The 72,089-nt window shown below is 37.4% G+C and overlaps 2 protein-coding genes across 4 annotated transcripts in view; one reads left to right on the top strand and one right to left on the bottom strand.

The window, feature by feature from the left end:
- Positions 1–4,450, top strand: part of hic2 (hypermethylated in cancer 2) — a 10,657-nt gene extending 6,207 nt beyond the window's left edge. The window contains exon 2 of the mRNA XM_084400039.1: positions 1–4,450. This exon is cut by the window's left edge and continues 203 nt beyond it. Within this exon, the coding sequence (XP_084256165.1) occupies positions 1–1,513 (1,513 nt within the window). The 3' untranslated portion in view covers positions 1,514–4,450.
- Positions 4,451–16,592: 12,142 nt separating this feature from the next.
- On the bottom strand, positions 16,593–55,310 carry pi4kaa (phosphatidylinositol 4-kinase, catalytic, alpha a). 3 transcript variants are annotated; one of them, XM_084400784.1, is made up of 55 exons: positions 55,111–55,310; positions 53,721–53,837; positions 52,578–52,671; positions 52,403–52,491; positions 51,943–52,015; positions 50,828–51,090; positions 49,091–49,157; positions 48,795–48,946; positions 48,625–48,690; positions 48,438–48,534; positions 47,578–47,769; positions 47,389–47,489; positions 47,142–47,271; positions 46,457–46,586; positions 45,915–46,010; positions 45,228–45,411; positions 45,038–45,138; positions 43,858–44,026; positions 43,452–43,502; positions 42,858–42,966; positions 42,107–42,243; positions 41,302–41,435; positions 41,133–41,215; positions 40,391–40,461; positions 40,134–40,258; positions 39,828–39,909; positions 39,630–39,713; positions 38,844–38,933; positions 38,628–38,747; positions 38,433–38,525; positions 38,192–38,348; positions 36,127–36,254; positions 35,760–35,918; positions 34,761–34,912; positions 33,692–33,799; positions 33,286–33,506; positions 31,853–32,011; positions 31,256–31,335; positions 30,974–31,173; positions 30,043–30,133; positions 29,786–29,953; positions 28,826–28,879; positions 28,590–28,710; positions 26,964–27,093; positions 25,641–25,711; positions 25,459–25,531; positions 25,276–25,346; positions 25,085–25,194; positions 23,908–24,012; positions 23,691–23,816; positions 23,212–23,332; positions 21,575–21,734; positions 19,627–19,716; positions 19,453–19,536; positions 16,593–18,642 (listed from the first exon to the last, which is right to left on the bottom strand). In XM_084400784.1, the coding sequence occupies exons 1-55, from the start codon at positions 55,204–55,206 to the stop codon at positions 18,591–18,593; spliced, it is 6,387 nt and encodes a 2,128-aa protein (XP_084256910.1). In that variant the 5' UTR covers positions 55,207–55,310; the 3' UTR covers positions 16,593–18,590. The 3 variants fall into 3 exon arrangements, with proteins under 3 accessions (XP_084256910.1, XP_084256912.1, XP_084256911.1); XM_084400786.1 differs by having other exon boundaries at positions 33,379–33,506; positions 55,111–55,300; XM_084400785.1 differs by having other exon boundaries at positions 46,457–46,580; positions 55,111–55,300.
- Positions 55,311–72,089: the final 16,779 nt, after the last annotated feature.

The raw sequence follows: 72,089 nt of genomic DNA, 5'->3' as shown, positions 1-72,089 counted from the left end.
GATTAACCTCGATACAGACATGGTCAACCCGTCGGTTTTCCGGCAGGTTCTAGACTTCATTTACACTGGCAAGCTTTTGTCATCTGATCAGTTCAGTGACCAAAATTTCAATGCCCTTCTAACGGCAGCAAGCTACCTCCAACTTCATGACTTAGCTGCTCTCTGCAGGAAGAAGCTCAAGCGTAATGGGAGATCCCTACTTAATAAACCCACCACGCCTACCAATGGAAGAACTTCTAGGAACCAAAGGCTATCCTCTACACCTGTAACTCCAAACCAAATGTCAGGGTTAAAAGACAGTGAGAAGACAAAGAGGCACGAGGAGCTTCTCAAAGATGACTTGTCTGAGGATGAGATGTTTGCGAGAAATGCCCACTGTGCCACCTCTGCGAATTCGCTCAGTCCCTCAACGAGTAAGAACGGAAGCAACGGCAGTTGTGGCATGCAGGAACTTGGCCTAGACCTTTCCAAGAAAAGCCCCTCAGGGAGCACAGCCACTGAAGAAGTCAGTCCGAGCAGCATCCCACAAGAATCACCTCAGTCTGCCTCTGAATCCACAGCCAACAGTGCCTCATTTGATGAGAACACCAACACGCCAAACCTCACCGCTGGAGAGCCCATGGAGCTGGGTGGAGGAGAATGTGAAGAAAGCCAACCACCTCCAGAAGCTGACCTGCATAAAAGCTCCCGGCAGGTTACCCGGCAGAGGCGGCAACCCAAAAGTGAAGGCAAAAAGGTTGAAGATGCGAAACTTAAAACTTTACCCAACGGAGTCGCCAAAAGATTGAAAGTGGCTGGGGAGAGGCTCCCTGGTGGAGGAAATGGCAACTCCAAAGCATCCTACAAGTGTAAAGATGAAGAGGAAGATTTAGAGAATGGACAGGAGCAAAGTGAAGAGAGCGGACAGAGCGAGAGCGAAGGTGGCCGGAATAGCGTCAATTACGTCTACCGCCAGGAAGGCTTTGAGCCTGCACTCGGTGACAACCTTTACGTTTGCATTCCCTGTGGTAAAGGCTTCCCGAGCTCTGAGGAGCTGAACGCCCATGTGGAGACCCACACTGAGGAAGAGTTGTACATCAAAGAGGAGGAGGATGATTCCTATCCAAAGGAAGATGAAGTAGAAGCGGAAGACTTGTCTTCGCAAATAACCCATATCCACAGCACAGAGTCACGTCGCTTTAGCTGCTCGGTCTGCAACAAGAGCTACAAAGATCCAGCCACTCTTCGTCAACATGAAAAGACCCACTGGCTCACCCGTCCCTTCCCCTGCAACATCTGCGGCAAGATGTTCACCCAACGTGGCACCATGACGCGCCACATGCGTAGCCACCTGGGGCTGAAGCCCTTTGCCTGTGAGGAGTGCGGCATGCGCTTTACCCGCCAGTACCGGCTCACGGAGCACATGCGGGTTCACTCAGGTGAGAAGCCGTACGAATGTCAGCTATGTGGGGGCAAATTTACTCAGCAGCGTAACCTCATTAGCCACCTACGAATGCATACCTCCCCGTCATAAGCCAAAGACACCTTGAACAGGAGACCCTCAGCAAAAAGAGTCAATGCACACCTCTTCCTTTTGAAGTACACTGCAAGGAGCCGATAACCCAAAGCAGGATTCTCTTCTGCTGTAAATTACAGGAGGAACCTTTCAAACAATGAGCCCCAACAATGGAAAGAATAAACCAACTGGTATGAGTTTATGGGCTTATGATTTTTTTTCTTTTCTTTTTGAATATTGCTGTGAATGTAAAAATTGGGTACTAATGTTGTTGTATGATTTCTTGGGATATTGTGACCACTCTCAACCACTGCTTTTGCTTTTACGATATATCTGGAGTCCATGTTGATTGTTTTTCTTGGTATCCCAGAAATATTCCTTCTTTCCAGTCTTGGTCCTTGTTAAAATATCACTCTCGAAAGTTCTGGTGGTATAGTCCATGTAAAACTCTCAGCAAGGTTTGGGCTTGAAATGACCAGGTTATTCTATATAGAAAGGTTCAATTCTTTGAAGGGTCTCAAAGATAGTGTTGTCAGACATGCAAGATGGCTTGTCTGTCATCATTTACGTGGTGTTTCATAAAAGCTTTGTGCATCCAACCAAACATATCCCAGTTTACCTACTCTGCACATCACATCCATTGGCTTTATTCAAGGTGTAGCTGGAATACAGGGTCTTTAAGTTTTGGAAATACCATAATGTACCCTGCTCCTACATCTGGATGCAAGCCAAAGGCAAAGTGGTGACGAGAGGCCATGGGTGTCCTTTGTCGTTTACTCGTATTAGCATATAGGGGTTTACTCTCAAAGAAAAGCCAAACTTAAAGGTACTTGTTTTTAGATTTCTTTAGATAACTTATTGATATGCCTCTGTGAATGTTTTAAACTGGAAATTCTTTCCTTTATTTCTTTTGGGATCAGAGAGGGTTGGGTTGGTTTGGGTGATGGGTTGGGCAGGGTTCATTTTAGTGATGTTGAACTTCATAAATTCTGTCGGTACTGTTGTTTTTCACTTTTTTTCTTTTCTTTTTTTTTACTTTTTTTTCCCTTCACTGAACAAGGCGAGTCCGTATGGACTTGTCTCATTGCTACCTCTTAATTAAGAACAATACATTCATTGGAACTATGGAGGTCTCTGAATATAGGATGTATAAAGTTTGCTGAGGCTTTCAAAGTAGTTGTCACCTGCCCATCAACAAAGGTTTTTCTTTTTTTAAAGCATTAATGTAGAGAATAGCTTCTTTGGGCGCATGTATTTAAGGTATTGAGAGTTTTATGTCAGAGAAATCCAAAGATAAATTTAATATTGGGGAGAATGGCTCACCAACAAATGTTTCCTGTAGAATATCCCTACCAAAGGTTTTAGATTGCATTGCAGGAGGTAAGGATGTACTTTTTGTCTTTTAGTTCTTGACGAAGAGCAATGTAGTGGGATGTTAGTTTGTACTTGACATTTTACTAAAAACCAATGAACTTCTGTCTTCTGGTGGATGGTGGGCCGCTGGCTTTCCGTTTTTTTTTTTTTTTTTAAGTTTACAGTTAGTTTCTCAAGAGTGTCTTTTGGTGTCTTACTTTGTCTGCAGAGAGACTTTGAAGGACTAATTTGTTTTAGTTCAGAGCAAAAAAAAAAAAAAAAACACCGTACGAGAGCGTTACGAGTGTTGTAGGTTTTTGTTACATGTCGACCATACTTGGAGAGCTTACTGAGTGAGGAGGAATTGATGCACTGGATTGCTTATTAGTCATCAGCCCCCAAATAAAACCTTGTTCTAAAACGATGCTAAGTTATGTGGCGTCGCGTAAAAACCATTATCATTTATTCATTCGAGGTATAGGTATTATGTAAAGTGTGCATGTTAAACAAAGAATTTATGGTTATTCAAAATGCTGGTAATTGTCGAGTGAATGTTACATGGTCAGTGTTGGGTAAACGCTGATGGATGTATCGTTCAGTGCTGTATTCTTCGCTGCCATCTTCATTTCATAACTCTGTTACAGATTAATTATTTCGCCAATCCCAGTGTATCACATTCCATGAGTAATTCTTAGCCTTCTTAATGTAAAAGTCTTAATGGCATTCCTTTTTTTTTTGGGTTCTTTCTCCAAAGGCTTGTGTTTGTGCTTGCTAACGATGAACTTTGGGGTGCAGCTATAGTCGTGTTAACGGAGCAATGTTTACAGACATCTTTTTCCTGGAATCCTTTTGGTCTTTAATTTTGCCCGCTCAAGCTTATTCAAGTTTAATTTTGAAGTGTCTCCAAATTCAATACATTGGAGACATTTATAATTTCTCTATAAACTTATTCCGTTTGTCTTTGCAGCATTAACACCAAAGCTAACCCCAATAGCCAGTTATATATAACTTTTAACTGAATGCAAGACCGTCACCAAAAAGTCTCATTTTCAAAGTTGTGCATATCTTGGATGTTGACATCTGTTTTGTTACAGTATAAGTGCGCTCTGGTGTTGATACACATCTCAACTCAGGGAGACTTTTTAAATATTTTTGATGTTGCTGATCTCAGTTGTACTGATCAGGATTCCAGGAAAAAGTTCCCCACTGATATCTTACTAATTTACAAGCTCTTCATTTGATAACCATCAACGAACCGATGTCTTGGGTGATGCTGGGCTCTGTTGTCGATCCCAGCGTTCGAGACTATAGCCGAGAGAACTGGGAGAGCGGAAAAAGGATGACAAAAAGTTTCAAACTGTGACAATAATATTTCTACTTTCAAATCTTCAGGGATGGTTCTGCATATTTTGAAATGCAGAGCTTTCGACTACATTTGTAAGACTGTGTCAATTTCTGTATTTTATTGATGAAAAACAAAACACTAGTTTCCTACGAAATAGATTTTACGAGTGTGTTCCCATTTCAAAAACGCCTTCAATTAAACAAAACAAAAACAAAAACAAAGCCAGAGATGTTTTACTTTTAAGTTCCAGAGTGTTTTTGAACAAAAAAGAAAAGAAAAAAAGAAAAAAAAAAGCATTCTAGTAAGCGCAAAATGTATAAACTAATAAGATAAAAAGCTCATACCCAAATTTTCTGACTATTTTCTAAACCAAAGCACATTTTGAATGATTGATTGACATTAAAGATACTTGTGTATAATATCTCATTGTTTACATAAACTCTTTACAGTCATAGACCTCAGGTGAGGGGAGGCCAGTTTGATCCTGCTTCTGTGTAGGTCACCACTTTAAACGAAAGCAAGCCGAATCGTAACCGCGTGTCTTACCCTGTGAACGTAGCCGCATGCTTTTGATTTCGGTGGGATTCTACATTTATTGATTTGCGATTTGGCCCTTTAAGACGTGCCGAGACATCCCTTATGAAAATCATATTGTCGTTGACATGATTATTTTTATAAATCGCTGCTTTTTTTTTTTAATATGTAAATACGCATGAAATAAAACTACATACACATTTACCTCAAAGTAACTTTTTAGGACTTGCTGCATATCTATCTATCTATATATATATATAAATATAAATAAATATATTTTATTTTTTAAGGTTTTTTTTTGTCATCTCTCTTTTTTTGTTTATTTTAGTCTATTGTTTTAAACATGTGTTGTTTGTATTCTGAGCTGCCTGTTTTATTTTAACATTTATTTTTTTGTCCACAAAAGAAGCAACTTAAAAACCGACTGGCCTCTCCTCCGTCTACATTGGTGCAAACACTTACTGACAGTGTTCACTTTTTTTATCAAATGTCTATTGTCAGTGATGAATGTATTTATTTGTTTGATCCTGTTTTCACTTTTTAAAGAGTTCACTTTGGGTGAGACGACGTGTCTTCAGGGTCTTGAGTTTATTCTGTTGTAGTAAGCTGAGAGGTAAATTAAAAAAAAGTAAAAAAAAAACAAAAAAAAAACCATGACAGATCATTTTCAAACCTGTGAAGACGTAGACATGAGGAATGTATTTCTCCATGAAGTGTCCATCATAACGGATGTATCCCACATCATTTTTTTTGTAATTCTTATCTCACTCAAAGCATGCACATGCTCTGGATCATGTGTTTTCTGTCACGGACACTTGAAGGCTGTTTGTCGATTTTGAATGTTCTCTGTCCGTAGGCTACGCCTCTGCCCACTGATACAGGAAGGGACCCTTTAGAATTGTGTCAAAGGCATTCAAGGTTGTGTTTTGTGTACCGAAAGCCGCCATGTTGTTGCACGCCGTGACTCAAGGCTACCGGTCGATTCCGTTTTTTTAATATCATTTGCAAGTGTCCAACAGAGCCAAAGGTTTTTCCTAAGAAATCGCTTCACTTTCTCATTAGCGAACAGAATGCATTACTGTAAGATCTCATATCTTTTTTAAGCTTTATAAAATGCACTTTCTAAGTTCTCACTGAGGTCCTTTACGCAAGATCTAGGCGATTTACATCTTATCAGTTATTTACAAAATCGCAAACTTTTTAGACAATTTTATCTCACACTATTTTGCTGCTAATGTGTAGTTTTGTCCAATTCTACATATCCCAGATAGTATTATGTTTTTTTTTTTTCTTGTTTTTTTCTCAACATAACTGGTAAGTGTTAGGCGTTCGTAGGGACCTCAAGTTACCAAACCAAACCAACCCAAACAAACTAAACCAAAGCCAGATTTACAAGCATGTGCATAGCAGGTGGGCATGTTTCCCATATGTTTTCGCTTAAACGCCATATCACGTTTAAATGTAGAGCGTTAGTCATCCTAGCCTGTCCTCTTCCACCTTCATAAGCATTCCAATAACTTTACATGCTGATTAATATTTATTTTCAGTTTGAATGGAAGCAGGATGTCAGATTAGAGAGGAATTTGGGGGGGAAAAAAAGAGTTTGGCACTCTTGTGAAGGAAGACAAGTTGACGATTATTAGTTGGAATTACTGTTGCGTGTGTGTTTTCGGTCAGCCTTGAACAACGGTCCGCGAACAACACGGCGGTTTCGCCTTCCTCAGAGAGCTTGTATTCAGGTCAGAGCTACATGCAGCTCGAATTCTGTCTCATGTGAATAAAACACGGTGTACAGAGCTCATCTCACGTTCACAGTCTTAATGTACAGCTACCAGAAGTCATTTTAGAATCTTTTCATTAAAATCTTGATCAAAAAATCCCGGTGTCCTTGTGTGTTTGAATTCCTTCCTGTTTGTTTTTGCCTTTCTCACTCGCAGTGGAAGTAAATGCAGTAAACATCACTTTTTGAGCATGTCTGTGCAAAGACATAAACTGATATTTCAATTATCTTGTCTCTCTGCAAAGCCAGAAAACTCTGTAGCTTTAGCATGAACCATGCAATGACTTTTGACGTAAATCCAAACATTGGAATTAACCGAATAAATAGTTAATCTGCCTAGAAAAGTAGTCATTTAAAGGGTTAGTTCACCCAAAAAAATAATTATCCCATCATTTACGACACATGATAGTAGTGTAGCTTATAAATATAAATATTTTTCTAGCAAGATGCATGGCTTCGCTTCAGAAGGCCTTTAGTAACCGATTGGAGATGGATGGAGGGATGGATGGATGGATGAATGATGGATGGATGGATGGATGGAGGAGTGGATGGATGGATGGATGGATGGATGCGCTTTTTTGGGCTTCCAAAACTCAGGATATTATTTAATATAACTCTTGATTGTGTTCGTCTGAAAGAAGAAAGTCATACACACCTAGGATGGCTTCTGGGTGAGTAAATAATGGGATAATATTATTTTTGTGAGAACTAACCCTTTAAATGATGATGTGGACAATTTTATAGATCTAATTTTTTTCAGTGCTTTAACAATCCTCGACTTTTTGTGCCCTCAAAGCGTCTTATTTTAAATTGCTTTAAAGAATCAATCCAAGTAAGTGCTTCTGCAATAATATATGGTACCCAGTATTTTCTGGCCTTAAGATGCCCAATTTACATCCGTTGTAACTTTAATGCATTGCTTTTATATTTATTATTGATTGAACTGTTGATTTAGGAACATTCCAAGTTCATCCACATTTAAGTCAACTCTACTTTCCAGTCATAATCACATTCAAACTGCACTTGAGTTTGCACACCATCCACAGCCGAATGTCCGTGAGCCCAGGGGTCAGCGATGATTAATGACGAGAGCGAGAGGATCTGGACCCCTCCCCCCAGACGGGCTCTTAACCGGCCGTGGCACAAGGGGTCCGTCTGCCATCTGGGAGTCCCTCTCAGAGCTTCACCAATCAGAGTTGGCGGCTCGCTCCTTCACCAGTGCTTTTCTTTCTCTTTTGCTCTGCGTTTTCGTGGCCGTTTAGACCGGCCCTCCTTTTGTTCCCCCCCCCCCCCTCCTCCTCCTCCAGGCTTGCCAGTGTATGTCAAGAGGCCAGCGTTGCACCTCCCTACCCCAAGGGAAAAGAGGGTTGGCATTTTTATGGTCCTTGTGTGGCTGATTCTACAGGGCCATTAAGCCCCGCCTCAAGTGGTGTCACATGCCAAATGACCCTGAATGGGGTCAGTTTCAGGCACAATGAGTTGTATGTTGATGCCGCCTCCCCCCGCTCGCCCCGTCTGCTAAGTATAGATTAACTATAGACACATCTGCGAGGAGGCAAAATCACATGCAGATCTTGCAGGAAGCCCTTAAATGCATGAAAGGCCTTTCAGCGTCCAATGCCCGTGATCGTGGCATCTGCTGCGTGATGCACATTTGCATCCGAAAATGTTGATGTTGGTGAAGGCAAGCTATGGCTGGTGGTTTGAACAAACTCCGGCACTTAATGAGCCATATCTAGACTTGTGCCTGTAAGAAACCAACTAGAGAAAATGTGCATCGCAACAGGCTGATAAGCATTCCTAACACCACATTGCAGCATTAGGCAAGTGCCAAAAGCAATTGAGTTAGTTTTTTCTGTGTCTTTTTATTCTATGTGATATTCTCAAAGACGTTGCATGTCATTTATTTGGATGCAAAGTCCTCAAATGTTTGCCAAACACCTTCGGTTGGGCCTTTTTTCTCTGCGGTTTGCATAAGAAGTGTTGCACCAGGTGTCAGCCTCACCAGTACAGCAGCTGCCCCTCGAACCCTGGATTAATGCAGGAGAGAGAGGGAGGGAGAGGGGGGGGATACATGCGAGCCTGTCCGGCAGAATTGAGTCTATTCTTCTCTTTATTTCTTTCACTCTTTCTTTCACTGGTCTGAATGTAATGGCACAGACTGCCAGGCTGACAGTGCAACGGCCCAAAAGAAACGACCCTACAGGTGGTGGGCACTGCGAGAGTTTAGCATATTGATCCTTTCACATGGAATAGTACAGCAGCCTCTCAGAGAGAGAGAGAGAGAGAGAGAGAAAGACCGTCCCCCTGCTCTCTATTTACACTGTGCCATGGCGCTTTACAAAACAGGCTTTAGGGCAACACATAATGGGCTCTTTTGCCTGAGCTTGAAGGGCCACAAAGGACAGGGAGAAGAAAAAAGGTTTAATTTGTGAAATTCTGATGCCTTTTTTCCCTTTTTCTTTGTTCTTCGTTGCACATGATGATGCTAGACTGGGTAATTCAAAGGTACAGTTGATTTTTGAAAGATGCTGAATTTGCTGCTACCTGTAAGAAAGTTTTTGAATCATATGGCGTATTAATGTGGTTACTCTTTATTTTAAGTTGACGTAGTTACATTGCACTTGCTCAAATAAGATATTAATTAACTACATGCACTTACTATAGAGTTATGGTAAGGGTTATAATTTACTGTTATTACTATAGTAAGTATGTAGTAATGTGTAACTACGTCACCTTAAAATAAATGTTACCATTAATGTGAGGTTTGCAGATTTGATTAACTAACTGGATTCACAAACCAATTTAATGAACATACCGTGTATGTAAGCAGACTATGAAAATTGAAAATAAGCACATTTCACAATTATCAGGTTTTTTATAATAAGTCTTGGAAACTATGTAAATCAATTACAATATTTGCAATATCAGAAAAGCAAAAAGTATAGCAGTATGTAATATTTCCCACAATTCCCAGTCATACTACTGTTTAAAAGTTTTAAGTCAGTAATGTTAAAAAGAAGAAAAGAAAAGGAATTCATACTTTTATTCAGTGAAGTGACAGTTATAATGTCACAAGAGATTTCTGATTCAAATACATGATGTTCATTGAATCCAGAATAATATGTATGACGGTTTCCACACAAATATGAAGCAGCACAACTGCAAACATTGATAATAATCAGAAATGTTGCTTGAGCATAAAATCATCATATTAGAATGATTTCTGAAGGATCATGTGACACTGAAGACTGGAGTAATGATGCTGAAAATGCATCTTTCATCACAGGGATATATTACATTTGACTATATATTACAATAGGAAAAGTTATGATTTTTAATAATATTTTACATTATTTTTGATCAAATAAATGCAGACTTTAAAAAAATCTAACCAACCCCAAACTTTTTGTTTGTTTGTTTATTCTTCCTCATAATGAACCATGGACAGAACCATTAAGGAATCAGAATCATTATTATATTCCTCCTGATTACAGTGTGTTTATGTGCGGTGGACTCAAACCCTTGCTGTTTCACATGCAGCGAATGAACCTGCTCCAGTGAAGCCTGGCCTCTAGGAACAACGTTTTTAATCAGGAACTGTCAAGCCCGTTTGATTAACATTAATGTGTCACATGGGCCGAGAGCGCGCCCCCGCTGCATGTATGCAGATTCACTGAGGGTCCGACAGCACGCGCATGAGCGCGCTCTCGGCCCATTCATCACTGTCATGTTGCGTTAGTGTGTGTGTGTGTGTGTGTGTGTGTGTGTGTGTGTCGGAGAGAGCAGAAGGTCTGTGATCAAGATCACGCTTACGGCCTCGTCTACGTGCTTAAAAGCATACGACGAGGTCTGTAGCAGCAGCTTACTAATAATACTACAGTAATACTGGGATCTTTACTCACCATTAAGGTTACCTGTCCTGGGTATTAGTATTTTGCTCAAGCAGCAGGAAGATATGTCTTGTGTCTTGGCCGTTGAGATTGCATTTCACTGGATATTTTACTAAATGTTGCGATTATGAACTTGGACATGTTTGGATTTTTAGGTGACCAGAGACATGCACAAGCTGTCACGATGTACTTGAACTTTAAGAGTGGACCATTAAAGACAGAGTAGGCGATTTCAGAGAGACTAGCAAGAGCGAGCTAGCTTTGAAAGCATGAGATCCCACCCTTCCTTCAGTGCGTTTTCAAAGCCACGCCTCCTTCAAAACACACGAAGAGTCCGCAAAGCATCACAAGAGGCATTATTAAACTATCTCATGTCTCACAGCACATAACATTACAATAATAATGAACATAAACAACTTATAGAGCTGGGATTTGTACCACCTGACTGCAGTAAAGAGTTTCAACCATAACAAAGTGTTTATAAAACAAATAGCCTGTTCTACCTTTTAAAATGTGGGCGTTTCATACCTGAGCGGAGTCATGTGATTGGAGGAGAGGATTTGAAAAATTGGGTTGATGTCAGCAGTGTTATTTTTTTTATACAGTATGTGCAGAATTATTAGGCAAGTAGATTTTCTGATCATATATTTTTTTTTCAGGCACATTTGACCAATTCCAAACCACATTAAAGGGACTATAACCACAGACTAAAGGGTTCCTGATGGTTTCACACTTAATTCTTCACCTTAATTATTTTGCAGTTAAAATGTGTCTTTTCTTCTCCACCTGTTTTCGTCTGACCCTGCAATGAGCATTTCACTGTCTAATGGTCATAACTTAACTGCAATTTCTAGTATATTGCATTCTTCTCATGGGCATTTCAAATTTTTTTACTTTTAAGTCTGAGTTAAATCTCTTTTTTGGGGTCATTTTATCTTTAAAAGTAAATGTGCCTATAATTATGCACACCTGAATATAAGGCGATTTTCATTTTCGGCCTTCATGAACAATTATATATCACTTATAAATGATTAAGTACCAAATTAATTGTAGTTATTAAGATTAATGTGGTTTGGAATTGGTAAAATGTACCTGATCAGAAAAACAACTTGCCTAATATTTCTGCACGCACTGTATATATATTTTCTGTTTTCAATTTAAAAAAAAAATATGTCTATATAGTTTTTAAGTTTTAGTTTATGTAGTTTTAGTTAATTTACTTCAACTTAAACTAAATGAAAATGAGAAATTTTTCCTGGTCAACTAACTGAGATAAAATAAGTTTACATTTTTTTAAATTTAATTTCAGCTAATGTTTATTTTATTTCAAATAATCTATTCTATTTTAACCCTTAAACAGGCAAGAGTAGAAAATAAGCAACAAATAATTTCATGTCATTTTTTATATCATCTGGACTTAAGTAAATCATATCCAAAAGAATTTTTGAAAAATGTTATGTATTTTGGATTTTATGAGTTGTGACTCCCAGATCACATTGCCTGTTTAGGATATAAAAAAAGGACCAAATCTATAACTGTAACTGCCATTGCATGTTTAAAATAATTATATCCTATACTTCGACTCATAACTCATACCATAAAAATGGTAACAAAAAATTGGTAAAATGGTAAAAAAAAATGGATTTCGGTCAGGCTGACTAATTGATCACAGATAACTTGAAGCAAATCATGTGACCAGCATACTCAAGACAGACCAGGCTGTGATAAAAGGATTTGATGAAAAAATCATTCTTACGCCCCAAAAAAGACAACAAAAACTATGTTACACAGTGTAATGGAGAGTTCACAAAGAAACTTTAGTTGAAAGATGAAGCAGCAACTGTTTTGAAGCTGCATCATAAATGATTTCATAATCCTGTGTCTGTGAATTATGGTTTTATATGGATCATGTTCTCAATAGCAAGTGGGTGTTGATACCGTTTCCTAAGCAATGACATTAGCCAATCATAACAGTGTCTGTTACTGACAAGCCTTAAAGGAGCCGCGCCTTAAAAACGGATCATTTCAGAGGCAGAGGTTGAAAATAATAATTTTCCCATATATATATATTTTTTTTCATTTGGTGCAAAAAACTTTATTAACATTATAAGTGAACCAAAAGGAACATAAAAAAAAAGAAAAACCTCTTTAAAGCGGCGGATGACAAGGTGTGAATGGTATGGTTCTTGGTGTGACCAGGCCTTTAGTTTAAACAAGTATTCTTGGCACGTTGTCATGACGAGCAGCGACACATTAAAGCCCATAATCTCTAAGCTCATTAAAAATGAGAGTATCAGTAGAGGAGCCCTAATGCAAGCAGTGCGCTCCTGCCCAGGGCAATCCCATCAGGACATCCCTCATCTAGTTCACACACAGCGTTCTGCTCACTTCACTGTGATGTTCAGTGAGCACAGGTGCAGGTGATGTGCTTGATTCTGCTCACGAGTTGCAGAATCCTCTGTGGTCTCTGCGCCAAACCTGCAATGAAGCACACTGAGTGTTTTCTTCCTGCACCAGACCCCCCCCCCGCCCCCCACCACAGCGCCTCCAGCCGCGTCCCGGACTATGGCAAGCCGTTTTAACTTTTATTAATTTCCAGGATATGAATTCTTGATATCAAAAATTACATTTTCACTAGTTCAAATGATAGTTATTGATATCAGGAATTAGATTTATACTAGTAACAATGGCAATTTTTGATATCAGAAATTACATTTCCACTAGTAAAAACTATAATTCTTGATATCTGTAATTGTATTTTCGCTAGTGAAAGGCTGCCATTCAAAATCAATTGTTGATATCAAGAATTATTTTCTTACTAGTTGAAATTCTGAATACACATATCAGCTTTGTAATTCTTACTAGTAGAAATATAATTTTTTATATCAATATTTGCATTGTTACTAGTAAAAATGCTAATTCCTGATATCAAGAATTACGTGGTTACTAGTAAAAATGTCTATTCTAGATATCAACAATGGAATTGCTACTAGTAAAAATGTAAATTTTTGATATCTGAAAATGTATTTCTGATATCAATATAATTTCAGATGTCTAAAATCACATTCATGATATCAGAAATTAACATTGTCACTAGTGAAAATTTAATTCTTGATATCAAAAATAAAGGTTTTTACTATTAAGAATTGTATTTCTGATCTGTGAAATTGGAATTTTAACTTGTAAGAAATTAATTCTTAAATAAATTCCTGATATCAATAAGTATCATTTGAACTAGTGAAAATTGAATTGTTGATATCAAGAATTCATATCCTGGAAATGAATAAAAGTTAACACGGCTTGCCATACCCGGACAGAAGGGAGGGCTTCAGTCGCGCTCGCTGAAAATTGCCCTGTCGAGAATAAATGGGCATGTTTCAGGAGACGGGAGAAATCAGTGGCAACACCTTTTTATTGCGGCCCGCTCCCACCTCCCCCCACCCCTGAGTGCTGAGGGATCCGTTGCCGTGGCAACCCAGTATTTCCACTAATGTATGGATGTGGAAGTGGAATTCCTGGAGACAGTTGAGGCTTCTTGAGCTACAGTTCTCTTACAAAGCAGATCCAGCTCTCTCTCTCTCTCTCTCTCTCTGTGTGAACTTACAGAAAACTACAGTAGTATGAACTGCTTTTGGCCTCTATAAAGTCAAAGAATTGAAATCAAGAAATATAAATAGTAAAAATACAGAACAACTGTATTACTATCTGATAGATTAGATTAGAAAAACTTTATTAATCCCTGTAAGGTGATTATCTATCTATATTCTTTGTGTTTGTCTTAGGCTACTTCACTTGTGCCTATAACCGTGCTGTACTGAATAAAGGTGTTGGCTTTCTGCACAGTTACCTGGATTGGTGGGTCTTTGTACAACATATAGATTATATATGTTTCTCTTTAATGTCAATTTTAAATGTTGGACCCCCGAACCCCTAGACTATATCGGGGGTCGTAACATACGCAGACACCCTACATACTGTATATATATGAATAAAAAGTTTAAAAAATATTTTTTTTTAGTTAGAAATTTTAAGAAATCTTTTGTAACAATATAAATCATTACTATCAGTTTTTTTTTTTAATTTAACACATCCTTGCTGAATAAAAGTATTACATTTTTTCCCCCCAAAAAAACAAAAAAAAACTGACCACAAACTTTTGACCGGTAGTGTATATTGTTACATAAGATTTCTATTTTAGATAAACGCTGTTCTTTTTTAACTTTTTTTTTTATTTTTTATCAAAGAATCCTGAAAAAAGTATCACAGGTTATAAAAAAAACATGAAGCAGCACAACTGTTTTCAACATTGATAATAATCATAAATGTTTCTTGAGCATCACATCATCATATTAGAGTGATTTCTGAAGGATCATGTGACACTGAAGACTGGAGTAATGATGCTGAGAATTCAGATTTGATCACAGGAATAAATTACATTATTTTAAATTGTAATAATATTTCACAATATTACTGTTTTACTGTACTTTTGATCAAATAAATGCAGGCTTGATGAACATAAGAGACTTCTTTCAAAAAACATAAAAATAGTAAATGTGTTTCCAAACTTTTGACCAGTACTGTACATATACTGTATGTATACATGTACACACACACACACACACACATACATACACATACATACAGTACTATGCATAAGTTAATACACCCATGCTAAAGTTGACTAAAAAGAGGAATAAAAAATAATCTTTTGGAAATTGAACTTAATGCCTTAATTTAAAAAATTAGGAAAAATCCAACCTTTAAGGACACCAATTTTCTTTGTGAATGAATAATGTTTCGTAAATAAATAAATGTTCTTCCTTAAAATAAAGGGTGCATAAGTTAGTACACCCCTATGTTAAATTCCCATAGAGGCAGGCAGATTTTTATTTTTAAGTATTTAGTTTTTAAGTTTAATTTAAAAAAAAAAAAAAATTTATGATACTATGCATCCTGATAAAGTTCCCTTGGCCTTTGGAATTAAAATAGCCCCACATCATCACATAGCCTTCACCATACCTAGAGATTGGCATGGGGTACTTTCCATAAGATCATCTCTCAATGCAAATCAAACTAGCTATTAGGCTAACTGAAATAAAACCATGCCAATCTCTAGGTATGGTGAAGGCTATGTGATGATGTGGGGCTATTTTAATTCCAAAGGCCAAGGGAACTTTATCAGGATGCATAGTATCCTGGATCCATGAAGTAACTGGCCTTTAAAAATAAAAATCTGCCTGCCTCTATGGGAATTTAACATAGGGGTGTACTCACTTATGCACCCTGTATTTTAAGGAAGAACATTTATTTATTTACGATACATTATTCATTCACAAAGAAAATTGGTGTCCTTAAAGGTTGGATTTTTCCTAATTTTTTTAATTAAGGCATTAAGTTCAATTTCCAAAAGATGATTTTTTATTCCTCTTTTTAGTCAACTTTAGCATGGGTGTCTAAACTTATGCATAGCACTGTATATTATATTAGGGCTGTCAAAAGATTAATCGCATCCAAAATAAAAGTTTGTGTTTACATAATATATGTGTGTGTGTATAATTATTTTGTATATATCAATACACACACATGCATGTATATATTTAAGAAAAATGTGTAATTTATATATAAAAAAAATTATATTTATATATAATATAAATTATATATAAATATATACAGTATATGTATGCAAATATTTCTTAAATATATACATGCATGTGTGTGTATTGATATATACAAAATAATTATACACAGTACACACACATATATTATGTAAACACAAACTTTTATTTTGGATGCGATTAATCGCGATTAATCTTTTGACAGCCCTAATATATATATATTGAACATTATTTATGTCTTTATCATATTGCTAATCTGCTTTGCATTTTACAAGGACTGTTCTTATACATTATGCAAAGACTCTTGTGGCTTATTGCTGTATTTCACAGTGTTCAAACGTGACTCGTCCAGTTGGATTTTAGGAGGGTTTGTAAGTGTTGCGTGTGTAAGCTTCATAAAAGTGATGGTCACTCTTAGCAGGATTAGCTCAGCAGTTCTGCGGTCGCTTACAGCAAGCAATTCAATATTAATGACTAAAGCGTCCTGGAGGTGTAACACACACACACACACACACACACACACACACACAGAGACGGATCAGGTGCGATGAATAATGGAACGCAATCAAGGAGAACATTTTTGTCCAAGTGTTTATATTTTAATAGGTCATTTCAGGTCCATTTCTCTTCACAAATACATCTGATTGATCACACTGACAGCAATGAAATGTTAAAAGTGCAAACGTGGACAGACGGCGTGTATCAGTAGCGACGGCTCTTCACGAGGCTAAGAAACGTTCCCAGCATGTTCTCTCAAACGCGAATATTTCATGACTGAACTGTAAATGCATGAACACAGGACAATTCAACAAGCAACATGATTGTCAATGGTAATGCGAATTAAACAGATGAAACTTTAACATACACAGAAATCAAGTCTTTCCTGGCATATTTCTTATTGTCACAAATATCAGACGCACACACATATATATATATATACATACAGATGAACTTGAGTATAGCTTCTAGAATCTATAGTTGCTAAACAGCTAAAATAAGCTCTTATCTTTGAGTAACGTTAAACGAAAGGTATTCAGAGGACTAAAGCTCTCGTCTCTAATGTGTAGAGATTATTTTATATCTATTCACTGACGGCGAGTAAAAAAACTACGACAGCATATGAGGAACAGCAACTATACAGCAAATCTTTCATCGACGAAATGAACAGAACACTCGCGGTTTCCCTATTTAAACCACTATGAAATTAGATCTTTTTCTTTCTTTTTTTTTTAAGAAAAGTACATGCCAAATGACACACATTATAATGATCACCAGATATTCTGTAAGGTCAGTAAACTACATTTTTTTCTTTTTGGGTTGAAGATCCCTGTTAGGAGTAAACGCACAAACAACATCTCTGAGTGAATCTCACGAAAACAGCAAGATTTCAGCCCAAAATCCTAAAGAAAGGCCTATTTTCAGGAGCATTAAGATATTTTGCATATTTTTTTTTATTTATTATTTGTATTAATTGCATTATTCTTCTTATCCTCTGTAATGCATTCAGACAATGTACTAGTTTTTTGCATTTTTTATTCTCATTCTCTCGATCCAGATTCTCAGTAAAATACAGTAAATATTTTTTGTATTATAGTGAAAAAAAAAAAACTATTTAAATGAACACAAATCAAAGGCAGTACAACAAATACCACCATAACATAAATATTAATAAGTGCAATTTTGCATTATATTGTTAAAAAAATTGTGGTTAAAAATGTGTCACAATGCAATACAAAAACTTAACAGTCCAAAAAAATAGACGATTTTCTAGAAAATGTCTAATTTCTATAACTTTCAGGTTTCGTGAGATTCACCCGTTCATCACTGCATAGAGATTATTTTCTTACTCAGTATTTCTGTCTTGTTTTCCAGCACAAATATGTAAACGTTCTTAAATCAAGAAGCAAAATGACTCACGATATTAAGTCTTGTTTTATGAAAAATGTATAAACATTACGTTTTTTTATTTTTAAAAGTTCTTTTTCTGCAGATTTTGTGTCTTGTTTTAAGCATAGACTAAATTAACGTTCATAAAACGAGTCTCGCGTCATTTGGCTTGAAGAATGTTTCGATATTATTTTCTGGGAAAACGAGCCAAAATCATCTTTTTTGCAGTGCGGTGCCGAACACAACGTACAGACAAAACACAACGCACAAACACTGATGTATTGCATAACACAGGTCGTTTGCTGACGGCACACAATCTACAGTGCAATTCGTGCCATAGTCTTAGAAATGGCTTCCTGGGTGACGCAACTGAACCCAGTAAAGATTCAAGTAGAGTTAAAGGATGTATTCATACGCATGGAATGTCAGAAACCGTCATGGCAGATGCCTTAAAGGGACATAAGAGGACATACATGCAGCTTTTGGATCACTAGAGAGGCCCTGAGGACGCCGGACAGGAAGTGACGCACCTGGACGCCTGCCATCTGAGCCAATCAGAGTGGGTGAATTATTCAGATCTATAAAGTGCTCATCATAAAAGGATTGTAATAGACTGATAATGACTACTGATCTCAATCTGAGGCCGGTGAAGAGAAGTCGGGTGGACGGCGGATGTGCGAGTCCGGTCTCAGTACGGGATCTGGTTCTGGTAGTATTGCAGCATGTCGTAGGTTTTGCTCCTGTATCGGAGAAACACAGAATTTCGATAAGAAACGTTTACGGTAACACTTTACAATAAGGTTTGATTTGTTAACATGAACTAAAAATGAAAGATACCTCTTCTAAAACATTTATTATTTTAGGAAATGTTCATTTTAACACATTTTAAAGTGATGTGTGGAGGGGATATTTGTTTTTAATGACCCTGCAAGTTTGATTAAACCATCAAAATATGAGGAAAATATCTGATATGTTTTAAATATTTGATATATGTTGGAAGATCAAAACACTAAACTTGGTTAAAGTATTTATCTGAAAAAAAAAAAAGGAGGCAAGCTACAGGTTTTATTCCACTATGAAAAAAGACGCATAGGAAAACAAAAAGCTTTATCAGTTATTAAAAACATAATCAGTTATTAATATTTCATTGGTTCTCTCTTGTTTTTGCATGCATTCATAATTTCTTTGTATGACAGCCTGGCCAAATATTATGTCACACAATTTGTCATGTTTCATTGCGCTATCATCACAAATAAAACAATCGACTTCAAGCACGACTATACTAATTTTTCAAAAATATTTTAATAAAAAGGTGAAGATGTCAATTTTCCAAGGCTGGACGTCACTTTTGGCCACTACTGTAACTTGAACTAACAATGAACATTTGTTTTTTTCATTGAACTAATGTTAACAAAGATTAATAAAAACTGTAACAAATGTATTGCTCAATATTAGGTAAAATGCATTGACCAATGTTAAATAAAAGTGTTACTAAGTTCACAATTAAACTCTTTCTTTGAATATCATGTGACAAAAGTGATGTTTGTTACCTGCTACTGAGGAAGCAGCGCTCGATGACCTTAATCATGAAGGCCGCAGCTTCCTTCTCGCTCATATTGGGGTTGAACCTTTGCCTGCCGAACACAATGAACGACGATCAGTGTTTCAGAGGAAAAAATGACAGATTCCAGTGTTAAATTATGATTTAATATTCAGTAACGTACTTCAGGAGTTTGATGGTCTGTCCTCTGAAGCAGGGCAACCCCGTGTCCAGCATCAACGTCACCAATGACACGACAGCATCCATATACGGCCTGAGATAAACCATTAAAACAAGTCACCTTTATTTCTATAGCGCTTTATACAATATAGATCGTTTCAAAGCAGTTTTCATTCAATGATAAAGCAGCTCCACAGAAGATGATAGTGTCGTTATTCAGTACAAGCTGAATGTTGACTCAGTTCAGTTCAATAACAGAGTTCATCAATTATGAAACAAATTGTCTTCAGCTATGAAGCAGCTCTACACAAGATAATAGTGTCATTATTCAGCTCAATTTAGGTCAGGTTTTGTTCTCATCTTGCAGTCAAATTGATAATATTACTGAATATCAAAAAGGGTATTTTATAAAAAGGATTTCAAAAACAGGCATGAAATGTAAAATCGAATAATTATAAACCAGCTAATGATAGAAAACAAACCCTATGCAATTTTAAAGTTGACCTATTACGCCCTTTTTCAAAGTCTTGATGTTGTTTTCAGGCTCTACTAGAACAGGTTTTCCTGCTTGAATGTTGATTATTTTCCTCATATTCTCCATTGTTGCAGCTCCTCTCTTCCCAGTCTGTCAGTAACGCTCTGTTTAGTTCCTGTCTCTATGAAGCCCCTCCTTCTGAAAGCACACTGTGCTCTGATTGGTCGGCTGGAGCGGTGTGTTGTGATTGGCCAAGAGCTTTGAGCGTGTTTGGGAAATGTCCCGCCCCTTACTAGGGCTGTCAATCTTCCTCTATAATACTATTCGAATTCCATTCCTTATTTTATTTAATATTCGAATAATATTCGAATATTAAATGCTCAAATTCATCCTATTATTAATATTTACGACATTACAGTCTTATGGATCGCCAATGCGTGATGTTGATCGGTCTCATATCTTCACAGATAAACCGTGTCAGTTTGTCTGTTATTGCCTTCTGGCGGACAGCTGGTAAGCCCCGTGACGAGGAGAGAGGCAGAAATTAAGTAATTCTTGCCTGTTTTAGCGGCGGTTCCTCGGACAGATCGTCTAGCTTGTCAGTCAGGGTGTAGCGTTGTCATAAAAAATAACGTATATTTTTCTCTCCGTTTTGGCCTTCCGTCCACACTGAGACAGCGTTTTAATTAATGAAAACGCACTCCAAAGTGGATACATTTGAAAACGCCGTTTTCACGTTGTAGTGTGGACTGTGAATCAAATTGTCAGGAGTGGTGATCTCCGTTTCCGTGGAGACATTGCTCTCCGCGATTTTTTTTTACAGTAATGTTATGATGATACAGCGTGGATAACGTGCACAATTGTGTTACGATTCAAAAACTTTATTCATCACAAGAAACAAAAGCATTTAATTTTCACATGTGTGTAAGCCAAGGCGGCGGGAAAGGCAAGATTGCAAAAAAAAATTAAAATATACATTAAAAAAGCAATATTCGAATAGGAACTTCAGCATTCGAATAGTATTGATTTTTTAAATATTCGAATTATATTCGAATTTCGGAATTCGTTCCAACAGCCCTACCCCTTACTATAACCACCAGTTTAACACACTACTAACTAACTCAACCAGGCCCCGCCCCTTTATTCTGCATATGAATCATTTATATGAGGAACATTGTGACGTGTTCGTTCCAGTAAGAAACTCAAGACTACAATGGAGGCGTTTCAGGGAGTTCAGAAACACTGACACTGATATAGAGAAGAACTCCTGCTGGAGGGACTTTGTGCTTTCTGACCTTTTTCATGCTCAAACAGCAACATTACACACTTAAAGAAAGATGAAGCAGAATAGGACCCCTTTAAAATATTCGGGTGATTTGCAGCCCAAATCCTTCCCAGACACACTCAAGTGTCAACACGTCTGACCTGATCTATCATCTCTGAGGATTCTGAAATATTGAACAGCGGCCCGTCTCACCTTACGGCCAGGTATCCGCGCACACACATCTCCATGAACCATTTGAAGGGTGTGGCCTCCATCTTGCCGCCCATGATCATCACCATCTCGTCGGTCAGCTTGATGTCCGGCTCCCAGCCCAGATTCCCACCCGGAGAACTCTCAAACATGAAGCCGAAGTCTACATATATAAAACACAATTTTATTTTTATTATTTTAATAAATCAAACATTAAATAATTGTACTTATTTTTGTATATTATATGGAATGATTAAAATTATATGAATTAAAAAATGGAATAATTATTGAGCTTATATAATGAAAATGTTTTTGTTTGATGTACTATAGATGTAATATAAAAAATAAAAAAAAAATGTAGTAGTTACCAGGGATATTATCAAACTGTTAAAAACACTTTTGTTAATTGCTAAAATAAAACAAAATAAATATTAGAACTTAGAAAGATTGCCATGGCAGTAAGTTGAAGCTCTAAATGGCAAACTGGAAATAAATTAAAGCAAAACCTGAAGTAAAAAAAATGTAAAAAAATAAAAAATGATACCTAATATATATATATATATATATATATATATATATAAATAGAAAGGTTTTGTAACATACACAACCGTTTAAAAGATTTTATTTATTTTTTTGGAAAGAAATTAATACTTTTATTCAGCAAGACTGCATTAAACTGATCAAAAGTGACAGTAAAGACATGTATAATGTTACAAAAGATTCTATTTCAAATAAATGCTGTTCTTTTGAACTTTCTATTCATCAAAGAATCCTGAAAAAAAAACTGTTTTCAACATTGATAATAATCAGAAATGTTTCTTGAGCAGCAAATCATCATATTAGAATGATTTCTGAAGGATCATGTGACACTGAAGACTGGAGTAATGATGCTGAAACTTCAGCTTTGATCACAGGAATAAATTATAATTTACTATATATTTATTCACATAGAAAACAGTTATTTTAAATTGTAAAAATATTTCACAACATTACTGTTTTTACTGTATTTTGATCAAATAAATGGAGTCTTGGTGAGCAGAAAGAGACTTCTTTCAAAAACATATATCGTACTGATCTAAACCTTTTGAACGGCAGTATAAATATAAAAAATCCAATTCAAAATAATAATACTTTAATAGACTATAATAAAAAATAAAAAATACTTAACACTGGTAGGCTAGTTAGCCAATCATAAGAGGTCATATACATATCTTAACGGAGTGAGTGTCTGTTTACACCTTGTTGGCAGAGGTTATTTGTAACAAGAATTGTAAATCCGCCTTTTACCAAACTTGCTCTTCTCCCTTTTCCCATCGCATAATCAGCTGGGAGAGGAGTTTATTTGAAATAAAAATTAAGAAAATATTCGAAAAGTGGAAGTAAAGTGCCTAATGGGTATTTAACAGAGGGAATAAAGTGTTTATCAGGTAGTGTTAGGGCTAGGTGTAGGAGAGGGCTTTAGGGACAGGGACAAGTAATGTCTCAATAAGGCGGCATCCATTTATGATTTTAATAACTATAAAAATCACATGCACTGAATAATTTGTCATTATTGCATACTGTTTTATAATGTACAACAAAACACTGAGGTGCAAATAGTATCTGCCACAAAATTGCTAGTGTGGTTTAACCCGACTGACCGATGTGGATAAGATGGCCTTTGCTGTCCAGCATGATGTTGCCGTTGTGTCTGTCTTTGATTTGTAACAGGAAGAGCAGCAGACTGTACGCGGCCATACTGCGGATGAAGTTATATCGAGCCTTTAAAAGAGAGAAGCGACAAAAGATGCATTAAAAATGATCCATCAGATGCATAAGCAACTTAATAAAAACACATTAGCTTGAGCAAAACCGGAAGCAAAGTCTGTTTATCACTTTCTATTCTCTCAAGTGTGGGTTTTTCATTCACATCAGATGTTCATGTTGTTCACACACGTTTGATAAACACACAAAAAGTCATTGCAGTTGTAATATTTCTTGGTTTAAATTGATTTGAGGTCTATATGATGGTGCAGATTCATAGCTGTGTGCTTGTGTATATATATATATCTGGAAGGATGGTTATACAGACAAAATAAAATATGAAACTATGACAGTTCCTGAAGCAAATGGTTGTCACCTTCTGGTAGGCCAGCGTGGACTCGTCCCCGTACTGGTTTCTGAAGTAGTCGTACATGCCGAAGTCGGTCTGCCGGCCGAGCTGATCACGGGACTTGCAGTCGGGAATGCATTCGATCACGCCACACTGAAAAGAATCAAACAGGGAGTCCAGGTGAGCAGAACTTCAGCAGGATAGCAACATGAAGTCTCACGGGAAGGGGTCAAGGGTCACTCACTCCAGGAGCGGTGGCCACCACTCTGTACGGGAACACAAACAGGTCCAAACCCACGAGCTGAAAGATGTTCTTGAAGAGGCCGATGATCTGAAGAGCGAGCATGTCCTGATACAAGAGAAACAAAATCAATCAATCAATTTATTGGAGAATAATTATCCGGGTGAATTTCATGAAAACCCGTACAGGTCACATTTCACCCCGACATGCATTGGATATGCTTTTAACTAACAGTGCATTCATAGTATACATTAATAATTACATCATGACAATTAAGCATTTTCTCTCAGATTCAGATACTTTTACTTGTAATATATAGAAATATATACACACTACCATTCAAAGGTTTGGGGTCGGAACGATTTTTTTAAATGTTTTTGAAAGAAGTCTTTTATGCTCACCAAGGATGCATTTATTTAATAAAAAATTGTAATAAAAAAATCTTAATATTGTGAAATATTATTAGAATTTCAAATAATTGATTTTCTATGTGAATATATTGTAAAATATAATTTATTCCTGTGATCAAAGCTGATTTTCAGCATCATTACTCCAGTCTTCAGTGTCACATGATCCTTCAGAAATCATTCTGATATGATGATTTGATGCTCAAGAAACATTTATTATTATTATTATTATCAATGTTGAAAACAGTTGTGCAGCTTCATATTTTTGTGGAAATCATTTCCTTTAAGGATTCTCTGATGTATAGAAAGGTCAAAAGAACAGCACTGATTTGAAATATAATTTTTTTGTAACATTATAAATGGTTTTTAATGTCAATTTTAATCATTTTGTTGCATCCTTGCTGAATAAAAGTATTAATTGCATAAAAAAATAAAAAAAATAAAAAACTTACTGACCCCCACATTTTTAAATGGTAGTGTATATATATCTAAAATATTTATTATTATTTAGTATTTTGTAAATAATATATTTACCTATTTTTCATATTTCCATTATTACAGTAATGAGAATTAGAATTTTTTTTTTTGCAATACACTAATGAGATTTTAAGGGGAAAATGTAAAACATCAGCATAGTCCTACAAATTATTATTATTATTATTATTTTTTTTTAGTAAAATATGATACAGACTTCCGATGAGTCGTGAGATTCACTCATTTACATTTAAATTTGTCCCAAAAAAAAACCAATGCATGTTTCCCATGATACTGACCTGTCTGCAATCATCGCCCACTTTAAAGATGGCCGCCTGCCAGCAGACCTTTTGAGCCATCTCTGAATTCTCTTCACTTTCATCCGGAGAGTCTGACGGGCAGCGCAGACCTGCAGACAGACAATGGGCCGCTCAGGAGGATAATGCAGAAACTAAATATATACATTACCATCAATGCATGTGTAACTCACCCTCTTTTTCAAGCTCGCTAACTCCACACCTCTTAACTTTGAATTTAGCCAGATACGGGGCTTTGGCAGCACTGTAAAAACAAGCTAATGTTAATGACCTCATAAATCACATGTGCAATGTAAACGTCAATACTGGAGATAGCATGTGAACACAAGAACAAGAGTGTGTGTGAACTGCGATACCTCTGCATAGGTGTTCCTGACTTGTAGTCGATATCGAGGACGATGGCTTCTGGATTGCTTGGCAAATAGCATCCTGATAACAGTGTTAGAAAAGTCATGAACAGATCAATGAAAAATACCGAAGCAATATAAGGGCAATTACTCTTATCACAAGTAACTATTCAGATATATTGTAAAATGACCTGGCTGAACTTTGATTTCTGACAGCGCCTTCAGACACGCTCTCTTCCTCTCATCTCCTTTTGGAACGGGCCTGGAAAACAAGAACAGCATTCTTACACACAGTGCATTATTCTTATAGGCATATTTTGCATAAAGAAAATTATGCCTATTTTAAATTAAGGCCCATTCAAAACAAGGACAATAACGATAAAGAAATAATTGTACAAAAAATGTCTAAATATAAAAGAGTTGACACACAGGATCGATGTCGTTGGAATCACTTTCAGAATGATTTTTTTCCAGCTGATGAATGATAAAAACCATTGACAGCCAATCAGCAATTGGCAATTTAAGTGATATTTCCCCAATTCCCATGATACTGACCTGTCTGCAATCATGATTTGCAACAGGCTTGGAAAATAAGAACAGTTTCCAAAAATAATTCGCTTCCTAGCTAGACAACATTTTTAGGCATTATAAGCATACTTCATTATGTAAAAGCTCTTCCAAACAGCAAATTCATAGTATCCTATAACAATGACAATTTTTTGGTAGCACTTTATTTTACAGTTACAAACTATGTACTTATTATAGTAATTGCAATAACTATGTTATAACTAGGCACTAACCATGAGCATACCCCTAAACCTAACCTTAACCCATGTAGTTACCTTATATTACCCAGTACTTTCTTAGGTAAGAACACTGTAAGTACAGGTAAGTGCACGTACTGTAAAATAAAATGCAACCAATTTTTTTTTATCATCTAAACCTCTTTGAGCCAATTGTAAAATTGTAGTGTATGCACTTTATTTTACAGTATGTGATCTTTCCATGTACTTACTTGTCCACAAAAGTACTGGGTAACATAAGGTAACTACATGGGTTAAAGTCAGGGGAAGGTACAGGGTTTGTACCTAGTTATTACACCCAATTATTGTCATTACTACAATAAGTACATAGTATGTACATGCAAAACAGGTCTGTAAAATATAAGTGCTGCCAAAATAATAAGTAAAACACTGACTTGAAGTACTCCCTTTGATTTTAAGTTAATATTTCAAGAATTTAACATTCTTATGCTTTTCTGTTGACATGCATACCATTTTTTTAGGTGTTTAATTGTTTTTATTTTAGTTTTATTTGATATTTTTATGGTCCAATTAATTATTTGTTTTTTCATCAACTCACAAACTGATTTAAATTTTAAGGCATCATCATATGCATCCTTTAGGTATGACACAACCCATAATGCACCGTGATGAAATCAGTGAATAAATGATAGCAGATGGAGTTAGTTAGATGGAGGCAGTAGTGTGACAGTTCATATGTGGTGAGCGTACTTGATAATGGCAGAGACGTTGGTGATCTTGTTGAAGAAGTCAAACTCGCGCTGGTAGAAGTCTTTAGCGGGGCCCGACAGAGAGTGTGTCATCTCCTCCACCATCTGCTCCAGAAGCTCACCGATGTCCGCTGCACCACAACACAAACCCAGCACTCGATGAATACACATCAACCTGTATATCTGAGCATGTGTTCACACTTGCTGTTCTTTTGGTTCAAAAACCTAAGTCCTGGTTCACTTAGCGTTCACACTAGGCGCGTTTCCATTACAGATTTGCGCAAAACTTTAGCGATTTTTTCTAAATGTCGACAAAAAACTATTTCGAAATGACGGCGTTTCCATTAACTGATGTTATGCGACTAAAACTTCATTTTTTCCTCTCGCGATAAGTAAAATCATTCCAAAAACCATGGTAACGGACGTTGGTAGGTTTATGTACTATATCTCAGCCACTGCACTAGCCATTATTATTAATCGAAGGAGACGTATGTGTGTTTTCAAAGCATTAATGGTAAGGAACGACCCTTATTATACTCGTGAGCGGCGTGAGGTGAGGTGTTTCTCACTCATATCTGCTTCGAGGTCTTGATCGTGGCATTCATTTGAGGTTTAGAATCCATTATTCCTGTAATTCTTTTGTCTTTTATGAATTTAATAAAGAACTCTGTCTCGTATTCTGTCCAAACACACCGCGTCATCTACGTCAGCTGACCTGCAAATGAGCAAAAACTGTTTCCATTGCAGTTTTGCGAAATATTTCTTTTTCGAATTGCCTGAAAAACCACCTCATGCGAGCGTAAAAACTTTTTTCCGATAAATGGGAGTTTTTGCGCAATTGACGTGTTTCCATTGGGCGTATTTTCAATTCGCAATTTCAATTTGCGCAATTTGAAGGGTAATGGAAACATGGCTACAGTCATTTTTAACACCGGGCCTAAAGATGTGCGTGGGCTAAATGCGCTCGCTGTATGTGCGCACATATAATGGTGTTTTTACTAGCTGAGAACTCATTAAGAGCTTAAATAATGTGTAAAGGAGTCAAAACAGCAGCATGAATTCCTCTGTTGCACACAAACAAAGATCTACTGAAAGGAGAAGCGGTTCTGACAGATGTACCGAACTGTAGATCATGTGACGAGGAACCAGGTATGCTTGAGCATTCTGTCCTTTTTAGGGTTGCAGCTTGTGACATAATGTCCTGTTTTTGGTTCATTTAAATGTATTTGGTTCGTGTTTCGTTCATTTTTCAGTCGAACCGCACCAGAGTTCGTTTGGAAATGTGGGTCTCGGTCCACTTGTTTGTATTCAAAAGAACTGCACTAACAGAGCAACCAGAGTTCCTTTTAATTGAACCAAACCAGCAAAGTGTGAACACACCCTCAGACCCTAACATCTTATGTCATTCTAAACCTAATGTGCTGCTATAAATATTTAATAATGACAGGTATTTTGTTGCCATGTGAACGTGAAAAATGTCTGACAGGCAGAGAGCCGCCTCCCCGTTTCTGATTGGCTAATGCAAAGGTCATGCTCAGATGCTTTTCAGACTTTTGAATGGTAGTGTATGTACTTTTGGATTAATCTGGCTTATAATGGACACATTCAGACTGAACAGGTTACGCACGGTCTTTCTGATGGCCTTCCTCGTCCAGATAGATGTTGGTCTTCATGTTCCATATGAACTGATGAGCGAGGAGCTGGGACTTCTGCGCGGCCCATAGGATGTATTCGCGCACGTAGCCCATCTGTCAAAAATGGCAGGTAAGATGTTAATAACAGCCCAGGGGTGAATGAAATGACTGCTTTTGTTAACAAAAGGCAGAGGTAGCTCAGGAAAGGTCACAGTTCACTCTTTCTCACCTTGTCATACCGCAGCGCTTGAACGATTTGAGGAATGTAAAACAAAATGGCGTCCTGCAAGATCACAAAAACATAATGGACAAAATTACAATCTGTTCCTCACTATAAGAGACATAAGGACCACATTTATGACACATCTGTGGCGTTTAAAGCATGAACACCCTTTAAAACATCTCCTTTTGTTCTTTACAAAAGAAAGAGTCATACGGGTTTGGAAAGACAAGAGTGTCTCGTTTTTACAATGCTCAAAGGGCTATAATCACATCAATGGAAACTGTAGTAAAGCACAGCTATCAAATAATTATATTGTTATTGATAGAGAGCAAAAATAAATTGCTGAGCATAATAACTGGGGTCACTTTGTTTATTAGTTCAGTGTGATATCGGTCAACACTTTATTTGTCATCCAAACCTAGTTGAGCGAAATGTAAAATACTAAAACACTTTTGATCAGTTGAATGCATCCATGCTGAATAAAAGTATTCATTTCTAATAATAATAATGATAATACAATTTTAAAAGTGTGATTTCTACTGGAAAAGTCATGGGAATTAACAATAAAAATATTAAATAAATACAAATCAAGTACATTTTTTTTAATGAATATAATTTTTTCTAGTTATGTGAAGTTTAAAAATATTGTATTAAATAGAAACTTCTATTTGTGAGTTTAAAAAAACCCTGTAATCACAAATCACTAGAAAAGTCATGAAAATTAATTGGTAAAAAAATATATACATATTATTTACAATTTTATAATATTTACTTAATAAAAATATTATTATATTAATATTATATTATTCAAATAAACTAATTGAAACTGCCACTCATAGTTTACGTAAATAAAATACGAGCAGCTTTGTCATAACAGCAGAAATATCTTCCATATTGCATCTGAGTCAGCCTTGAAGTCAGAGAGGTTGAGAACCATTGCTCTAGCGCCGCCCTGCTGGTACCTACAGGAGGGAAGGAGCGAAGGACTTTGACTCCATACTGAGCGGTGAGCGGATGAGGAGGGTACATGCTGGAGAAGTACGAGAGGCCGGTGGGAGGATCCGCAGGAGCCCAGCACAGAATGTGGCTCAGTTCTGGAGAATCAGCATCAATGGTGTGCCACGTCACCAGGAACTATGGGGAAAAACACATGCCTCATATTGAGAGTGATTTTTAACACACCGGCGGTTCATGTCTTCTTGTGGCAGAATGGCAGCTCTAACCTTCACTGCCTCCGGCACATCGCTAACAGCACCAGGATCCAGTCGAACCAGACGGGTCACTTCAGCCACGATGGCATCTGCGTTTTTGAACCTACAAAGGCAAGAAAAGAGGTCATACGTTGACATCGAAACATGAGCTCTGTAACAAAACCGTCTAGGCAGCATCCTGAACTCTCATATTGCAATACAAAAGTGCATAAGTAAACACACAAATAATATAGACCTAATCCATTTTTAATTAGGCGACGCAGTGCTATTGTAAGCAACAATATTCAGTATTGGATGAATTATGTACATACTGTAAAGTGTATATGAATATACATTCATTTAAAATGACACAGAGATTGCATTCTTCACAAATGATATACATCATATACAAGAAAAACTTTTTTTTTATTATTTTTTTTTATTCTCAATATTCTTTAATTGATGATTCTCATTAGATTTTCAATTATATTGCAAATCATTAAAATCATTCCAGAATGGAATAGAATAGAATTTAGAATAGCTTTAAAAATGTGTAAAAGTGTGAGTGCACTTTTTAATAATATAATATAATATAATATAATATAATATAATATAATATAATATAATATTTTTTATAAAAGTGTGAGTGCACTTTTTAATAATATAATATAATATAATATAATATAATATAATATAATATAATATAGTTTTGTAACAATGTGCATTACTGTCATTAAAAATAGGTTTCATTCATTCTGCCATTTAAAATAATTTTTCCCATCTGAATTCGACACAGTATATTCTGGGATGGTATTTTGCACAAAGGATGCATGCCTGAAACATTGCTACAGTTGGTCAAAATGACTTAAAAGAGAAGATCAACACCAAGATGCCTTAAAATGCAGTCTGGGTAGACGGCTCACTAGAGTCTGGGACAGAGCTAATAGTGTTGTTGTTGGTGTACCTGGCTGGAAGCTGCATGGCCAGGTACGGAGCGATACTCCAGGCCAAATTGACATTGTCCTTCCATTGTTTCTCACTCAGGTTGATGTATTTGGATCTCCAGTTAGAGATGCTGGTTTCTACCGACTGCTCGGTGGCGATGGCCAGCTCCTGTGTTGATAGCGGGTTGTACCAAGTGGTCAGTCGCTCGATCTCACTGGCCTGTTGAGAAAGCAGAAACGCTCAAGATTTGTTTATGAGGAACTGATGACGAAATCAGGCTGCGGGAAAAGGCGTCTCATACCAGTAAGGCCAACAGTAACGTCCTCCGTTTCATGTAGTACTTGTGCAACTGGGTGCCTCTGTTGCTCTTTTTGGACATGCCTATAGTGAAAGGAAACAAGAGAAGACATGAGAGAGTATGAGAGAGCTGAATAAACAGCTAAATCCAATCTGTTCATCATATAAACTATGTGTCTCTTCAGAAAATTTGGACTAAACCGCTCATATATTCATATGGATTAGTTTTGCGATCTCTTTATGAACTTTTTATGAAGCGTCAAGGTGGTAGTTGCTTAGCTGTCAATGGAAGGACAGAAATGTCTCAGATTTCATCAAAAACATCATCTTTTGTGTTCAGAAAATAAACTAAAGTCTTACGGATCTTACGGAAACCAAAAGACTCTTTAAAATGCAGTGTTCATAATGCATGATGCTAAAAATAAATAATAAAGAGAGTAATCAGTGAAACAATGGCCACTTCGTTTCCAGTAGCTCAGGAAGCACTTATTGCTCATCTGAGTGTCCTGCTGACTCTTAACAATCAGGGAGATCATAGCATTAGCAGGTAGACACTGGCTAAGCAGATTAAACTATTAAAACGAATCTGGATGAGCGATACCTGATTTCTTAGAGGTGGTGGACATCCCGCTGGACAGGGGGTAGGTGTTAATCCAGCCTTGAGCGCTCTGCTGCCGGGAACCCACAGCCATGTCCATGTTATTCCTGGGATCAGTGGCGTTCATCACAGACAAACTGTTCAGGGACGGATCCTGGTTGTCTGTGAAAGGAAACGTCGTCAAGCCAAGGATTTTGTAGAATTTTACTCTCCTTTCTGGTACCAAACACCTAAACTATTAAGGGTGAATCTCATGAAGAGCGTGTGCGGGTCATATTTCTCACTAAAATCACAAGAAATAAAAAAGTTATTACATTTAGCATAAAGAAAATGAGGCCAATTTATATATCATTCATATTTTAGTTGCATTGTGACTATTTTTTGGAAACATTTAAGCACATTTCCCCAAATTCTCATTACTTCAGTGCACTCAAATGTTTTTCTTTTGAGTTTATTTGTAATTCCAATTATTCTTTCAGTGATGAATCTCATTAGATTTTCAATTACATAATATTTCAAATACGTTTTATTGCAATATTATTGCAATGACAATCATTTCAGATTTTATTTGGACTAATTTAACTGGAAACGATTTTACACATATTTCAAATACTTTTTAAATACATATTTTAAGCACAATTTCTTTGTGTAAAAAATGTTGATGGGGAAAAATGAGTGCACTATATAATATAATATAATATATCTGTGATAGTTTTGTTTTGGGAAAATGTGCATAATTGTCACAAAAAAAATGTCACTGCAAAAATGGCCCTAAAATAGATTTCATATTTATTTCTTCTGATTTAGAGGTGAAATATAACCTGGACATGTTCTTGACAGGTTCTGTGAAATTCACCCTTTAAGTGATTTGTAAATTAACTTAATTATTTTACCCCATTTCAACTTTCTGTCCCTTTTACTATTTGGTTGTTCCATCATTCCAGCACTTTTTCTCCTCTCCTATTTCCATTTTCTTTAATGAATTATTAACAACACAGCATTTCGAGGAAGTGAAGCCTGCAAATTATACATTCGACGAGTAAATACCAAGCGAAGCAACTGATTTGTGGTGATGTCTGGCGATGTAGCACATCACGCGATGGAGAGGCTTTAAGGGGACGAATGAAGTCTCAATTAGTTCTCTGGTATTGAAATGATCATGCATTTTACATGAAAGCGCTAATGTTCTGATGAAATCATGTTTTCTACGATGGATAGAGAAGGGTGGTGGCGGTAAGGGAGGGAGGAGGGGGGGTGTATACGGGACGGATGCATTTGTCAATTTGCGCTTAGCAAACAAATTGATAAATTTGGCCGCCCGGATGATTGCCGTGCATTTTTAGTATTGGTTTCAAATTTGCAGGCATGCAAATTTGAACCTCATAAACAAGCTCCTGCTGCACTGTAGTTGCACAGTTGTAGCAAGAGAGGCTTACTTAATATCGATAGCGGAGAAGTGCTGGAAACGATAAGCGATCCGAAAATCCCAGCAGATAGGGAGCTTTGAGGGGGATTGGAGCCAAGCTCACCAGGTGGCACGAGCTGACTAGCAGCTAGGTACTTCTTATCGGAGAGGATGTTGGCGTAGAAGCGGATCATTATGCTGATGTCCTCGCGCAGACGTTTGTCTCCCTGCGTGGGGAACTTCGATGCGACGCTGAAAAAAAAGAAGAAAAAGAGATATAATTAGGATTCAATTCATTCACTAAAGAAGGACACAAGCAGACAAATAAATAAAAGTTTATTAGCTCTACAGAGACCGCTAACTTTTCCAGCAGCTCTTCCCCATTTTCTCAACAAGCATTTATCATATCAAAAACTCCAATATTTTCTTTCCAGTACCTGAAATAATCAAAGGCGGTGGAGTAAATCTTTTCCCGCAGGACGTTACGGATGGTGGAGTTGGTCACTACGTCAGAATGCAGGAGGGCCAGACCGAGCGTCAACAGCCTAAGTGCAGAGAAATGTTGTTTTTTTATGTTAACTACAACAACAACAACAAAAAAGTGTAAATGTAATGAACTGCACTGAATAAAAAATGTGTAGGATTTACTTACTAATTACTAGAAATCGCTAGTAAATTTGAAAATAATTAATTACAAAGAAACGTCAAGGGAGCACATTGAATTAAATGTGAAATTAAGTCTTTTCTTGCAAAACTTACTCCAATAATCTTTATACAATAATTTTATACAGTGTAGCCTTCTAGCTGACCTGAAGTGACTCGATGTGCCGGCTCTGGCAGCATTTTGGCCCGCCAACAAATACATTTATTATAATATAGCAAATAAAAGTTAATTGGATGAATAATTACAATATTGTAAAGTACTATTTTACATTTAATTATGTAAATGACTGCTTACTTGAATATTTCTTATAAATGATTGTTTACTGGAATAATTACTTAGAAAAACTTAAATACATTTAAAAAATGTTTTAGCATACTTATTTTATTATTATTGGGGTTCTGAGAACTGTGTAAAATCACAGGTTAAAATGTAAACTTATCGCACAGCTCAGTATATAATATATTGTACATACAGTATTCTTTTATTGCATACATACAGTACACTCACATAAAGAAATATATAATATATATATTTTTTATTGGTCACTATGTCAGAATGTAGGAGGGCAAGTCCGGGCATCAACAGACTGAATGCAGACTGAATATGTTTTTTTTTACTACAAACTACAAAAAAACGGTGTAAATGTAATGAAATACAATGAAAAGTAATAGTGTAGGATTTTCAGTCAGAAATTGCTAGTAAATTTCACAAATAATTACAAAGAAAAGGCAAGGAACACACTGAATTAAACAAAGTAGGAAGACTGAAATAGTATTTAAGCAAAACATACTCCAATTATTTTTTATTCAAATAATTTTTAACAGTCTAGTCTTCTTGCTAACCTGAAGCGAGGTCCAATGGCCGCCACATGGCGGTTCAAGCTGCTTTTTGGGCCACCAACATTGAGAGAGATAGACCTCTGCAAAAGACTGCCGAAAATCTCCACCTGATCCGCACTGCTGTACTTGGCGATCTCAAAACGCTGGACCAGAAACTATACAAATAGGAAAAAAGACAATTAACTTGATTAAATAAATGCTATTTATGCTTCTATGCTTCCACTTTTTTTTGACCCATCCCTGTATGTACTATTCTGGACAATGTTTTGCTAGCACTTCTCATGTTATTGCCTCCTTAAAGTTGCCCTATCAAATATGACCTTTCATGCAGTGTGCAATATAGCTGTTAGTAAATGTAAAAGGTCTGCAAAGTGCAAGACAAATAAAGTTATTGTCTCCTAAAAGAAATAATCGATTCTAAACTGCTGAAACGAGTCGTCAGCGAAATACATACATACAAACATATGTAGGTTTGTAACAAATTTGCATAATGCCAGCCTGGTCTTCATTGGCTGCCCTCGAACAACGTCTACTTTGCCCCGCGCTCAAACACTGTACTTGTAGCTGAGACTGGAAGAGTTTAGTTTGTGTTGTTCATTTCGAGAAGATGCTGTTTTCTGTGTATCAAGTGCTGAGAAAGATCAGGAGCTGAAATTACTCATTTGAAAGTCGCTTTGGTTATGTCTGCTAAATAAATTTTAATGTAAATAAAATGTTTGTCATTTTGAAAAAAAAAAAAAAAAAAAATCAATCACAACAAATTAAACAGAGCAAACTTCTTGCTCAAACACAGCAATTTTGTAGCAAAATGAAGTTTACTGATGCAATTACACAACAGTTCTATTTGAAGAACGACCCCATCACAATAGAGGAGAGCGAGATTTCCTCGCAAGGATTCTTCAAGCTATTTCTGGTGTGTATCATAAGAAGCTTTTGGGCGGGGTAAATCTACAGCTATGGAAATGCCTGTAAGCTTGGACGGATAAACAAGGCAACCGTAACCTCAATCCAGATGTAGTGTGGCGTGACGTCGGGCGGGCAGGGGATGGGTTGGCTTTCCTCTGAGGCTGCCAGGGGATCCGCCTCCACCTGGGCGTCGGAGAACAGCCCCATCTTCAGCTCGACGGTCATCTGCCATGCACCAGCCATCTCCCGCATGAACTGAACACAGAATGCAAGGGAAACTTGGCAAAAAAGCATTTTGTAAAACCGGCATTGCTAAAATATGCACATAATATGGAACAATTTTCATCTAATATAACAGCAGTGATTTATAAAAAGCACTATATAAATAAATTTGACCGGACTTGGTACTGATATAATGAAATATTGGGATTCTGATGATGCTGCGTTTACATGCGTGTCTTACCGGGACTTCAACACCTGTCCTTCCAGCCAGGAGCCATTCCCAGCAGGCTATAGCCGTTTCCATGCCATTCTCCGTAAACATCTTTAATGGAGACCAGCACAGTTGATGCAGTAGCTGAGGGTCCCATTCTACACAATAAATACAACAATCAATTCTCTATTTACTTTCTTAAAGGGGTCCTATTATGCTTTTTTACATGTTCAACTTTCTTTAGTGTGTAATGTTCCATGAAAAAAAGATACGAAGCACAAAGTCACTATTCTCTATATCAGTGTCAGTGTTTCTGAACTCCCTGAAACGCCTCCATTGCAGTCTTGAGTTTTCTTCCGGGAACAAACACGTCACAATATTCCTCATTTAAATAATTCATACGCATAATAAAGGGGCGGGGCCTGGTTGAGTTAGCTAGTAGTGTGTTAAACTGGCGGTTATGGTAAGGGACGGGACATTTCCCAAACACACTTGAAGCTCTTGACCAATCACAACACACTGATCCAGCCGACCAATCAGAGCACAGTGTGCTTTTCAGAAGGAGGGGCTTCATAGAGACAGGAACTAAACAGAGCGTTACCAAAGAGTATAGAAGCCCAAGAGGCGAAACTCTGTTGTGTTATGGGTAACAGTCTGTTGTGTTATGGGTAACAGTCTGTAGATGGCGCTGCGGAGGCGCGTCCGCCATTATGGACTGAAAGCTGCTGAAATCGTTAGCGCCAGTCAATGCCAAAATCCATTTTAGTAGGTGTTTATAGTTCATGTACTTGCTAGATTGCACATCTTTTTTGTACCTTTCCGCCTGTAATAGGACATTCACAGATTGTTTTTGTTCTTGCCATTGAAACGTTCACTGTGTGCACTTTCACTGAAGATGTTGAAAAAACAAGTTGTTAATATTTTTGTGATATTCTATGTAAAATATTAACTGTCTTTAGAAATGTTCATTTATAATTTTATTTATTTATTTATTTATTTTTCCAAATCATATATAGGCTATATGGTGATGTTCACTAATTTCAAAATCAACATTTGAAAAAATATCTTATTACTTATATCTAATTACTGTGTGACTGCCTATAGCCTATATTATTTCATGAATTTCTGTTAGTCATATAACAAGGAAAATGCATAATAGAACATAAATATTGATAGATTAAAGTTTTGCAGTAATTTTATAATTGTATCTTTGCAAACCGTAAGTGGTAGGCTAATGAAGCCGATTCGGTGGGGGACATATCCTTACGAAAAAGTACTATAGGAATCTTATAGTATTTTGGGACAAAATATTATAGTAATCTTATAGGAATACTATAGTAATTTGGGACATACTACAGAAGTACGATAAGACTACTATATAAATACTATAGCAGCTTTAAAATATTATAGAGGTATTACAGAACATCACAGAAGTGTGTTATGTTCTGTAATACCTCTATAATATCCTAGAGCCGCTATAGTATTTCTATAGTAGTCTTATAGTACTTCTATAGTAATATTTTGTCTCAAAATACTATTTTCCTAAGGGTAATTAGGCCATGCATAACCAACACATAGACGCATATTTTCTGTCATTTAACGTCGGTCATCCTCATTAATGTATTTTAAATTGTTTTCATATTTAGATATGACGGCCAGAAAAAATTAAGTTATGTTAAGTTTTTGTTATGTTAAGTTTTTCAGTGCCATTGACTCCCTGGGACTCCCTCCCACTTTCGGCATTTTCCTTCAGTTTTCAGTCCATAATGGCGGCCGCGCCGTTACGTCATGGGGGCAACTGTTGCTATGGAGCGTTCTATTGAGTTTCGCCTCTTGGGCTTCTATACTCTTTGGCGTTACTGACAGACTGGGAAGAGAGGAGCTGCAACAATGGAGAATATGGGGAAAATTATGTGTTTTTTAAACATTCAAGAATGAAAACTTATTCTAATAGACCCCAAAAACTAAATCAAGGCTTTGAATGTGAAATTTAACATGTTTTGTGGTGTACTTTAACAGTTGATTATGAAATATATTGCAATTCAACATGATGAAGATCTACTGTTGGCGTATGGCTTGCAATGAAGTGACATGCCTTTGGAGCTGATCAACAGCGCAGCCATTTTGAACATGGCTTCCGTGAAGGCTTCTGGCTGGCCTCCGTCCAGAGCTTCATTCATCTGACGAATCATCAGCTTATTCAGGTCCGACGTGCTCCGCGTGGCCTCTGAGAAATGGATCATCCCTGCCACCTGCATACGAGACATGTGAGGAGGTAAGACTAATGCTTTTTTCATAAAATACCCAACAGCATCTGCTTTATTATTTAGCACTACCTCTCCAGCATAGCGGTTTCTAAGGTTAAGGGAGGCCATGAAGTTAGAGTAGTCTTTCTTCACGCATGTTGGTCTCTCTGTGAGCTGAGTGGTCTGAAATGAGAGAAAACATACTTTCTGGTTATTTAATCACTGATGAACTAGTCAATATCCCTTCAGCATGAACTAAAACACAACACCCAGTGTTCATCTTACACCCAGACTGGTGCTCTGGCGATTGTATCCGGCAAAGTGCAGGATGCTCTCAGTGGCCATCGCCAGACCCGTGTGCTGAGACAGACCCGACACCCAGTTCTGATGCTTATTCAGGTATTCCTGTGGACAATACATAGATGATGTTAAAAATCATTACAGAGGATGATACTGTTGAAGTCAAATCTCTGTTGTTGTTTTTTTAATGGGAATCCAAACCTGTAGGTGAGATTTGGTGACCGATGGCGCCCATTTCATGGCCTCTTTAAGGATTTCTCCACAGCGGGCAGCGAAGTCTTTCACTATGCTCTACACGTGACATATGACATCCCAAATGTATCACTTACACATATGCAATAGCATGCTTTTTCATAAAAAGCCAAATTTCATATCTATGCTTTTTTGTGCACATTTTTTTCCCAAATCTTTTTTTTTAAAGTGATAGTAAAAATCAAGCAGATTTACAATTAAAAATTATAAATGAATAAATAAATATAAATATCATATAAATAAATATTGTTACAAGTACAGAACCGGTCAAAAGTTAGGAAACATTAATATTTTTAATGTTTTTGAAAGTCTCTTATGTTCATCAAGCCTGCATTTATTTGATCAAAAATAATGAAAAAAACAAAAAAACAGTAATATTGTGAAATATTATTACAATTTAAAATAATGGTTTTCGATTTTAATATACTTTAAAATATAATTTATTTCTGTGATGCAAAGCTGAATTTTCATCAGCCATTAATCCAGTCTTCAGTGTCACATGATCCTTCAGAAATCCTTCTAATTTGCTGATTTATTATCAATTTTGGAAACAGTTGTGCTGCTTAATATTACTGTTTTTTTCTGTATTATTGATAAAAAAGCAGGCTTGATGAGCATAAGACTTCTTTCAAAAACATAAAAAAATAGTAATGTTTCCAGACTTTTCACCGGTACTGTACATATTCCTGTGATTTAAATAAGTGTCAAATAAATAAATAAGTGAAGTAAACGTACCTCTCTGGCCTCGTATGTATCCGGCACTGTGATGCGATACGGGGTGTCCGGTATGTCATAATACGGCTGGTCTTTGTGGATGTCCTATAAAACAGGTCAAGATTTTAAAATCAATAATGTATCATAAACATCTCCTGTCACAAATCTCCAAATGAGGAAACACATTAACTTGATCTGAGCAAAGGAAGAAGCACATACAGCGCTGAGTGAAAGAGACAGGGTCTGTAATATATCCAGCATGGTCCTCAGGACACGACCGCTCCACAACAAGTGTGGGAAACTAGAAGAAAAACAAAGATTCCAACGTTCAAGAAGAAGAAATCAACCTGAGACACTATTTCTACTGTTTGTGAGATGACCGATAATCAACCAACCCACATAAAAACACTGACTTTACCAGTTCAATGTTAAAATTGATTCTTAATCATATCTACAGAAACAACATCTCAAGAGAATATGGTTTAATATAGTAATTTTCTGTGATTGTAATGGAGAAACACCCACGTCTCAGCGAGTCCTGACAGATATTTGTCAGCCACTCTTCGGATTCTCTTGTGAATGTGGTTGAAGTTGACCAATAGGAACTGAGCATGATTTTCTAACTCCTCCTCATGGACTTTGGTCTTATCCTAAAATTTTTTTAAAAAAAATCAAATATTAGAGGACAACAACGAGTGGTTCATGTCCTTAATTTGAGTCTAGTTAGGAAGAGATGCTAAAGCTGTTCACGTTAAGCATTAAGTACTTCAGGTTTCATTTACCTTGTCAGCCATCATCTGAAGAAAGACATCAAAGACCTTGTCACCCACTGCAATGACACACTGCATCATTCCTGAGAGGAAATAACAAAGACATAATCACATCAAAGCTGTCAAATGAATAGATTTGCTAACTTGAATCTGTAGGCAAGACGCCACAGGTGAGTAGGGCAAGTTTTAACTAAAAGACACTTCCCTAGTTGATCAATCACAGTACATTAAAGACATTTCATTTTGTATTACAAGTTCTCTGAAATGCTGTTTAATAGACATAAATAGACATCTATGATGCCTTCATTTACATAGATTTCCTGAACCAAAATCTGAAAATTGGATAAAGTAAGGCTCAAAATTCAAAATTGTTTCTTTTTGTTGCTGACAGCATTTTACTTTCAACACAGAAAATACTTTCAACAGCCAGACAAAAATAAATTCGCCATGTTCTTAGCAATAAAATGTAATATAAATGAAGTGAATGATATATGAACATACCCCTTAGTCCCTAGATAGGAATAAAACTGTAAAGTTTTAAAGTAATAAAATAGATATATAACACGTATATGTCTATTTTGGATGTTTTCTTCCCACTAGCTTCACATGTTATGGAAGCAAAATAGCCCAAAATCTCAAAACTGATCAGTTCATTAAAAAACAAAACAAAACAAAACATGGTTTTGTCTTTAGTGCATTAAAAGAGGTTACAAAATATTCCTTAAATCCTCTAGAAACAAAAGGTTTAGCCCACCTGATTTATCCTTCTGGATAGCTCGGTCTTCGAAATAACGAAACATCACTTGGAAACGATCAGAATCCAGTGAGCGTAACACCCTGAGAAGTTACAAGAGGTCACGTGACTGTTCAGACAAAACACAAATCATCGGACACGGGTCTAATAGACTGGCGTTCCCTCGTACCTCATGTACTCCAGCCGGTAGACGGACAGGAGGTAGGTGGACATGGCAAAGTCCAGTTTATTGATGAGCGCAGCGACCTCAGGAGGAGGATCCAGGAGATTAATGATGGTTCCCCTCAAATCATTCAACTCGGCCTAGAAACACATTCAGTTTAACAGGGTGAAGCACGACAAAATTCAGTGTTATTTTAGTATCACTGATATACTATTATAGATTTTCTATAAATATGGCTACATAGTTTTTAAGTTTTTGCTTTTAGTTTATTTATTTTTAGTTATTTATATGCGAGAGGTCCCGGGTTCAAATCCCGGACGAGCCCCCACATTTGTCACGACCGGCTCAAAGCTGTGGAAAATTAATGGAGGACATAAATGAACGTTGTGTGTTCATGTTGTATTGCAAAACACATTTGCTGCTATTGAGGTGTGTTGCAGGTACGGTTAGGCACAGGTTCGGTGGCATAAGGTTAAGGGTGGGTAAGTGAAATTCTAGATGTTATTTCAGAAAAGAATCATAGTTTTTTACCAAAGTGCTGTACAAGCATAATTACAGCTGTACGTACATACAGGTATTTTGAAATAGAAGTACAATGTAAAAACATGTACAGTATGCATTGTATCAAATTATTAATTAAAATAGTAGTTAAAGACACTTAATATAAAGTGGGACTGAAAATGCTTGTATGGTTTTACTTTTAGTTAATGATAATAAGCCAGGCGATCATGTCGGAATTGACCAAAATCATCATTCTGATTTGGCGATACTGGAACAATCTGAGATTTAATAACAAGAAACAAAGCAGTACCGGAGTGACAGTGTCGTTCTTCAGGGCGGAGTTATACTGCAGTTCTGAGCGCAGCGGTTCTCCGCTTGGGAACGTCAGCAGGGGGGATTTGGTTGCGATCTCACACACTCCCTCATACCACTCCTCCGGCCACAAACCTGAAGAAGATTGCTCAAAATCATCAATATTCGGACCAAAAATATTGGAATATTATACACTGCATTAAGTAGCAGTATTATTACAAGGCTTCCTTCAAGGCCCAGATATACTTCAAGCGAAATCAAAGGATGAACTGGTGTGACGTCACAATTACGGTAATTAAGACATGGCGTGAACGCACATTAAAATCTTGAACACACTGGAGAGCTGCTTAATGGTAAAAAAATGTAAGTTGTAATTCTAACTGAAAGTGACACCGACACTGTTTTTTATGTTTAATACTGTAAAGCTACTTGCTTTAATCTATTGTATAAAGAGTGCCTCTATATTTACATATTCATCTAAACACTGCCTGTAGCAGTGCGGGCGGAGTCAGGATGTTCGCTAACAGTATATCGCTCCAAAGGTATTTCTAACGTCTTTTTAACCCTAAAGAAAGAACAAAAAAGATCTTCGCTGTGAGAATATCGGGGCCTTCAGTTATTTTTACTTTGTAATCATTTTATCACAAGTAATAGTATATTGTTAATCTTCAACAGAGAAACAGAGAAAATAAAAAGCTACAAATATATGTTGGCTTATATAAGTGATATATAAAAGACAAATATCTGACCTGAGCCCTCGACAGCGAAGCCCATCACAACCGAATATAGCCAGAAATCTCTGAACAGCTTTTGAAGTCTCGGTTTGGCCTCTTTTATGGCCGGCAAACGTTTGGTCAGCTATAAGATAAAAAAGCAGAGAGATTCAATTATGAACAACGAGACACAATCAGGATTTAACCAAAATAATTAAATGTGCAGACTGTGGGGAAATACAGTGTGTTCATTTTATCAAATTTTGCAACAAATACAGTCTGATTTAAGGAAGCACTTTTTAAAAATGTGCAAATCTCACTTTTATAATCTATTCAAGTTTATTTTTTATACCATTTATGGTTCAACAAAACAACTGTAGGTTAAAAACAGTGACTTAAATATAAATGCATCTTTTTAAATAAATCTGATTAGCTTAAATCTAAACATGCATGCAAATAACAACCAAATATTCAATTCTAAATCATAAACTAGACATTAAAAGAACAAATCAAGACAGTGTTGACTAATAGTGAGTGACTAAAATTTCAAAATATATTTAGCGTACTGTAATTACACGCTATGTAGATACAGTACATTGAGTCACGGTAGCAGAAATCCCATTCCCTTACCACAGCAATGACAGGAATGAGAACTCCTAAATTCCCAGCGCTGCTGGATGCCTGAGGAAAAATGAACATAAGATATATTTAAAAGCAGAGACACTACTTTACTCAAACAATCCAATTCAGAAACTAAATATTTCATGACTTTTCAACAGTCACCTGTAAAGTCTAAGGACAAATCATATAACAGCAATAACACTAATGATCTGGTCTGAATTAAAACAATCCTTTCTATAGCAGACCACACTGCATTTCTACATTCCCTCTTTTATTATCACGTAACATTCAGGATGTCTTTACATTGACAACAGCAGTCCAGTATAAAGAATGCAAGACATGCTACACAAGCATGCTTGTCCTACAATGAAGTAGAGAAATAACAATAAAGGACTTTAATCTGAAGACACGATACCTTGAGGGCCGGACCCTTCTCGCTGGCTCTTTCACTGGCTCGTTTCCCCTCCAGTCCCAGCTGCACAAACAACTCCAGCAGATTCACCAGCAGCTCATCCACCATCTGTTCTGTCTGCAGGTTCGCTGCGATGTTGGCCAGAGCGTTGATCACGGCCAGAGAACAGTGTCTGCACCAAACACGACAATACTGAGATAACTGACATGTTAAAGATGCACTTGGTAAATATGAAAAGCATGTATGTGCTGTGATGTGCTAGTGTCCTGCTTACTGTTATTATCAGTACTTTTCATGTGTATGTATCTATATCTTAATGTATCAAAAGTTTGAAATCATCATTTCATTAAGATCTTTTCGTGATTTTGAGACGTCTCTAATACTTATACTCGCAATATTGTGATATTATTAAAATTTAAAGGAACGTTTTTTTAAATGTATATATTTTTTAAAGTGTAATTTATTCCTGTGATCAAAGCTGAATTTTCAGCATCATTACTCCAGTCTTCAGTGTCACATGATCCTTCAGAAATCATTCTAATGTGATGATTTGCTGCTTAAAAATAATTTCTTATTATTATCAATGTTGAAAAGTGCTGCTTCATATTTTTGTAGAAACCATGTTACATGGTTTAAGGATATTTTTTCGATTAATTTAATGTGTCCTATTTAAAAAATAATAATAATAATTGTATCTGATAATTATGAATTGCATGTTGAATGGTTTCAACAAATGCATGAAGCTTAAGCAGCAAATCAGCATATTAGAATGAATTCTGAGGCATCATGTGACACTGAAGACTGGAGTAATAATACTCACACACACACACAAATATATATATATATATATATATATGTGTGTACAAATATATATATATATATATGTGTACAAATATATATATATATATATATATATATATTATTTATTTTTTAATTTTTTTTTGAGCAAGAATTTGTTATTATTATTTATTTATTTATATTGTTTGTTGCTGACACAGCGTTGTTTATTACATTCATCACTTGGCACAAGTTTTTTACTTTTTATTAAAAAACTATGATGTGACATTTATGAGTGAAACAGAATATTCAGGATAATTTAGGGCACAACTTGATATTATCTATTGAGATTAATATGATTTTTCTCCATCCACACACCCTTGGGCAATCCCCAGGGAATAATCACCTGTATCCATGATCCTTGTAGTCTTTGGTGGAGTAGACCATCGAGCTGGCCTTCACACTTATCTGCTGGAACAAGTTCCAAACTTCCTGATAAATGTATTGCTGTCGGAGACAAACAGATATAAGGAGACGTTAGCACTAGTAGACTGACCAAAACACTCCCTATGACAGAAGACAGAAGTGCGGCGTACGTTTCCGGTGATGACCATACAGCCCAGCTGATCTATGATGAGCACGTCCAGCTGGGACGGCGGCTGGCAGAACTTCTGCTGTAGGATCTGTAGGATGGGCTCCATCACACGGGGAGTGTCTCTCAGAGCCACGGCGATGTGTCCTAATGCTCGGATGGTGTGATCCGGGATGAGGTGGGCTTCCCTGCGGGAGAGAGACACACAATGTTTTTCTCACTTTTATACATTATGGAATTTTTATATTTTATGGAATACTGCAGGATTTATTTTAAATGATTTATCCATGAACATCAATATTTTTTTTAATTCATGTGCCTCATAATCTTAGATCAGAGTAACTTCCCCTCCCTCTTGCAGCATCTCTTCTCTTCTCTTCTCTGATGACGAGGGCGGGGCAACCTGTCACTCACATGAGATCCACCAATAGCAAACCACAACCATTTATTCAATTCCCCAAGGGCAGAATCAAGTCCCGCCCTACATTTGTTCTCCTTTCAGGAAGCCGTTTCACTCAGATATACGTCACAATAGGGAAGAAGAGACTATTGACTGTCTACTTCTGTTTCATGCCGACTTTAAAGGCTATTTAGATACTTTAGGCTACTATTAGATGAGAAGTATTTAATGAACAATAAGAAAGAAAGTTGGATTAAGACGAATGAGATTTGATTTACTGTCAGAACATACTTGTCATTTTCCTGCGAGATGTACAGACGATTGGAAAGACTGGCAAGGAAAGCCTCAACGATGACTGAGTCCATGGACAACCCTGCTTTTAAACACCTGGATTAACAAAAATAGTTACTTATTAGTGTTTAGTAACTGTGGATAACCCTGTGAAAAACTGCAAAATCATACAATAGAATCATTCTAGATTCTTTGATGAATAGAAAATTCAAAAGAACAAGATTGAATTGAAATAGAAATCTTGTGTAACATTATAAATGTCTTAAATTACATGTATAAAATTACATGTATAAAAGCATTAATTTCTTTAAAATAATAATTACTGACCCCAAATTTTTAAACAGCATGTCATTATTGAAACACATTCAATTGTATGTCACAATTAAAGTCATAAAATTGCAAATGCTAAATTGCACAATGCAGTCCAAAGGAATTGTTGGCAATATTAGCAAAAAAAAAAAACATGCAGAGTAAATTATGCACAGAAATTAGGCATAACTTTCATCTGATTTTTTTTTTTTTTAAGTACAGAGGAGGTTTACCTGCATATATTGTCGATGGAGATGTCTCGGAGCTGCTCGTACATGGACGGCTGACTCTTCCTACTGGCGTGAGAACTGAAGGTGGACTGGGAATGCTCATTGGTCACATGGATCTTGATCTCGCCTGTTCCTGTTTAGTGGGAAATGGAGTTAGACTACTTGCACTGAGCCAACTGTTTATATTTTTTAAAGAGCACCTATTATGCTTATTTTACACATTCATCTTTCTTTAGTGTGTAATGTTGCTGTTGGAACAAACACGTCACAATATTCCTCATTTAAATAATCCATACGCAGAATAAAGGGGCGGGGCCTGGTTGAGTTAGTTAGTAGTGTGTTAAACTGCCGGTTATGGTAAGGGGCGGGACATCTTCAAAACACACTCGAAGCACTTGACCAATCACAACACACTGATCCAGCCGACCAATCAGAGCACAGTGTGCCTTTCAGAAGGAGGGGCGTCATAGAGACAGGAACTAAACAAAGCGTTACTGACAGAATGGGAAGAGACGAGCTGCAACAATGGAGAATATGGGGAAAATAATGTGTTTGTTTAACATTTAAGTATGAAAACCTGTTCTAGTAGAGCCCAAAATCAAGACTTTGTAATATGGCCTCTTTAATTTACCATGAATCTAGACACAATGTACTGTTAATGAGAACCAAATCAAGGGGAAGATCTCACCTGTGGTGTACTGACTGTGATATTTGTAGAGCTTCACCAGCACAGGTGAAGGTACAACCAAGAAATCTCTTAGAGACATGGTGACTGAGTGAGCCACCACAGGGAAACGCTCACACAACCGTCCGAGACCCTGTTTCGAGAACACATGTAGCACAATTATACATGAAATATCATATTTCAACCCCAAAATGTTCAAAATAATAATTTCCTCAGTGCATTGTGAGAGGGGCAAAATCTCAGGATGCACCTGTAAGCAGCAGATGAGCAGAGGCATGTGAGCGATGATGACTTTACTAGACGTCTTAGACTGCAGCTTCTCAGACAGTTTGGTGCAAAGGTTCTCCGCACCTGGCAGAAACAAGCCGATAAATGAATGAGCCGAGTGTATCATGACAAACATGCAGCAAATGATCCCAGAATACTCCCTCAGTCTCACCCTGTTCCTCCGTGACGGCCCAGACCATGAGGTCCACGCAGGCGGCGTTGGCCTGGCAGCGCAGTTTGAGCGGGTTCAGCTCGCTGTGCAGATACTCCACGTCATGCAGGATCCTCTGCAGCTCCGACTGACTGCTGCTGAACTGCTCCAGAACAAAGTCATGAACCTCCTTCACGTACGACACCTGCAGGTCTGAGCACACAAAACAATCACATTAACACAAACAGTAAGAAGAGTTACTGGAGCTATTGGAGTTATTGAAAGCTGCAAGTCTTAGAGATGCTAAATATTTGTGTGAAATTCCACAAAAAAACAAACAAAAAACATTTTATTTTTCTTCTATGCCATTTATCTAAACATTTATACCCATTTTCTACTATTCATTAAAATAATGTATTTATTTTATTTGTTTGATATTTATAATATTAAATATAATAGATTATTAATAATAATAATAATAATAATAACACAAAAATATTATATATTTTAAAAGGTTAATACATTGAAAATTTCATTTATTTGTGATGTATTATTATAGATTAATAAGAATAAGAATAACAGGACAAAATATTATTTGATTGTATTGGTAATAAATTGTAGTTATTTTGTTATTATAAAAAATATTTAAAACCATTATATATAATAATATAACATTATTTATTATCATCATTAATAAAGATTAATAATAATAAAATAATACTAATTAACATACTATTTTAGTTGAATAATGACACTATTGTCATTTTAGAGCTGCTTTATAGTAGAATTGAATTCTGTTTGCATCACTGAATCATTATTTTCCTGTTTATTACTGTAAAAGTGCTATAGAAATAAAGGTGACTTGACTTATTTACATTTACCTTTCATGTAGTATAAAGTGTCCCTCAGCATTTTAAAAATGGCCACATACAGCGGATCACTGAACGTCTTGTAGTTCAGATTAGCTGCCGCATTGACCTGTTACAAAGAGCAAAGGTCCACAAATCAACACATTGTCTTTTAAACAGAACAAACATAAAGCAGTGGGATCTGAATCAAAGCATATACCTCTAGAACTGAAACCATATTCTGATCCAGTGTCTTCATAAAAGATTCTGACACAAAGTGCTCAACCTATCCAAGAAGATACAGAACAAGAACAGAGTAAACATAAAAACACCGGTGGCATACTAATACAACATAATAAACTGTATCTGAAGGCACTGCAGAACACTGACCATTTGCAGAAGCTGCCTCAGTAAATCCAGTGGTACATCAAACTCTTTACTGTTGCTGCCCGTGAAGAGAGGCGAGACGGAGAAACTCGAGCTTATGGTGGAGAAATAGTAGTCTGGGTCCACAGCGCTGCCGTCGGGCAAGTATGAGCCAGCTGGAGCACACAAACAAGACCACGTCAGGACACATCAAACCAACACAGCACTCGTGACCATCAAAACCTTGTCCAAGCATGTCAATTGTATTAATAAATACTAAGTAGGCAAACCTGTAAAAACGCTGTTCTTTTTAAAGTTACCTTCAAAATAAGGAGCAGAAGGGTCAGAAGGGGAACCTGGAGGAAGTCCGGCACGCTCTGGACTGGCCTATAAAACACAAAGAGGTCATTACAGACACACACAAACACACACAAAATAAAATAACACTTTCAACTAATGCTACATCTATTGACTAAATAATATAGGCCTGGTTTCACAGATTAGGCCATAGTACAGTTAGGACATCTAAGTAGCTTTTGTAAACGTTCCTTAGAAAAAAACATTACTTGTGTTCATCTTGAGACAAAACAATGACACTGACATATTTTGGGCAAGTTGCTTTCAGTTAAACCAGCTCAAACATGCATTTTAGTCTGTGAAAACAAATGATATTCTAGTACTTTTTTCTCCAAAGTATGTATGTGCTACTCTAGAGTACTCAATCACACTGGTTGGCATTATATAGCTTATGTCCTGATCGCTGCAGTCTCGTTTTAAAGAAGCAGACACCCTCTCATAAGGGGCTTTTGCACTGGAGGAACCTTTTCATAGATCCTAGAACTATTGGCGGAAGTACACGTTTTTTTGGCGTGTTTTCAACGCAGGAACTAGGAACGATTTTAGTTCTAGGAACTACTTTTGGAGGAACTAATGTAGCTCCTACTTCAGAGTCGGGTCTAAACCAGCACTACAGGAACTGTCCATGACGTTAGTCTAAGCTGATTGGCCGAACGCATGGGAAACACCAGCACCCGCCATTTAAAAAAAAACGGTTTATAGCCTATTTATTTACTCCACAAACGAACATGGTAAACAGTGATAGATGGGACTCTTAACCTTTACGCTAAGGAGAAAATTCAACGCAACTTTGAGGGGATCAAGCTATTTCTGCTCAGCTAGCGACACTAGACTACCCTAGAAATCCAGAGTTCTCACGAGAGCACAAGTTGAATTTGCTCAGCGAGTTTACTCTGGCATCGAGTAATGATGCTCATTAAATATGCCCTTGTATCCGAGCTGCACCAATCACATCGGGTTATCTGATATAGGCGGGCCAGAGGCGAACTAAACAGATGACGACAGTGCCGTGACGTCGAAGTCATTAGTAAACACTGCAAGATGGCTGTGGATGAACACCAGTTGTTTGAAACGGCTTTGGCCGCTACAATGAACGAGTTAAGACTTGGCTTTTATCTAAAAGAGGAACAGAAGACGGCGCTCGAATCGTTCCTTTGCAATAAGGGCGTTTTTGCTGTTTTGCCGACCGGATACGGCAAGAGTCTAATCTACCAGTTAGCTCCGCTGGTAGCTAAGCGTATGGGGCTTGTTGTGATTGGTCGTAGTGTTATCCAATTGCGTGCAGTGAGATTTTCAAATGCATGCTTGGTGCCAGACCATTAATCTTTCAGAGTTAGGTCCGGATTTCCAGGCTAACACTAGACAGCAAACACACGGCAAACGCTAATACCTTTTCACATACTGTCTACTTTCTATGTATAATAGTTCTATCTAATAACGTATTAGACAGCACTGTTAGACAGATCTTCAACTAATGAACATGGAGAATGCGAGCACTGCTCAGGCTCTGGCTGGCGTTCTCAGCGCCGTCAAAATAAAAGTCACAACAACAATCGCGGCTTACGTCACTTCAGTGTGAATGCAACCAGGAAAACATTCCTAAGGGAACCATTAGTACTCGGGGAACCACCCTGGTGGCTAGTTCCTATAACTACGGGGTTGAAAGTCCCTATGGTGGAGGGAGAAGATGCATTCGGTACCTGTTGTGACATGCTGGGAACACTGCTGGTTTTACGGCTTAAAGAGTCGGTAGGGTAGACGGCGAGGAACGAGCTGGGTAGGATGGAGCGGAAATCGTTAAAGGATCGTCGTCGGGTCACCTCCGTCCCCTCTCCTGTGCCCAAGGTCTGAGGGCTGACCCGTGGGAAGAGTTTAGACAGCAGTGGCTCCTCTGTGTTGCTGTAGCGGCCAAACGCTCGCACCACTCCGAGCAGACAGGGCACAGTGTATTTACACAGGTATTCTGGGTAGGAAAATCAGAAGAGAGAGGATTATTTCTTCACACTGAAAAACACCTTTAAGCCATTCAAAGTCAACATGAAATCAAAATTGACCCCATTCATTCATTTTTTATTTCATTTTAAATAGTTTCTTCATTTTTAAATAAATGTATCTGGTCATATTGTGATTATTCTAAAGAAAAAAACAATAATTATATCCTTTAATTATATATATTTCTTTCTTTTTTTTAATAATACTTTTATTCAGCAAGAATGCATTAAATTAGTCAAAAGTGACAGTAAAGACATTTATAAAAAAAATGTTTTATACATTTAAAAAATACATTTTTAGTAATCAAGAATCCTGAAACGAGATGTATCACGGTTTCCCAAAAAATATAAATGTTTTCAACATTAATTTTCAACAATAATAATTTCTTGAGCAACAAATCATCATATTAGAATGATTTCTGAAGGATCATGTGACACTGAAGACTGGAGTAATGATGCTGAAAATTCAGATTTGATCACAGGAACAAATTACAGTTTAAAATATATTAAAACTTTTTAATTGTAATAATATTTCACAATATTATTGTTTTTACTGTATCTTTAATCAAACACCGCCTTGGTGAGCAGAAGACTCTTTAAAAAACTTGTAATTAATTATAAAATATGAACCAATGATTTGACAGTCCATGTTTCTTGATCCAATCAAATCCCAATGGATAAAATAAAATCCCACTCATTATTTATTACTCATTATCCCTCATTATTTCCAGGTGATTGCTTTGACTCACATTATGAAAGTTATGAATATCACATGAACACCTAAAAATAAGGAATGGCATTCAGGACAGGAAGAAAACACTGACCTTTATCTTGGCCTTCGATGTTCTGACACATTTCCTGTAGCACCTGCATGAGGTTCATCACAGCCTCCAAAATCTGAAAGAGATTTGAGAGAATTTAAATCTATTAGTTCTGCTCTTTTCTTTTATCTTCAGACCTCAATCAGGGCAGATGCACAGCATAATTCATTTGACATGAATGATAACGAGAGACGTACTGTCTCTGTTGTACTGTCAGTGATGTAATACAACTTATTAAACTTGTATTTGTTACATCAAATTATAACTGACATCTCTCAATACGATCTTTTGTTATGTAGCCTCTCTTTTTAAATACAATAGGATAGCAAATTAGTCTAAAGCTACTAATCAAAGAAACACTGACGGAAACAAGGAACTTCATATTTATGCTGAAAATTAAAAAAAGTAGATTTATTCAGATAATCATGGTAAACAACAGCAAGTTAAATCCTCATGAACGCACCTGGATTCGCATGGACTCGTCCATCTGGGCCACATCCGAGAGCATCGTCACCAAGCTGAAGGAGAAGTTCTCCGCAATGGGGAGAGTCTCTGAAAACACAAGGATGAGAGACACGTCAGATCAGGAACATTTGAGAATGAAATGAGGAAATGTGATGAAGAAGACAGAATTATACCTCGTCCTTTCCTCTCCGAGCTCTCCTCGATCCATTGCACCCTGGGCAATCCCTTCAGCAAAACCAACAAGTACGGGACAATAGCGTCCCTGTGCTGAAGGAGCAAATGAACATGTGATTCAGCACACAGACCAGCGTTGCTAAAGAACACGACAAATGAGTTCGCTTTGATTAACTTTGATTAACAAAAATACACATTTATTTATTTTCATATTTTTAAATATATATATTTAATGATATAACAATTTAAACTACATTTATTTTGGGGTCAGTTTTGACCTGGGAAGCTAATTGTGGCTTTACATATGAAATTGTTTTAGTTTTTTTACATTTTTTTAATTAGATATGCAAAAAATACTTCTGAAACTATCCTCTTTCCCATATGTCACACACTTTCAGGGCTGAATTTTATTGGTAATATGCATGCACACACAACTATAAACAGTAAACAGACAAAAGATGTAACTGACATAAAAAATAAACTATATCTAATGATGAACCACCAATGAACAAAAAGCAAAGAGAGTTTGAAACAGAATTCCACATTTCATTCTGCTGCCACCTACTGATGAAGCATGGCAGATTCAGGCTGTTGATCATCTTTATCATCTCAAATTGAAATTCATGCAACTAAAATGATTAAATTTTGTTGGAAAAAATTCCAATTTTTGTTGTTTTTGTGTTGTTTTGTTGTAAAAAGTATATGTAGGTTTCATAAAATATAGACATTTTCCAATTTAATACTGGAAAACTGAGTTTATATGTTCTGATAAATTTCACATAGGCCTAATGATATATCCAAAAGCAATTTCTCATGAACATTTTCTTGCATCACAGTGGATTTGCTCTAATTCTGTAATGTAAGGTAAAATTTCAAAGTATTTAATAAAAAGGGGGGTAACTGTAATAATAACAAAGTAAAATGCTGAAATTTTTTGCACATTCACTTATTAATAAGATGCTCCTGATCAGATACAATATGGTTTTAGTTTTAAAATATTACGTTTTGACTGTTTTATAAGCTCATGTTCCACTCTGACACGGGAATACGAAAGGTGTATACAGTTTTTTAATACAGTAGGAGGGTTAAATGTGTCTCGCTCTCCCTTATTTGAATGAAGAAAGCTGATGTGAAAGCAGTACCTGCAGCTCAGACTCCACCAGGAAGATGCCGAGAGCGATCACAGCATCTCTCCTCCGCTCATCCAGCTGGAAAACACCACGGATGTCCACGGGACACATGCATTGTAGCTTCTGGACCTGTATTATGCAATTAAAAAAACTTGCAATCTTAACAATGCAGAAGCTGCGAGAGCCAGTGTGCCATTTGTCTTTAATTTGTATAAATAATCTATTATTAAATCATCATCTTTTATGTCTCAGTCTAACTACAGAGTAAAACATGACACCAACACAGTTATTATAGTTAGATAAAACTAAAAACATTTTTGTTCATTTAAATAAAGAATAAAACAACATATAAGTATGAGATGAAAAACTTTTTTTAAACTTAAAAAAAAAACGAACTGAAATAAGTTTAAGTCTTATTTCAACAAATCATGAAAACGACATGATACCATATTATGTACAGAAGTTCGCCAGTGTGTAAGGAAGTTTATAACAAACACACTTCCCTTTAAAACAGACTATTAATTAAGTCATGTTGTGTGGTCAAAAAAGTGTGCAGAAAACCATGATACATAAAGAATATAACACGCATAAATGAGTTTTAGGACAGCAGCGTCCCACACACTTGGTTTTAAACGAGTGCACCTTTACACAGATTTACTAAGGCTCAGAAAATTTGTTTTGTTCTCAGTCACAAATGACTTTTCTATAGAGGTCCACCCTTGCAACGCCTATCTGGTTTTTCACGTCCTGTCAGGTGTCATTATTGTATGCTTATTGTATATCTCAGTCTCTGAGCAAAAAGCTACTCTAAAATGAGATATTAAGCTGAAACATCTGCCAGCACATCAGTGAAATAAATTAATACTGTAAATCAATAAACAGAACAAATATGAAATATAAAGGTTGTGCATGTTGTTTTGTGGATGATATAAATTGATAGATTCCACTACTAAAAGCAAATATATTGTGCATTTGAATACTAGAGTATTGTTTATTGTTACTATTATTGTTGTTAGAGTAATAGTTTTATCCTGTCATTGATTGTTCCCTACAACTGTAACGTTATTGTAACGGAGCAGTGAAGCACTTAAAATAAACAATGATTACATTGCTTATTCAATTGAAATTGGTTTAAACTCACACATAGGTAAGTTAATGATTAATAATGCAAATATTTTTATTTGAAGAGAACGAACGTTATACTAGTAACGTTAAAGCAATGACTGTATAAAGATAATGTCAGTCGATTTGAATGAATGGTCTTCGACATTTGGATATACATGTTAAAAAAGGTTGAATAAATAAGAGCGGACATTAGGTAACGTTAGTGGACGTTAACTATGGTTTGTTTTGGTTCTGTTAGCGGTTAGCTTCAGATGCTAATAGGAAGTAAAACTCTCACCTTGTCAATCGGAGCGGGTCGATGAGCAGCCAGAGAGCGCGCGAGAGACAGCACAGTATTAAAGTAAAAACCTCGCGACGTCCCTTTCGACGACATTATTCATTTATATATTAAAACAACAAACAAATATCTACATCTTAAAATGAAATGTTCGTCTTGTGACAGCTGATGAGAGCTGCGACTACGGAAAGCCCGAGCGCACATTTGGCAAGGTCATTATCGCGATAGAATAGAGTCTGGCTGCAGACATCAGACGCAGTCTCAGCTTCACGCATGTTATATTTTCCCAAATAAAAGAAAAAGTTGTATGATCATTTTTTTTAACTTCTGGAATCAATGGTATCCTGTTAAAAAAAAAAAGTATGACATCATACAGATCACCTTGCATTATTGTTCCAAACAACCCAGAAATTAAGTTAGAAATCTCGATTATATACATTCAAAGAAAGGATGGATCACCGATTCTTTAGCAACACCACACAATTCACATGAGTTTTCCATATCTAAATAGAAACTCGCAAAATTTAAAGGACACCTCTCTAACTTTATTATTTATAAAGAACATATTTGTTATTGCATACTTTTTTTTTTCCACTGAATGTTTTCATATTTAGATTACCAAAACACTGTTGAACATGGCAAAGCATTTGTCTTTAATACATTTCTAATGGTACAACTCTACTTGGGATTGCATCAAAGATAATAGCATGGCCTACTGTTAAATGTAGCCTATATATTGATGAATTCTGAATATGATATAAGTATTGCCTCGTTCATTAAGCAACTGACTAACAGTAAGTATTACAAAGTCATACCATGTCTTATTAAAGATGGACTTTTTAAAGATGTCTCTATTATTCCGTAACACCGGTGCTCTGAAATATTCAGTGTTTGAAACTTTTTGAAACTTTCAGTATGCACATGAATATTTATGAGTTTCCCGTTTCCTGATAAAGCGCCCCTGAAAATATAGTGCATGCTCCTTGGACCAAAAGAAACTGTTTTCGGTTACGGCTTTTAGTATGAATAGCATTGCTGTTATCTATAAGCTAGTGTGCTCCAAAACAATGACAAAATTCACATTTATAAGATATTAGCATTCAAAAAACGTATAGTCTCTCACTTCCGCAAAAATAGATAAATTATTTCGATGACATCACTCTGCACTTCAGCTTGTCATCATATTTTCTGTCCAATCAAAAACTCTAGAATCTGAAGCTCCGCCTCATACATTATAAATAGACGCTGAAGCTGAGGCTAAAATCATTTGCTTGTTCACAAATTTACTCTCTTTATTTTCTACATGGTGAATGGCACATGGTGCACCATATTAATATAGGAAAACATGCTTTCCATGTCACAAACAAACATTTTAACACAGTGGTGATATAACAATTAAACTGGTCAAGTTGTGAAATGAACAAAATTTAGTTCTGTTCTACTAGCTTACCATAACTAAATTGTTAAATTTTTTCAGCGGCTAAAATAAGACTGTGTGGTAATTTGCACATTTACAGTAAATATCAAAGATAAAAGTATAATAATTTTGTATAAAAAGGAGCAACTGATTCTGTGTTGAAGTTTTATTTCTGAAGTCATGATATACAGTGATGTGAATAAGTTTAGACACCCATGCTAAAGTTGCCTAAAAAGAGGAATAAAAAATCATCTTTTGGAAACTGAGGACACCAATTTTCTTTGTGAATGAATAATGTATCGTAAATAAATAAATGTTCTTCCTTAAAATACAGGGTGCATACGTCTGGACACCCCTATGTTAAATTCCCAGAGGCAGGCAGATTTTTATTTTAATTCATGTTAAAATAAGTTAATTCATGGATCCAGGATACTATGCATCCTGATAAAGTTCCCTTGACCTTTGGAATTAAAATAGCCGCACATCATCACACACCCTTCACCACACCTAGAGATTGGCATGGTTTTATTTCAGTTAGCCAAATAGCTGCTTTGATTTGCATTGAGAGATGATCTTATGGAAAGTACCCCAATGCAATCTCTAGGTGTGGTGAAGGGTGTGTGATGATGTGCGGCTATTTTAATTCCAAAGGTCAAGGGAACTTTATCAGGATGCATAGTATCCTGGATCCATGAATTAACTTATTTTAACATGAATTAAAATATGTGTGATGATGTGCTGCATTATTTCTGCCATCTGTAGCCCGAAAAAGAAAATCATTGCCTGTCCTTTGGTTTGTATAATAGTAACTTATACAACTACATTTGGATTATTAGACAATGTCGAAATAAAGTGAAGCTGCAGAGTATATTGCATTCAAAGGCATGTAATTGACACAGAGAAGAAAGAGTTAAAACTCTTCAAATGTGCTCATGACTGCTACTGAACATCTGAACACAAAAAAAAAAAAAAAAAACAGTACATCGACGGATCTTCTTCTGTCGGTTCTCCAAAATATAATCAAATGTATATTTCTGCAAGCATGTTTAAACTGGTTAAAGGAGAACTCCGGTCAATTTTAACATTGAGCTCATTTTTGTGTAAATTTGGAGTGCTGTCAGTACAGAGAACAACGACAAAAATCGGGGTTGCCTACACCGTGTTATCCTCTTTTTAAAATTTGCACCCTGTTGACTTCAATGGGGCAAGTTTTAAACCTGCTTTTAGCCTCTTAACATCCTTGATGTGTCATTACAAGTGCACAGCCAATGTGAGTGACTCCTTCAGAGTGAACGCGGGTGAATCTGACTGCAGTAGATGTGAAAGATATTAATAAAAATGAAGTTAATTCGGCCAGCGCTCATACCTGTATTTATTTCCTGTTTTCGGTCGAAGTCCACAGTAGTCGATTGTCGAGTTCTCCACTGTTGCTTAGCTACCTATGATCACTCGCGTGAACTCGACAATCGATTACTGTGGACTTCGACCGAAAACAGGAAATAAATACAGGTATGAGCGCTGGCCGAATTACAGGGTGCAAATTTTAAAAAGAGGGTAACACGGTGTAGGCAACACCGATTTTTGTCGTTGTTCTCTGTACTGACAGCACTCCAAATTTACAAAAAAATGAGCTCAATGTTAAAATTTACTGGAGTTCTCCTTTAACTGAACTGTGTCTACGGCAGGCAAAGGCATTCGTTTTCAAGTCGAGTTCGCACGCCACTGCGCAACAATACACACAAACTACCGCGGGATGGCGGGTGTTCATAAACTGTGAACAATGGTAGCTTATTTAATGTATTGTATATGTCCAAAAAACTGGTAACATCATACTTTCTAGTAGTGATATCATGGCGTAATAATCTGTTTGGTTGTAAAATGTATTACCTGAGTGAAATGAAATCGAATATATCCTGTGGAATCATTCATTCACAGACAGCATACGAAGATGATCAACTAATAAAGATCTTCATCGCTGGCAAATATATGATGCATTTGAAGATTTGCTCTCACTTGACTGTACTGTAGGTCCACTGCCACTTCATCCATCGCTCTTGATGTTCTTAAAACTTCCTGTTACGACTCCGAGTCGTCGAGTGTGAATTGAAATCGCTTCAGACGATTCAGTGCGTGCAGGAACTGAACAGATCATTCAAACTGATTCGCGAACCGATTTAGACAGATCTGCCAACTTGTTTGATGAAGTCTTTGAACAGAATCGACTCAAAAGAGTGATTCATTTGTGAATTGAGCATGGCTCAAGCCCAGAAAAAAGATACATCGCACTTACGCATTTAACAACACATATTGCATTATTATTGCAAAATAAAGTAACGAGAGGAACGTCGCCCAACGTAACGAAGTAAAAGTACAGTTTTTTCATTAGAAATGTACTCGAGTAAAAGTAACAAGTAGCCACATTCAAATCTACTCTTAAAAGTAATTTTTTTCCCAAAAAATACTCAAGTAAATGTAACGAAGTAAATGTACTTCGTTACTGCCCACCTCTGGACATATATTTAGCAAAAATACTTAACACACACATTAACACACTTAACGCAGGGTCTTAGGATCCCAGACAAAAGTAAGTTTCTTACAAATTTGTTCTGCTCATGCAATCCCAGTGGTACCAGCCATTTGAAGTGTCACATTCAGTCTAAAGAATATAATAAAATGACATTTACAACACACCTGTATTATTAAAACGTTAAATACATTGACATGTTCAAAAACAAAAGTGAAAAATATAAAGTGTCTGCTTTGCATGTATGATTCCACAGAGGCTGGTGGTCAGTCAGAACGTTTCATTGATTGCAAACTTCGGCACAAAGTTATGGGTTGGCTTATCTGTGGGAACAGGCAAAGTTAGTGAAACATCACCATGAATATAATTTAGTTTATTCAGCAGCATAATCGGCCAGGACGACTTTAAATACCCGGGTCGAGGTCGGGAAAGGCCTGCTCATTAGTCACAGAGATCTGGCAACCCTGCTCTCAGAGGACGAGTAACAAGGTGGGTCTGTTAGTCTTGATTTTACAAACAGTAGAAGTATAGCAACACATATGTCAAGGAATAAAGTTAAAAACTTGTTTCACCCGTGGTCTGTGATGCAGATAGGATACACTGTATATTTTGCGAATTCTTTCAGGGTATATAACGTCTGAAAGTCTCTCTCTGCTAGACTGCATGAGTTAAACTTTTTTTTTTTTTTTTTTTACTTGTGTCAATTACATTTATCATTACAAATTACTGAATATATTCAACAGTGATCAACTAACTCTGTACACATCTGGCAGAACGTTTTTAGTATTATGACAGAAGAAGCAGAATAAAATGGATCGTTTTTTTCATGCAATTGTGTTATGTAATATGCCGAGGGTCATAGAGGTGTGTATTTAGTTTTACATTCTGTATTTGCTTATATTATAGAGGGAGTTTGACCTCTTGCTTATTTGCTGGTTGGCTGGTTGGAAGTAGCTGGTTTCCAGCCTGACAGAGCTGCTGGTTCTAGCTGGTCTGTCAGATGATTTTAGTTTCAAAACCTCATAAAAGCAGCTAGAAGCCAATCATCTAATACTGGTTTTTAGCTGTTCGTTTTTCCATAGGATTACAGAAGCCTATATTCACTGTGCAATGCACTTTACCCTTTTCTGGATTCAAACTTCTGGTGTAAATTTAAATTTCTGGTGTAAATTAAAACTACAGAGAAGATAAAAAATAAATATGTCATGCAGTCAGGGGCATCATTAAAACCCATTTTACTGGAACACTTTTTACTCGCCCACTCACTGTGCTCCTCCTCTCTTCACTTTTCGCCGTGGAATCCTCGATTTGCAGTCAGACAACACTGTTTCTGAGAAGAGGTAACTACCATCTTACCTGTATTTATTAATACTATGTAAATAATTTTTTTATAAAGAAGTGATTTTTAACCTTCAGTAATGAAATTAACTGTTAATTGTTGTGTGCTACAAACCTTTATTCTTTTTAAAGTTTTAATTTTACGTTGTTTTCTTTCTCGAAACGGGATTATAATCTATTATTTCATTCCTCTTGGATCTTGATTGACGCACATCAGGGTCTGAAATTAATGGGGGCGAGTGGCAAAAATGCCATCAAAATTAAAATCAATCCCTGATTATGCAACTTAACTCAAGAGTGCAGATATCCACGAATATATTTCAATTGTGATAGAGATTATAGAACAGTTTGACAAACAAGAATTTTAGATATTACATTAGAGACCCAGTAGTCTGTTTATGTTCCTTCAGTGAAAATAGGGCAGTGTTGCAACATGACTTATTTTATCCAAGGGCCCCCCTTCTCTCCGAATAAATACCGCAAGCCTACCCCCAACCTTTTTTATTCACAATATCATTTGTATTCTAGTTACTAACTAGATGAAAAAGTTTGTAGACAAAATTTAAGTTGGCATGAAAAAGCCTTGCCAGAACATTTGAAGAATTTTAAAAAGCTTTAAGTTTGAAGGTTTTTAATTAAAGTTTTAATTAGTTTAAGTTTAAGTTTTAGTTTAGTAGTTTTACAAGTTTGAATGTTTTCAGTTTTAATTAGTTTAAGTTTTAGTTTAGTAGTTTTAAAAGTTTGTAGAAATTGGAAGGTTTTCAGTTTAGAAATATTAGATAGAATGGAAAATGAGTCTCGATGAATTAGAAATAGTACATAGAATGGCAGCTGATGGAGTCTATTGAGCCTCTCCAACTGTCAACATTTGAATTTACCACAACCTTTTATTATTTCTGTGAACATTTTATCACAAACACTTGTTTGCAGCAAACAGAAATAAAGAGTTAAATTCAGAAAACCGGTGGAGGGCCACTCCTCCAGAATACACTGGCGGAGGAGTTGGCTCCGAGTAGCAATAAGGGACGGCCGATTATGGATGAGATTACAGGTAGTGTACAGTCTGACCCTGGTGCTGGCTCCTCTTAGCAAGTAACACTGGTTAGCCTACGTGTGTAATATTACTACTTTTTTTAAGTTTTAAATATGGCTGACTGTATGTTCTGCAGTAGAGGGAAATACAGTGTCCCTGTTGAAGCCAGCACACATACACACAGTCTCCCACACAGAGGTCAGTATAATGCAGAAGACAGAACACCAGAAACATAATCTGCTTTACAACAGTTATGCTTTATATTGGCCTACTTTTATTTATTAGGGTGGAGGAAATGAAGACACTCTGTCTGTGTGTTCTCAGACAGTTGCTGATGTGAATGCACTGGGCTTTTTACTATGGCAAACATTTGAATGTGTGGCTAAAAAAGGGACTCGCCCTTACACATCTCTTTTATTGTAGGATTTTTCACAACCTGCCACAGAAACTGAAGCCTCTACCTCAATGGGCTTCAGAAGAAATGTGAACAAGGATTTATAAACCTGACATAAATTACAGTCAGTCCTGTGTTTGTACGTAGGAAGTCAAGGAACTTTTTGTGATTTGATTAGCCTCCAGAAAACTTGTAAAGATCATGTTGGTGGAATTATGTTTCAGGAGGAAATAGACTCAGTCAGGGCCCTGTACAATGAGTCTTAAACTAGACTGCACACTAAATGAGTTTTAAACTAGACTGCACACTAAATGAGTTTTAGACTGCACACTAAAGGAGTCTCGAACTAAACTGCACACTAAAGGAGTCTCAAACTAGACTGCAAAGGCATCTCAAACTAGACTGCACACTAAAGGATTCTCAAACTAGACTGCAAAGGCGTCTCAAACTAGACTACAAAGGCGTCTCAAACTAGACTGTACACTAAAGGAGTCTCAAACTAGACTGTACACTAAAGGAGTCTCAAACTAGACTGTACACTAAAGTAGTCTCAATCTAGACTGTACACTAAAGTAGTCTCAATCTAGACTGCAAAGACGTCTCAAACTAGACTGTACACTAAAGTAGTCTCAAACTAGACTGCAAAGGCGTCTCAAACTAGACTGTACACTAAAGGAGTCTCAAACTAGACTGCAAAGGCGTCTCAAACTAGACTGTACACTAAAGGAGTCTCAAACTAGACTGCACACTAAAGGATTCTCAAACTAGACTGCAAAGGCGTCTCAAACTAGACTGTACACTAAAGGAGTCTCAAACTAGACTGCAAAGGCGTCTCAAACTAGACTGTACACTAAAGGAGTCTCAAACTAGACTGCACACTAAAGGATTCTCAAACTAAACTGCAAAGGCGTCTCAAACTAGACTGCACACTAAAGGATTCTCAAACTAGACTGCAAAGGCGTCTCAAACTAGACTGTACACTAAAGGAGTCGCAAACTAGACTGCACACTAAAGGATTCTCAAACTAGACTGCAAAGGCGTCTCAAACTAGACTGCACACTAAAGGATTCTCAAACTAGACTGCAAAGGCGTCTCAAACTAGACTGTACACTAAAGGAGTCGCAAACTAGACTGCACACTAAAGGATTCTCAAACTAGACTGCAAAGGCGTCTCAAACTAGACTGCACACTAAAGGATTCTCAAACTAGACTGCAAAGGCGTCTCAAACTAGACTGTACACTAAAGGAGTCGCAAACTAGACTGCACACTAAAGGATTCTCAAACTAGACTGCAAAGGCGTCTCAAACTAGACTGCACACTAAAGGATTCTCAAACTAGACTGCAAAGGCGTCTCAAACTAGACTGTACACTAAAGGAGTCGCAAACTAGACTGCACACTAAAGGATTCTCAAACTAGACTGCAAAGGGGTCTCAAACTAGACTGCACACTAAAGGATTCTCAAACTAGACTGCAAAGGCGTCTCAAACTAGACTGTACACTAAAGGATTCTCAAACTAGACTGCAAAGGCGTCTCAAACTAGACTGTACACTAAAGGAGTCGCAAACTAGACTGCACACTAAAGGATTCTCAAACTAGACTGCAAAGGCGTCTCAAACTAGACTGTACCCTAAAGGAGTCGCAAACTAGACTGCACACTAAAGGATTCTCAAACTAGACTGCAAAGGCGTCTCAAACTAGACTGCACACTAAAGGATTCTCAAACTAGACTGCAAAGGCGTCTAAAACTAGACTGTACACTAAAGGAGTCGCAAACTAGACTGCACACTAAAGGATTCTCAAACTAGACTGCAAAGGCGTCTCAAACTAGACTGTACACTAAAGGAGTCTCGAACTAAACTGCACACTAAAGGAGTCTCAAACTAGACTGCAAAGGCGTCTCAAACTAGACTGTACACTAAAGTAGTCTCAAACTAGACTGCAAAGGCGTCTCAAACTAGACTGTACACTAAAGGAGTCTCAAACTAGACTGTACACTAAAGGAGTCTCAAACTAGACTGTACACTAAAGTAGTCTCAATCTAGACTGCAAAGGCGTCTCAAACTAGACTGTACACTAAAGTAGTCTCAAACTAGATTGCAAAGGCGTCTCAAACTAGACTGTACACTAAAGTAGTCTCAAACTAGACTGCAAAGGCGTCTCAAACTAGACTGTACACTAAAGGAGTCTCAAACTAGACTGCAAAGGCGTCTCAAACTAGACTGTACACTAAAGGAGTCTCAAACTAGACTGCACACTAAAGGATTCTCAAACTAGACTGCAAAGGCGTCTCAAACTAGACTGCACACTAAAGGATTCTCAAACTAGACTGCAAAGGCGTCTCAAACTAGACTGTACACTAAAGGATTCTCAAACTAGACTGCAAAGGCGTCTCAAACTAGACTGTACACTAAAGGAGTCGCAAACTAGACTGCACACTAAAGGATTCTCAAACTAGACTGCAAAGGCGTCTCAAACTAGACTGCACACTAAAGGAGTCGCAAACTAGACTGCACACTAAAGGATTCTCAAACTAGACTGCAAAGGCGTCTCAAACTAGACTGCACACTAAAGGATTCTCAAACTAGACTGCAAAGGCGTCTCAAACTAGACTGTACACTAAAGGAGTCGCAAACTAGACTGCACACTAAAGGATTCTCAAACTAGACTGCAAAGGCGTCTCAAACTAGACTGTACACTAAAGGAGTCGCAAACTAGACTGCACACTAAAGGATTCTCAAACTAGACTGCAAAGGCGTCTCAAACTAGACTGTACACTAAAGGAGTCGCAAACTAGACTGCACACTAAAGGATTCTCAAACTAGACTGCAAAGGCATCTGAAACTAGACTGCACACTAAAGGATTCTCAAACTAGACTGCAAAGGCGTCTCAAACTAGACTGTACACTAAAGGAGTCGCAAACTAGACTGCACACTAAAGGATTCTCAAACTAGACTGCAAAGGCGTCTCAAACTAGACTGTACACTAAAGGATTCTCAAACTAGACTGCAAAGGCGTCTCAAACTAGACTGTACACTAAAGGAGTCGCAAACTAGACTGCACACTAAAGGATTCTCAAACTAGACTGCAAAGGCGTCTAAAACTAGACTGTACACTAAAGGAGTCGCAAACTAGACTGCACACTAAAGGATTCTCAAACTAGACTGCAAAGGCGTCTCAAACTAGACTGTACACTAAAGGAGTCTCGAACTAAACTGCACACTAAAGGAGTCTCAAACTAGACTGCAAAGGCGTCTCAAACTAGACTGTACACTAAAGTAGTCTCAAACTAGACTGCAAAGGCGTCTCAAACTAGACTGTACACTAAAGGAGTCTCAAACTAGACTGTACACTAAAGGAGTCTCAAACTAGACTGTACACTAAAGTAGTCTCAATCTAGACTGCAAAGGCGTCTCAAACTAGACTGTACACTAAAGTAGTCTCAAACTAGATTGCAAAGGCGTCTCAAACTAGACTGTACACTAAAGTAGTCTCAAACTAGACTGCAAAGGCGTCTCAAACTAGACTGTACACTAAAGGAGTCTCAAACTAGACTGCACACTAAAGGATTCTCAAACTAGACTGCAAAGGCGTCTCAAACTAGACTGCACACTAAAGGATTCTCAAACTAGACTGCAAAGGCGTCTCAAACTAGACTGTACACTAAAGGATTCTCAAACTAGACTGCAAAGGCGTCTCAAACTAGACTGTACACTAAAGGAGTCGCAAACTAGACTGCACACTAAAGGATTCTCAAACTAGACTGCAAAGGCGTCTCAAACTAGACTGCACACTAAAGGAGTCGCAAACTAGACTGCACACTAAAGGATTCTCAAACTAGACTGCAAAGGCGTCTCAAACTAGACTGCACACTAAAGGATTCTCAAACTAGACTGCAAAGGCGTCTCAAACTAGACTGTACACTAAAGGAGTCGCAAACTAGACTGCACACTAAAGGATTCTCAAACTAGACTGCAAAGGCGTCTCAAACTAGACTGTACACTAAAGGAGTCGCAAACTAGACTGCACACTAAAGGATTCTCAAACTAGACTGCAAAGGCGTCTCAAACTAGACTGTACACTAAAGGAGTCGCAAACTAGACTGCACACTAAAGGATTCTCAAACTAGACTGCAAAGGCGTCTGAAACTAGACTGCACACTAAAGGATTCTCAAACTAGACTGCAAAGGCGTCTCAAACTAGACTGTACACTAAAGGAGTCGCAAACTAGACTGCACACTAAAGGATTCTCAAACTAGACTGCAAAGGCGTCTCAAACTAGACTGTACACTAAAGGATTCTCAAACTAGACTGCAAAGGCGTCTCAAACTAGACTGTACACTAAAGGAGTCGCAAACTAGACTGCACACTAAAGGATTCTCAAACTAGACTGCAAAGGCGTCTCAAACTAGACTGTACACTAAAGGAGTCGCAAACTAGACTGCACACTAAAGGATTCTCAAACTAGACTGCAAAGGCGTCTCAAACTAGACTGCACACTAAAGGATTCTCAAACTAGACTGCAAAGGCGTCTCAAACTAGACTGTACACTAAAGGAGTCGCAAACTAGACTGCACACTAAAGGATTCTCAAACTAGACTGCAAAGGCGTCTCAAACTAGACTGTACACTAAAGGAGTCGCAAACTAGACTGCACACTAAAGGATTCTCAAACTAGACTGCAAAGGCGTCTCAAACTAGACTGCACACTAAAGGATTCTCAAACTAGACTGCAAAGGCGTCTCAAACTAGACTGTACACTAAAGTAGTCTCAAACTAGACTGCAAAGTAGTCTCAAACTAGAATGTTCACTAAAGGAGCTGGACTCTGAGCTGAGGAGGCTCCAAATAAAAAAATGGAGATCAAACAGCTGGATAAAACTGACCTCAGTATGTGAACCTATTTAACCAAGTAACACTTTAGTATGAATATTTATTAATGCAACTTTCTCTTTCTCTCTTTCTTCCTCCCATCCCACAAAACCAATAAAACAGTTTGAGGCCTATCTTCAGTTTCAATGTGCTTTTATTAAGTGTAATATTGTGGTGATTGCATCTACATCTGCATCAGCTGGGTGGTCATGTGATCGGGTCACACTCATCGGGGAGAAGCTGGTTTTGTGGTGTTTCTCGCTCCGTTCTAATGGTGGCTATATTGTGCAGAATAGCACATGCAGCCACTATCTCTGATGCCCGCTCTGGAGACTCTTAAGCACTGAACACAGTTGAAATGTGCCTTTAGGATGCCAAAGGTCATCACGATCTTCACTCTGGTTTTACTGAGGGCCACATTGAAGCGGTGCTGTGGCCCTGTCTGAGGGTCATGATAGGGGGTATAATAGCAATATTCCTTCGTAGTTATTTCAGGGCAAATAATTGACTCGGGTCTTCGTTCAAGTTTCATTTGTTTACTGAAAGGTCTTGCACAAACAGAAAATAAACTATAAATAAACTCCGGTCAAAAACTGTGTTGCTCCGTCTTTCATTCGTTCTTGTAGGAAGTGCGCAATTCTTAAAGGGCACGTCATTCTTAAAGGTGCTAAGAACACTTCCAATACTAAAATGGAGCAAACCATTACAACTTAAACAGGGGGGTGTTCAATGAATGTACATAAATAACATGAACCTAAATTATACTTAAACATTTAAGCCTTTAGTGTTAAACTAGAATTATTCCAATATGGCTCTTACATCACCAGCCCCTAATTGTATAGGCAGGCAAACTATATCAATTACCAAACTTAATTACCTAGAGCCATAAACCTTCGAGTCTTTGAAGTCACACTTCAGTTCGATCTATAGTTAGACAGCTTCTTGTAGAAGACATATCTTGGAGATGGGTCGATTCAGTGTGTTGCCTTTCGTCTTAACACACACACTGCGAACATTTCCCTTAGAGTCTGGCAATGTCTTGATAATGCGACCTATCATCCATGAATTTCGAGGTGCATTGGAATCAACAATTAGAACTACGTCTCCAATCTCGAAGTTTCTTTTCAGTCTGGACCATCGTTGGCGTTCCTGCAGAAGGGGTAAATATTCCAGTGTCCACCGACGCCAGAAAAGATCCGCCAGGTATTGAATTTGTTTCCATCTACGCCTTGCATAGACATCATCTTTTTTGAACACACCTGGAGGTAAGTCTGGTTGTTTCCTCATCAACAACAGATGATTAGGAGTCAAGGGTTCGAGGTCGTTAGGGTCATCAGAAATCTTGGTAATGGGCCTATCATTGATGATTGATTCCACCTCACACAATAGAGTATGTAAGCCATCATCGTCCAATACCTGCTGTTTCAGTACAGAATTCAGGACCTTTCTTACAGTGCGAATCTGGCGTTCCCAGACTCCGCCATGGTGAGATGCGCCAGGAGTGTTAAATATCCACTGAATTTCTCTTTTTAGCATCTCTTCTTCAATTGTTGACTGATTCAAATTCTGCAATGCTTTACGCAACTCCTTATCTGCTCCTGTGAAGTTTGTTCCATTATCTGAACGTATTATTGAAACATGACCTCTTCTGCTAATAAACCGACGTATAGCATTGACACATGCATCTGTGTCCAGAGAAGGTGCAACTTCAAAATGAATGGCTCTAATAGTGAGACAGGTAAAAAGCACACCATATCTCTTGACCATAGAGCGTCCTCTTTTCACCTCAAACGGTCCGAAGTAATCGACTCCAGTGTTAGTAAACGGTGGTTTGTCTGGCAGCAACCTATCTTCCGGCAAGTCGGACATTTTTTGTACACCAGTCTTTGCATGTAGTCGTCTGCAGACAAGACACGCATGAATTATTTTTCTAACTGCAGAATTTGCTTTAGGAAGCCAGTATTTTTGTCTTAGCTTAGCAAGAACATGGTTCCGTCCAGAGTGACCAACGACTTGATGGAAATGTTGAAGAACTAGAGAGCATATAGGAAGGTCTTTATGCAAGATGATGGGATGCTTTGATTCTTCAGGCATCGTCGATCTGCTCAATCTTCCTCCAACTCTTAACACACCATCCTCAAGGTAAGGATCCAACCGGAATATGCAGCTGTCTTTCTTGACATGCATCTTTCCTTGTTGTAACATTTTTATTTCTTCTGGAAATTTCTGTCTCTGGCTGTAACGAATTAGATCCAGCTCAGCATTCACCATATCCTCCATGTTAGGTGTTCTTTTTTGTAAACTTCTTTTGTAGGTAGCCATTGCCTTTTGTACTAGAATGTTTTGAATATTGGGATCTCTTTCTGTTTGACTGATCCTTCTCTGAATCTCCTTCCTCATGCGACTTAAATCCAGCAGGATTTTCTTGAGAAGCGTTAACCGTGCTACGGCCTTCTTTAAACGATACCAGCTTGAATAATAACAAACAAGTTGTTCTAGTCCTTCTTTGTTGTCTTGAGTGCATATTGCATTGACAGTGGAAACCTTTTTGAGCTCTCTGTCGTCTTCTGCAAATGACTTTGAATGCTCTGGTTGAACCGGCCACTCGCATTGCGGCTTCAGCAGGAAACTTGGCCCTTTGATCCAGGTTTTGCTTCTAATCAAGTTGTCAGCATCCAGACCTCTCGAAGCTTGATCTGCAGGATTTTCTGAAGAGCTTACATATCTCCATTGAGAAGGTTTAGAAGCCTCTCGAATTAATGAGATTCGGTTAGCAACAAACGTCTTAAATCTTGTGGAGTCATTCTCAATGTATTTCAGCACTGTGGTACTGTCAGTCCAAAAGTTAGACTCCTCAAGATTAATCTGGAGCTCCTGTTTCAGCATTCTATCCATTTTGACTGCGATGGTGGCTGCTGTCAACTCCATTCTTGGAATAGTAACTTGCTTGAGTGGCGCTACTCTGGACTTTCCCATCATGAATGTGCAGCTCTTTTGATCGTGATCATTTGTCAACAAGAGATAAGTGACAGTCCCGTATCCGTTCTCACTAGCATCTGCAAAGTGGTGCAATTGAAAAGTTTTAACATGCCCAAACCCTGCAGATTTGATACATCTACTCACATTGAAGTTTGCAAGCTTGTGCAAATCTTCCAGCCAGGATAGCCATCTTTCAGCCCTTTTCTCCACAATTTCCTCATCCCATCCTACTTTCTCTTTACACAGGTCCTTCAGAATGAGCTTTGCTGGTAGCACAAACGGTGCTAAGAACCCAAGAGGATCGTAAACTGAGCCAACAACTGATAATATCCTTCTTCTGGTGAGTGGTTTGTTTTGTACTTCGATCTTAAAATGAAATGTGTCATTTTCAGTACACCAGCAAACTCCCAATGCTCTTTCCATGGGAAGTAACTCATTATCCAGATCGAGGTCTTTCACGTCAGCGGCTCGTTCCTCTTCAGGTATGGACGAAAGCACAGCTCTGCTATTACTAGTCCATTTTGTCAAATAGAACCCACCTTGCTTACAAAGCGCTCTGATATCACTTGCAAGAGTGATTGCTTGTTCTTCAGTTGCCACTGATTTAAGGCAATCATCGACGTAAAAATTCTTCAGAAGCGTCTCAGCTGCTTCTGGAGTAGTGTCATTGACTCCATCTTCTGCTGTTCTTCGAAGAGCATAACATGAACAACTTGGTGAAGAGGTTGCACCAAACAGGTGTACACACATCCTGTACTCCACTTCTTCTTGATCCAGGTTGCCCTGCTGCCACCAAAGAAATCTCAGGAAGTCTGCATCCACACTAGGTACTCGAACCTGATAAAACATTGATTCAATGTCAGCCATCATTGCAATCGGCTCCTCACGAAATCTAACCAGGACTCCTATCAGTGTGTTGGTTAAGTTGGGCCCCTGAAGCAACTGATCATTCAAAGAAAATCCATGGTAAGATGCATTACAGTCAAAGACAACACGAATTTTCTTCTTCTTCTGATGATAAACCCCGTGGTGAGGAATGTACCACACCTTTCCATCATCACGGTGCAACTCTTCATAAGGTACCTTCTCGGCGTAACCTTTCTCAATGATGTTGTTCATAAATCCAGTGTAATCCTCATGGAATTTAGGATTCTTTTTGAGTCTGTTTTGAAGGCTCTTGAGACGCTGTTCTGCAACATCCCGATTGTTTGGCATCTGTATTTTGTCATTCTTCAGAGGCAATTTCATGCAGTAGTGACCATCCAGAAGTTGAGTAGACTTGGTCACAGACATCATGAACTGTCTGTCTTCTTGAGACATTTCAGACTTATCCTCATAACGACGTTCAGGAAAATCAAGATTGAACTGCCTGACTAGCAAATCTTCAATCTTCTCTACAGATATACGATTCACTGTACAGCTGTGTATACCAGATTCCCTTGTCTTGATACTCTCTTCCTTTGGTCCATTCACTATCCAGCCAAGAGCAGTCTTCACTGCATAAGGCCCATCATTTCTGCTATTTATCACCTTCCATGGTTCCATGGCCTTATAAGCGTTCATTCCAATCAATAACCCGACTGCAGCTTCAATATGTGGAATATGAACTTCATGCAGGTAAGGCCATTTCTCAATATCCTTTTGTTTAGGAATGTTTCCTTCTTTTACAGGCAAATGTCGCTGAGTCAAGACAGTGGGTAGGTCAATGCAAGTATTCTCTTCTAAACCACACACCTCCAAGTCAGAAAGCAAATATCCTTGCACCTTCCTTCGTTGACCCATGGTACAAAGCAGAAAATCAGTCTTCTTGCCCTGCATGTTCAGGCGATGCATGATGTCTTCTGTACAAAAGGTGGTTGTGCTTCCCGGGTCTAGGAAAGCATATGTCTCTACTGATCTTTCACTTTTCTTTGATTTCACCTTTACAGGTATAATGGAGAGGATGCAGTCACCATCACCAGCCCCAGTATATCCACAAGTTTCCTGACTCAGTGAGAGAAGAGCATTAGAAACGGCAAAGTCGTGGTCTTTAGATTTTTCACCTCGGTTAACTTCTTGTTTGAGAATATGCAGGACACCCGGATGTTTTAGTGAGCAATCTGGACATGTCAATCTTTTTTTGCAGTCTTTACTCATATGTCCTTGAGTTAGACAGCCAAAGCAGAGACCTTTGTTTTTAAGAAACTGAATTCTGTCCTTGTATTCCTGCCCTTTTAGCTTATCACATGAAACCAGTGTATGTTCCTTGTTACAGAACAAACTAAATCTTTGGACAGAATCAGATTTCTCTGTGTTTTGTTTCTTTCGTTGGAAGTTTTCTGCTTGGTCCTTGCCAGACGGCGAGACATTTGTGGCGAAAATACTACCTTTGAAGTCACTCTTCTTTAAGATCTTCCCCTCTGGAGAATTGAACTTTCCCTTTC

The sequence above is a fragment of the Rutilus rutilus genome, assembly GCF_951802725.1.
Source record: "Rutilus rutilus genome assembly, chromosome: 25".
NCBI classification, from domain to species: Eukaryota; Metazoa; Chordata; class Actinopteri; order Cypriniformes; family Leuciscidae; genus Rutilus; species Rutilus rutilus.
Note: the sequence above shows the minus strand (reverse complement) of the source record. Positions and strands in the feature narration are given on the sequence as shown.

Bases quoted from the DNA above. Each gene is read 5' to 3' on its own strand.
- pi4kaa (XM_084400784.1), bottom strand. From the start codon at position 55,206: ATGTCGTCGAAAGGGACGTCGCGAGGTTTTTACTTTAATACTGTGCTG. The intron at 44,027-45,037 runs GTGATTATTCCC...TGTTTGGTGCAG, and splicing joins TACAAGGATCATGGATACAG to ACACTGTTCTCTGGCCGTGA. The intron at 38,748-38,843 runs GTTTGGATTCCC...TATTGTCCACAG, and splicing joins TCACCAAATCTCACCTACAG to GAATACCTGAATAAGCATCA.